We start from the raw sequence: 72,089 nt of genomic DNA on the forward strand, positions 1-72,089 counted from the left end.
CAACTCTGTTATCGATCGTCGAACAGTAGTAACAACCTCAGCAGAAATCAACTCCCTAATATGATCCTCAGTCAACCCTAGCCTTTCCTGGCCGCCCGCTCCGGTTCCTGAACCTGATCCCCTCGTGAGCACCATACTAAATATAAACCAGAAAATATCATACAAAACACATTTCATACCAGATGAGCTATTCTAATTAATGAAACCCTAGGGGTTGTGACTTCCCTGCTACGTGTACGGGTCATGTGCTTCCGGTAGTACGGGCCCATACTACCCTCCACACCTACCTGTATTTGTCTCAAAAGATCGTCACAACAACCCTAACAGCACACACTAGAATACGCATACACCCTATTCTCACTCCCTAGAGAAAGGTTTAACATTCCTCAACTAGCCGTCTGCTCACACATAACCCTTCCATGAAACTTCCACCAACCATGCAACACTCGTGTATGCTAATCATATATAATACTGAATCCTATAGACAATCAAATACTTAATTCTACCCTAAGCCATTCATCAGACAAGAACATGAAATAAGGCCAAACCAAACATTCCCAGGCTATAGAATCTTAGTTATGTACAACTATGATGCATACACTAAGAAACTACAGTAATGATGTTAATTCCATACAAGAAAGAATCCTAGGCTATCAGGCATCACATATCAGGCAATTCTATCATGCAATTCTTGAAGATCCCTAGCCTACCACTAGCATGTTCTTCTAACATAAACATAATATCAAATAACAGTGTGGGTAACTTGGGGTATACGTTCTTACTCTGGTTGATCGTACACATCGCATTCTTCCTTAGTTACTTTTGAAAACAATTTTGAAAACCATTTAAAAACATTTGCAGTTCCCTAGTTTGAGTGTAGATTCAAAAGAATGTTCATCCAATTCTCTGAAACCGAGTCTCTGATACCAACTTGTAACACGCAAAAATCAAAGAAATTTATAATTTTAAAATTAACCATTAACCACAATTGTTTACAAAAAGAGTCATTGTTTCAAAAACATTATTCAAAATCAGATTTTTCCCCAAATCCAATGACATAAAATAGGAGGATATGTACAATCACGCCTTCGCTTTCCCACGATCCTCATAAATACCTGAAACAATAAACTGAAACTGTAAGCCAAAGCTTCCCCCAAAGTACCAACACACTACAAAACAAACAAAGCACACAAATATGAGCCTTCAGCATGACTGGACTGTTGGGTTTTGGTATAATACAACATCCTATGGTGCACATACAACCCTAAATACCTTGGATCTATGTTTTCTCTATTATACATGCAATTATGAACTTTCCAAGGTATTACCCTATCTAGCATACAATACTTGATACTTGGGTAATCAAATGGATAGAATACATACCTTTGTTTGATGTAGCTTGTCTCCATGAAGCTTGAGTGCCTAGTGCCCCAAGTGTGACACCTCAAATGGTTCACACAACACCAAATGCACATGGAATGACTTGAGAGAAATGGAACACTCCTTGAAATCGTCTAGCCCTCATATTCACACATTAGTGCACGATTTCTTTAGCCATGGGATTCTTTTATATGGTGGCTATTAGGGTTACACCATGTAACTCATAACTTTACCCATTCCTTATGCTCCATGGATTTTAACCTCCATGGAGTATCCATGGGTCACCCCATGGACTTAGTCCAACATAAGGAATCTTGGATCACAAGCCCACATATATAAGAATGAATGATTTACACAATCAACCCATATATTTAATTAGTCTCCTTTTGATCACTTAATTAGTTCCAAATTAATTCTTGATCAATACTAATTAAATAACCTTATTAATATATTAGAACTTATAATATATTAACCAACCTTAAGTGTTATTTCTCTCATTATAGTCTATCCAAATGCATGATGCCATGCAACCCAAATGGACCATGCCGGGTCGGGTCAAGTCTTACCAATTATAGTTATGGACTCAGAAATTAATCCAACAGTCTCCCACTTGGATAAGTCTAAAACTATTATTGCGTATGACTTCAGGAACCGATCAGCAATCGTAGCTCTCAAAAGCTTCTGTCGAACTCTGACCTTGTCGATGAACTCTGACCTTTGTCAATGACTTGTCCATTAGATAAGGGATCATATATTCCTCCATTCTAGATATCATATGGACTGAGACATGGATTATCAATCATTCTCTCTGTCCATTTGTTGTTTCCCGATTTCCGATTCATGATGACTGACTGATTGAACAAATCAAATCAGTCCTGGCTTGGCCAAGCACTCACATGTATCATCTTTAAATCATCGAGGGGCCCACAGATATCGCTTTTATCCCGAAGGTAAAAGGAATGGATAAACTTCGACTCATATGGCTTGTTCTACTACTTGTTGAATCATACACAAAGGCACGTTTTATAACATCGAGTTACCGAATGCGTTTTCATGCAATCAATGTACAACCAACTCATAGTAACAACTCATATCTCTAGGTTTGAAGAATATAAGATATTATCGTCTCATGATCACTCGTGATAAAATCCATGAAGTGATTCAAATTAGCGCGGGTTGAATCCAATACTCAGAACTTATGAGCACTCATGAGTGTTGTAGCACCACTTTGTCCACCAACTTGGACCTCTACAAACCAACCCATGACAGTCTTGATTCATATCTACTTCCAACATATGACCGACTGTGGATGGTTTGAATAACTTAATCATTCAGGAAGAGCGACTTAGTTATTCTGGAAGTCAAAACATCCAAAGTGAAACACAAGAATAAATGAATCAAATATGGTATCAAACCCTATGAATATAAATAAACACTTTTATTTATCACCATACTTATTACTCATTATTCATTGTTTCGGTTTTATCAACTTTATACTTGAATTAAAAACACTAGTTGTCCCATGCTCCAAGCATGTACACTATGTTTTTCTTAAACAATAGCTTTGCCATACACCAAGTATGCACTCTATGTTTGTCTATGATCCTTACTTTGTGAAATAAACCAATTGAACATAATTTCAATGATTCTAATTTCACACTCCCAAATCCTTATCGAAAAATGTGAGAATTTCAAATTCCTATCATTTATCGAAATCTGTTTAGATTTTAAACTTATATGCACTGACCCTCCTATAATGAATATGTACAAAGTCACAAAGACTTGTCAACAGTCATTATAAGGTATTCGAATGGAGATCAACTCCATGGAAACTAAGTCTCATATTCAAAGTACATTGCTTTGGACATGCTTCTTGCATTAAGTTTTCTAATCTTACACAGATAACTTCCACCTATGGAGACAACTCCATATTCTCATTTTGACTATCACTTCTGAATAAGAGATGCCTCTTTTCAGAATATGTCAATATGGTCCTTCCAAAATTAGCACTATACTTCCAACTGTCCCTGAGCAACCAATCTTTGGTAAACCTCATATTGTCCTCGACAATTGCTTAATCATTTTAGTCATATCCAATTCTAGACCTTTTCCCTTCTTAATGCCTCTGGGCATTTGGAAAAATTTAGAAATGAAAAATATTATAGCACATGCAATCGATCCTGTACCCAAAGCAAATGGTACACGATTCATGATGTCTCACATAAAGACATGATTCTAGACCAGTCTTTTGCTACAATATTTTTATTTGCCATGTTTTCAAATTTTGCCTATGAAGAGGGATGCCGTAATCATAATCGAATTTTGAGAACGCAATATATAGAATTTCCTTAAGTTGAACCAATCCAACATGAAATTCATATATATATTCTTGACTAAAGATGATTAAGGTCTCAATCTAAGCCTTTAGAACTGAAATGAAGTATATCCTCTCCCTTAATTATAGCAAAACAACTTTTTCAATCCCTGCAGCCTCACGAATTGAAACTTTTGTTTTCTATAATTAACATTGCTAACTTGCAACACTAACAATAATTATCATGCTCCCACTAACATGATGATTATTAGCATAACACTTATGCTCCCACTAGCTTTGACATGTACTCAGAAATCAGCTCGACTTCTAGAAATCAATACTTTATTGACTTCCTTACCAAAGTTCAGATTTCTGATACGAGATTCTTTGATAAAACTTTATCAAAATCATACACCTTTCCTTAGATAGCATGCATGTGTGTCTAAACAATTTCAGAACTATGAAAAGGGATGTTGTAATCATAGTCTCAATTGTTTAGACCTTTTGCCATCTGCTTCAAATCTACTTGGTGGAAGTGTTTCCTCACCATCATTTTCATGAATCGGAGAGAAACCTTATGACCCTTAGATTTTATGGTGTATGTGTTCTTATCCATGTGAATAGTCAAAACCATAGTCACAAGACAAGGATAATGACAAATCCAAACTCATATGGACTGAACTTATGCAATCTTAACTTCTTGCCACCTGGCAGTACAGGGCCTGCCATTGCTTCCAAGTTGTTATGCAACCAATTGAGAACTTTCAGAACTCCTATGCAAAGCCAACTTTAACTGGAATGGGCATAGAATATGTCAACATGATAGGTTATAAACCTCAAGTCGTGTGCTAGTGAAGAACCTCAGGTTTTATTCTTGATTAGTTCTTGAAATTCTTTTTAGGATCTTTAAGACTCCCACTGTCCTCTTGACATATAAGACTATCTTGCCAAATATTCAAGAGATAGTGCAGATTCTTTATCAAGACAAACACTTCACACAATTGGCCTTAGTTGGTCTTTGTTTAATCCAAAACATCACAACTTACCAACTTCAAATGTACAAGAGTAGGACACTTTTACTCTTACATTTGACAAGTGTTATAAACCTTTCTTTAAGATATGCCACTCAACTTATAGTCTTGGAGTATGACTCTAAGACTTGTTTTGAAACGAAGTATGACACATCTTCTTGATTTAACCATTTCAACAATTCATGACTCCTCTTCTTAGTCATAAGAGTGCACTAAGATGTCCTTAGAAGACCAATTGTGATGTGGTTCTTAAATCATTAATATGATCATAAAACATGATACTAAAGTACTCTCCCATCTTTTCAGATTTGAGAAAACTTTTATCTTTCTGCCTAATTTGATTCTTCTCATTCGTTCTGCCATACATTGAGACTTTTCCAATGTTTCAGAATTATACTTAAACTTGTAAGTATAACCATATTTACTAAACTTTAGTAAATCAAATAGTCTTAACGAGCTTTGTGGTGGACATGACCAGTGCACAAGAATGTGTACTCGATCCCTTTAGTCCTTCACTTGACTCACACATCCATGTGAACAAGTAATTAGTCTTGATTTTCCAATGCTTGAAAATTCTCATTCATCATACTATTCAACTTGCATGATTCCAAGTTTCGGTCCAATTGAAACTTGGGCGATGAGGAACTTTCCTGATTTAGTAAATTTAGACATTACCACAAATGAAAGAATCAAATCCATTTTCCAATATTGTTGTCAGTGGAATCATATAAGCAACAATTTTCCACAAATGCCATTGTAAGGATACTTCAAATAAATAAAATTAAACAATTTTCTTTTATTTTAAAACTTTGCGGAAAAACTTATCCTTACAATCCACATGGAAAATTGCTGTTATCTATTCCTTGCTCAAAATTCTGATGCGATCGAAATCCACCTTCGCGATCAGAATCAACATATACTTCCTTTAAGATTTCTCTCTATTCTTTGATTCTTAAAACATCAACATGTGACCCAGTCACATCATGTAATGAGGATCTCAGAATAGAACTTAACAGAGTTAGATAATGGGCTCTACCTGATGTAGAGTCAAACTTATTGACTTTAACATCCTTAGGTAAATTTGGCAGCTTTGCAATCAACGCCCCTTCCTTTGGCAAAATAAACATATGGACCCTTTGGTAATGAGACTAACTCAGACTTAGCCTTTCTCTTTACCATTTGGTCAACCGGGTTGACTATGGCCAATCCCTTTCCATTGGGAAGAGAATGCTTTTTCTGGATTTCCAGTGTCACCATTGTCACTGTCCATAAAGTTTTTGGGAAGTTAATCTTCTAATAAAATTTGCTTTACTATCGTTCCAAATCATTGCTGATTCAGCAGCACCAAGCAAATAGATATGATCATTAAGTGACCTTGAACTTGTGGGTTAGGGAGAATAATTGGAGGAGGTGGAGGAAGAGAAGTATGACTTCCATGAGCCAAACTCGGGAAGTCATATTCATTAGGAAAGCTTGGTTTGGGAAGATCATTGTTGTCTAAACCAGACATCAACAATGGGAGAAATTCACGTAAAGTTGATTTAAGTCCTTAATATAACACCCAGTATGATATATTAAGGCTAGGACCCAACAAACTATTTTATAACTTGGAAGAGGGATGCCGTAATCCAAGCTATAAAATATTTGAAGGTAGGTGATTGACGATTCACCAATTTCCACCAAGATAAACGAAATGTATTATTAGGTTTTAATTGGTTTTGAAACTCCTAGATTCTTTTGAGATTCATTTAACTTTTCAATGACATGTTTCAATCTCGAGTGTGCCCTTCAGGGTTTGTGACTGGGATGCCGAGGATCACAAAACAAGGTGTGAAGTAACCATGCAAATATACTTGGTACCCTTAATATTTACCCCTCAATCGATGTGTCGGTTAACCACACACGCTCCAACGATACTATGATAAACATTAAGTTACCCTTTGCCTACCTTGTTAAGTCCAGGTTAGTGTGCTGGTTAACCACACACGCTCCACTAACAGCTTAAACAAAGTGCAAAGTGTAATTTCATGGATTAGCACCTTATTCACATTTTCCTAAGTAACTAAGATTGGGAATTTATAAGTGTTTAGTTACTTAGTATTTATCATTATACTTATAATGAAGGGAGAATTATAGTCCTTGTCCTACCTGTTCGGCTAACGACCCTCCACCAGTCAAGGAAGCGGTGGGTGAGAGTGGACACCCATTAAACTGTCATTTTATAGGCAGTAACCTTATACCCCCCTTATAGATCGGCTTCGTGAATGAGGCCTACTAACGGTAAGACTGACTTGCTCTTATACATATATTTATTATTAACTTATAATACTATAAAGTATAAGGGTTGAATTTTAACTTTTAAAATTCTAAGGGCTAACTTGGAGTTAAAGTATTCATGGGGAAAACTTTACAAATTCCAAAACTTGAGGGCAAGTTTTGAAAATATTCAAAACTAATTAATTCCATAACTTATGTGTTTAAAGTAGTTTTAATTAAAAAAAACTCTTTCAAGTTCCATAACTTGAGGACAAGTTATGGAAGACTTTAAACTAATAAAAGAATGTAACTTTTCTTTATTTTTGTAACTTATGGAACTAATTAAGGTTACACATTTTATCATTTAATGAAGTGACTCTTGAACCTCCATAACTTGAGGACAAGTTATGGAGTCATAAAACCATTTAATGAGGACAAGACTCTTCATTTTTGTAACCATTGCCAACTTTTTATGAGTTTTATGAAACTTAAATGTGACTTTTCATATAACTTGAGGACAAGTTACAAAAACACATTTTAGAATCAACTCTTAGATTAAAATGGATTGAAAACACATAATCAATTAACTTTTCTATTAATCTAATAAACTCATATGAACAAAGATAATTCACATCAAAAAAATTTTCAAGTAATTAGCATAACTTTTAAACTAATACAATTCGATTTTTCAGCTAATTTTGCAAGTATAACAAGAAAACAAGCTTTGGCTCTGATACCACTGATGGGTTTTGAGCATTCTAACACTCCTAAGTGTACATGCAACCCTAAATACCTTGGATCTATGTTTTCTCTATTATACATGCAATTATGAACTTTCCAAGGTATTACCCTATCTAGCATACAATACTTGATACTTGGGTAATCAAATGGATAGAATACATACCTTTGTTTGATGTAGCTTGTCTCCATGAAGCTTGAGTGCCTAGTGCCCCAAGTGTGACACCTCAAATGGTTCACACAACACCAAATGCACATGGAATGACTTGAGAGAAATGGAACACTCCTTGAAATCGTCTAGCCCTCATATTCACACATTAGTGCACGATTTCTTTAGCCATGGGATTCTTTTATATGGTGGCTATTAGGGTTACACCATGTAACTCATAACTTTACCCATTCCTTATGCTCCATGGATTTTAACCTCCATGGAGTATCCATGGGTCACCCCATGGACTTAGTCCAACATAAGGAATCTTGGATCACAAGCCCACATATATAAGAATGAATGATTTACACAATCAACCCATATATTTAATTAGTCTCCTTTTGATCGCTTAATTAGTTCCAAATTAATTCTTGATCAATACTAATTAAATAACCTTATTAATATATTAGAACTTATAATATATTAACCAACCTTAAGTGTTATTTCTCTCATTATAGTCTATCCAAATGCATGATGCCATGCAACCCAAATGGACCATGCCGGGTCGGGTCAAGTCTTACCAATTATAGTTATGGACTTAGACATTAATCCAACATCATCATCAACGCAATGGGGGTTGTGGTCATTCCAATGATCGTGACAAAAGTACAGTGAGATGTTACAATTGTCAGGACATTGGGCATTTTGCTGCAGAATGTCAAAACCCACGTCGAGAATGAGAAAGAAATCAGGAGGCGAACCTAACCCGAGAAGACCTAGAGGAACCAGCTCTGTTACTTTCCACAATTCATGAAAGTGACAAGGTGAAAGAAGTGTTTTTGAATGAGGAAAATGTAACTCCAAAGTTGAGAAGAACATGGGCTGAACCAAACAAATCGAACATGTGGTACTTGGACAATGGGGCAAGTAACCACATAACGGGTCAAAAGGACAAGTTTCAAGAACTCAACCGGTCTATTCAAGGTTCAGTAAGGTTTGGAGACGGGTCACGGGTTCGTATCGAAGGGAGATGGACAATAGTGTTCCTGTGTAAGAATGGTGAGCACCGTATACTGCGAGACGTATACTACATACCGAGTCTTGGCACCAACATTATAAGTTTGGGTCAATTGGCTGAAGGCGGTAACAGAATTGTGATGCTCGGATCATACCTATGGGTCCATGATATAAAAGGTAGAATTCTTATGAAGGTCAAGAAATCAATCAACCGATTGTACAAGATAGAGTTAGAAGACATTAACTCAAGATGCTTAATTGCAACTAGCAATGAGTCATGCAAGTTATGGCACGCACGTATGGGTCATGTGGGTTACAATGCACTCAAGCTCATGTCAGATAAAGAAATGGTATAGGGATTGCCAAAGATAATAAGCCCTAAAGGGATGTATGAAGGCTGTTTAGTAGGCAAACAAACACGAAAACCTTACCCAGATCATACTAATTTCAAAGCAAAGAAGAGATTGGAATTGATACATGGGGATCTCTGCGGTACAATCTCACCACCCACACCTGCAGGGAACAGGTACTTCTTCTTAGTTGATGATTTTAGTCGGGTTATGTGAGTCTACCTGTTGTAGACAAAAGACCAAACACTTTGTATGTTTAAGAAATTTCGGGCAGTGGTAGAGGCTGAAATAGGAGAAAGAATTATGGTGCTCTGGTCAGATCGTGGTGGGGAATTTCTTTCAAAGGAATTCACCTCATATTATGAAGAAACTGGATTGATACGACACTACACATCCCTATACTCCCCTGAACGGAATGGAGTGGTGGAGATACGCAACCGTACTATTGTGGAGATGGCGAGAAGCTCACTCAAAAGCATGCAAGTTCCTGAGACATTGTGGGGTGAGGCAGTGCGTAATGCGGTGTACATTTTAAACCGTGTAACCACAAGAGCCCTAGAGAACTCAACCCCGTATCAAATGTGGACCGGAAGAAAGCCTAATATCGAACTTGTAAAGGTGTTTGGATGTGTTGCTCATATGAAGGTGACCGGTACACATCTTAGTAAACTTGTTGATCGGAGTAAAGCGATGGTTCATTTGGGAACTGAGACGGGAACAAAAGCTTACAAGTTACTAGATCCGAACACTGGTGCTATCAGCATCATGAGAGACGTTTGCTTTGATGAATACAAGGTCTGGCCATGGGGAAAGGCAAAGAAAGCCAAGGCTACACCTGGAATGACCTTCATTGTTGAGGGACTTTCACCATTGGAAGTAGAAGGAGAATTCAGTGAGCCAGAACCCTACACACCTGTACACCATGAAGATTTGAATGATCAAAGTATGGAGATGCCAACAGTCGAGACCTCACAGGATCCAATATGGCAACCTAGCCCACATGAAAGCACACCTACATCATCAACACCAGAAAGCTCAACCAGCTCCACAAGTACTATGTCAAGCTCTACTGATGGAGGAGCTCCTAAGAGGTACAAACTTCTAACTGATCTATATGATGAACGTGAACAGATTTTGCTGTTGAATGATTGTGAAGAACCAGCCACATATGCTACAGCTAGCAAATATAATGAATGGAATAGTGCAATGAAATGTGAACTTGATGCAATTGTAAAGAACAAAACATGGACTCTTGTAGATCACCGGGTCGAAAAGCAATCGGGCTCAAATGGGTCTACAAGGGTGAAAAAGGATCCGAGTGGAAAGATATTGAAGCATAAAGCTCGTTTAGTGGCGAAGGGATATGTCCAGAAAGAAGGCGTCGATTTTGATGAGGTATTTGCTCCAATGGCTCGAGTGGAAACTATCTGTATTTTACTTGCACTTTCAGGTAATAACGGATGGGTTGTTCACCACCTCGATGTCAAATCTGCATTCCTAAATGGTGAGCTGGAACAAGAAGTTTATGTGACCTAACCGGAGGGCTTTGTGAATCATGATCAACCAAACAAGGTGTACAAGTTAACCAAGGCGTTATACGGATTTCGACAAGCACCAAGAGCTTGGAATTCAAGACCCGATAAGTATCTCAAGAAAATTGGGTTCAAAAGGTGCTTGCAAGAATATGTTGTATATACAAGGAACACAAATGGAAAAAACACTGATCGTGGGCATGTATGTAGACGACCTCATAGTTATAGGTGATTGTAACAACGAGATAACATGCTTCAAAGAACTAATAAACAGAGAATTTGAGATGAGTGATCTAGGAAAACTCTCATATTATCTTGGAATTGAAGTCCATCAGCATGAAGGAACAATCACTCTGAAGCAAACAGCATATGCGAAGAAAATACTAGCTAAGACTGGAATGGAGGAGTGCAATCGCTGTAAGTACCCAATGGAACCTAAATTGGAACTAACCAAGGATGAGGATGGAGTACAGGTTAATGTCACGGAGTATTGAAGCGTGGTTGGTGCACTGCGATACCTGACCTATACCCGACCCGACATCGGTTATGTTGTTGGGTTGGTAAGTAGATTCATGGAGAGACCCACAGTTCAACATATGAAAGCAGTGAATCACATCTTGAGGTATGTGAAAGGGACCATAGACTATGGTCTGGTCTATGGCAAGGGTAAGAGAGAAAGTGTTATCACCGGGTACACTGATAGCAACTTAGCAAGAGATGTGAACGATAGAAGAAGCACGAGTGGAATGGCATTTTATCTAAATGAGAACCTGGTCACATATGGATCATTAAAGCAGTGTTGTGCAACCCTTTCATCCTGTGAAGCAGAATTCATGGCAGCCACCTCAGCCACATGCCAAGCGATTTGGATCAGAGGACTGCTAAGTGAAGTAACTAACTGCAAGATCAAGGCACCGGTGTTGTACATTGACAACAAGTCTGCTTTGGACTTGGCAAAAAATTATGTATTCCACGAGAGAAGCAAACATATTGACACGAGATACCATTTCATTCGTGAACAAGTGGAGGAAAAAGGCATTGTTGTCTAGCATGTGTGCAGTAAGAAACAGAGAGCTGACATATTTACTAAGTCAATGGGGAAGACTCAGTTTTTGGAGATGAGAGACCTGCTGGGAGTACAACAGGTAACAAGTTCTGAAGATCAAAGCAATGGCATGACCTGAACACTTTGGATTAAGGGAGAGCATGTTGGATTTAATCCAAACGTGTTCAAAAGACTCAGACTCTGTTCAGGGGCATTTTAGTCAATTTTTATGTTTGAATAAGTAAAAGGCCATGTAGGCCATCAATTTCGTTTCATTTAGTAGCAGTAGATCATGGATAGGTTGTTGCTATCTTTTAGGGATTTCTTTGCTTTATGCAGTACGTTCCTTTCATTTTGAGTTCGATCACCTGAAAATAAAACCAGAAAATTGTCCCAAAAGCTTCCCCTGTTCTTTTTTTCTTCTACTCTGTTTTCTGTTTTGCACCAGGTCCAAGGGGTTAATTCCAACACTAAGATGGTTGATTAACTTTCTGGTGAATCTCTCTCTCTCTCTCTCTCTCTCTCTCTCTATATATATATATATATATATATATATATATATATATATATATGTGTGTGTGTGTGTATGTGTTTTTAACTATTTACATGATAAATTGTCCCGATTGTGTGTGTTTAACTATAACTGAACTGTGTTTTTTTTTTACTTTGGTTCAGTAGTTTTTGATGTAGGTTTTGGGAGAAAACCGACTATATAGTGACCGACTATATAGTGGTGTGAACCTATGTGGGAAAAGTTTGGCGATGAGTGATTGAGAGTAGTGTCATAAGTTTTCTAAAGTTCAATGGTCTTTCTATTACTAATTTGTAGTTACTTTCCCATTTCGTTTCAATAGATCAGATTCGTCGCAGTGGATTTCCTTGCTTCAAGGTCTCCATAAACAGAAGAATTTGTTTTTAGACATCTTATAAGATGGAAACCTGGTCTATTTCTTATTGATTAGAATAGGGACTGCCCATTGTTAATTTCATATTCAAAAAGTATTGAGCCAAATTTGTGAGTCAAATCCATTCCGATTATTCCAATATTTTAGGACTTATTTGTTTGTCGTACAAAAAAACTTTTGGAATTCCCAGTAGAAAGAGATTTCCCTAATGACAAAGCTTTTAACGCCGCCCAATATCCTTTCCTTTTCCAAATATTTTTACGAATACGCTTTTTTGATATAGAAGTACGTCTAGACCTGTCAATGGAGCGGGTTTGGAGCGAATCACCCTTGATCCAAACCCGTTTAAAAAAATAAAAACATGACCCGCCCCGCTCCAATAACCCTCAGGGTCTTGAATAGTCGAATCCATACCTGTATCCACCGAATCAACGAATACCCGACCCATTAACCCGACCCTTTTGTAATATTAAATTTTCATAATTTTTATGTGTTCCACAAAGTAATATTTCTCAAAAATATAAAATGTGTACTTAAACAAGATGTACATTAATTAATACCCAAAGTCCAATACAATAAAAATCATATTTTACTTAGACATCGAGTGGTATATTTTGTTGTCATATATATATATATATATATATATATATATATATATATATATATATATATATATATATATATATATATATAATGGGGCGGGTTATAAGTGGAGCGGGTCGACAATGATCCATACCCGACCCATTTATTAAAAGAGTAAACGGGTATGGATCGTAAACGGGTAAACGAATCGAAAATTACAATCCAAACCCGTAAAATTCTTACGGGTTTGGAGCGAATCAGGGTCAAAACCCGCCCCATTGACAGGTCTAATAATCACGTACATCCACATTCACTTGTCTTTTTAATTGTTCTCTTTTAAAACTACTATTGCTAACAAAGTAATTTTATCCACCTTCTTAGCTATTTTTGTGTCTTAGACTAATATGTGTTTTCTTAGTCCTAAACATAAAAAACGACATGCTAATTTTCATTGGACTTTTTTGGAATTAAAATGGGAAAATATAGGTTCAGTTTCCATCTGAGTTTTTTGTCAAATTTGTAAAAATAGCCATTTTGGTCTTTTTGTTCTCATGGTTGTTTTCATTTAATTAGCATTTAACCAATCAATTTTTGGTAAACATAAGCACGAAAGTTACCTTAGCATGTGTCAGATTTGGAACTTAGCTACAAATATTTATCCAAATGTTTTACATTTAATAGTAATTATATGTATACTAGGTTATAACCCGTGTTACACGGTTGACAAAATTAAATAACATAGATTATAAAAATTATAATTATTAATAATAAATTTACAAACAATTAATTTTAAACAATATTGGATGTTTTGTTCGTAAGTATATTAATGTGTGTTCATCTAATAAACAAAGGAAATTTTTGAAAAATCATTATTGTGTATAAATCTAATTTACATGAATTATATCTGCTATAGGATATAAACATACTAAATTTGCATAAAATGATCCATGTAACACTAAATTTAAAGTCAACTTATAGAAAAAAAAACCCACAAAACAGGTTTAAACACACACACACACACACACACGTGTATTGAGAAAATTACATTGAAAGATGATTGATATCTGATTATAGCATTGTACTTTGAAAGTACATTTCTATAATTGGGATCTTGTGTAATAGAAACTTTCAAAAATAAATTTGATGCTTGTTTTGTTTACAATTCAAACCAACATAAAAATCAGATGATGGATTCCGTATTGTAACATTGTACTTTGATAGTTCATTGCTATAATTGGAATAATATTCATTTATTTTAATAAAAAAAGGTAGAAAAAACAAAGATAAAGAGTGTAAATAGATGTCTTTTCTTGTTGAAGTTGTAACAATCACCTCCGAAGGTGAGTGTTTGGAAAACTATGAATAATAGGAAGACAGATAAAGTTGTAAGTGTTTGAGATTCGATGCCCCTTTCATTGATATGAGCCAGTATATATACAAGATTACAGGGGGGTACTTGAGGAAAGTCTAATCACCTAAAGAGCTAAATAAGGAACATATATTGTACAGTAAATACAAAATATACAACATAATTATGCTAAATTTATGGCTGAAATAGTTCTCGCTAATACTCCCCCGCAGTCGAATCGGTAGATGGTCGAATAGAGAGATCGGAGGGGAAACGGGTGAAGAGTTGACGTGGCAATCCCTTTGTGAAAATATCTGCATATTGGTAATCTGCTGGGATGTGAAGGACACTTACGGAACCCATACGCACTTTTTCTCGAACGAAGTGGATATCGATTTCAACATGTTTTGTGCGTTGATGTTGAACTGGGTTTTGTGTAAGGTAGACCGCTGAAATGTTATCACAGTATATGATTGTGGCCTGGCGCAACGGGAGATGGAGTTCAAGAAGCAGGTTGCGAAGCCATGTTGTTTCAGCTGCTGTATTTGCGACTCCTTTGTATTCAGCTTCGGCACTTGATCGGGAGATAGTAGGTTGATGTTTGGATGACCATGAGACAAGGTTGTCGCCAAGGAATATGCAATAGCCGGACGTGGACCGACGTGAGTCCGGACAACCCCCCCCCCCCCCCGGTCAGCGTCAGAGTAAGCGGTAAGTTTAGTAGACTTGGAGGGATTGATGTGGAGGCAATGATTGGTGGTGCCTTTTAGATATCTCAGAATGTGACTTAAGAAATTGTAGTGCGGTTCTCTTGGTGCATGCATAAAGAGACAGACTTGGTGAACGGCGTATGCAATGTCAGGGCGGGTAAAAGTTAAATATTGGAGGGCCCCGGCGAGGCTACGGTATAGAGATACATCTTGCATTGGGTTGCCGATGGTGGCACTAAGCTTTGAGTTGGTGTCGGCGGGTGTAGCGCATGGTTTGCAATTTTGCATGTTGGCCCTGTGAAGAATGTCATTAACATATTGTTCCTATGAAAGAAATAATCCTCCATTTTTGTGTTGAACTTGAATGTCGAGGAAATGGTGGAGAGGGCCAAGATCGGACATTGCAAACTCTTTGGATAAAAGATCAATGAAGTACCGAAGAGTAGTGGTGTCAGATGCAGTCAACATGATGTCATCGACATAAAGAAGGAGATACGCCATTGTTGCACTGTGTTGGAAAACAAATAGAGAAGTGTCACTATTAGTGCTTTTAAAACCACATGTTTGAATGTATGTGGAAAACCGATGATACCATGCCCGTGGGGCTTGCTTGAGCCCATACAGTGATTTTTGTAATCGACATACATGGGTTGGGTTTTGCTTGTCTACAAATCCGGGAGGCTGGAACATATACACGGTTTCTTTGAGGTCCCCATGTAAGAAGGCGTTCTTTACATCGAGTTGATGAATAGGCCATGATCGTGATACAACAAGACTAAGAACGGTCCAAATAGTGGTAGGTTTCACGACGGTACTGAATGTTTCATGGCAGTCTATTCCGATTTGTTGAGATTTTCCATTGATGACTAAGCGTGCTTTGTCTCTCTCAAGATTCCTATTAGCGTGAAATTTATGACGGTAAATCAACATGCACCGTATAACATTAGCATTGTTGGGTCTTGGTACTAATTCCCATGTGTTGTTATCTATTAAAGCCTGTTATTCATTAGTCATAGCGGAGTGCTAGTTTGGATCAGATAAGGCATATTTGTAGGATTTTGGAAGTGGGGATATGACTTTATGGGTTGTGGTGGTATGAAGGTTAAATGGTTTGGTTGGTTTTGTGATACCAGATCGAGAGCGGGTTGTCATTGGGTGTTGAAAAGTTGGTGGTGGGTGGGTGGATTGTTGTCGTGGGTTTCGGCGAGTGTAGGTCAGCGGGTAATGACTGGGAGTGGTTGAGGAGGTTTCAATCGGAGTAGGCTGGTGTGGAGAGGTGGTATGTGTGTTAGAGGTGGTTGGTGGTGGTGAGGTTGGTGGTGTTGGGTCAGCTGGGATAGTAGGTTGGTTATTTGTGATGTGTGGTTGGTAAATAAGTGGGGATGGGTCAGTGTCAAGGAAAGAGTAGTTATGTGGCTGTGTAGGTGTGGTATTGGCGTAGGGAAAGGTATTTTCATCAAAGGTGACATGACGGGAGAGGATAATTTTACCCGTAGAGATGTCAAGGCAGCGATAGCCTCGGTATTGGGCTGGGTAACCAAGAAAAACACAAGGAATAGATCGTGGGGAGAGTTTGTGTTGGCGTGTGGCGTTAAGATTGGGGTAACAAGCGCAACCAAAAATCCGTAGGTGGTCGTATGTGGGATTTTTTAGATAGAGAACGGAGGTTGGGGTACGGTTGTGAAGTATTTTGGTGGGTAGGATATTGTGAAGATAGGTGGCAGTGTGGAAGCGTCGACCCAAAAATAAGGTGGTAGAGAGGCGTGGGTTAAAAGAGATAACATGAGTTCGTTGATACGACGAATCATGCATCCGGTTGTTCCGTTTTGTTGGGAAGTGTGGGGGCAAGAAAAACGGATATGAAGACCGACTGTAGATGCAAAATGATGAAGTTGGTGATTGTCAAATTCTCCCCCTTTGTCACATTGTAGAGTTTTGAATGTAGTGTTGAATTGAGTTTGTATGTGTTTGTGAAAATGTGTTATCTTTTCATGGGTTTCAGATTTGTATTTGAGTGGAAACACCCATATAAAATGGGTGAAATCATCAATCAGAATGAGATAATACTTAAAACCACTGTTGCTTCGGAGTGGTGATGTCCACAAGTCGGCATGGACAAGGTCAAAGGGTTTTATTCTGGTGGATGTGGAGGCAGGAAAAGGTAAGCGTTTGTGCTTAGCAATTTGACAAGATTGACAAACAAAAGAACGATCAATTTTATTGCAAGAGATATGTTTATTTGAACTAAGAAAATCCATTACGGAATGTCATGGATGACCTAGTCTAGAATGCCAAAAGGATGAACTAGATGAAATAAAAAAAAGATAAAGTTGGAGTTGTTTCTGGCTTTGTGAAGGGGTAGAGGTCACCATCGCTATTGTGCCTCGTCAGGAGCTTCCCAGTGTTGAAGTGTTGGGTTTTGAGCATTCTAACACTCCTATGGTGTACATGCAACCCTAAATACCTTGGATCTATGTTTTCTCTATTATACATGCAAATATCAATTTTCCAAGGTATTGTTCTAACTAGTATAATATAAAGTACACATAATATAAATTCTAGTAGAGTTACATACCTCTTGTTTGGTGCTTGATTCCATGGAGCTCAAGAGCCTAGTGCCCCAAATGTGACACCTCAAATGGTTCACACAACATCATATGCACTTGGAATAACTTAGAGAGAAATCATTACTTAATGAAATCGGCTTGCCCTCTTCATGCATACATGGTGGCCGATTTTGCAAGAATAAGATGCTTATATAGTTGTTACAATTAGGGTAAACCCTAATTGTCATGGCTTTCCATTTCCTTGGATCCATGGGTTCAAATACACCATGGAGCATCCATAGAGCATCCTATGGGTTTTGGCCCAACTTGATAATCCATGGAGCATTAGCCCACTATATAAGTATGGATGATTTACACAATCAACCCATATATTTAATTAGTCTTCTTTTGATCACTTAATTAATTCTAAATTAATTCTTGATCAATACTAATTAAATATTCTTATTAATATATTAGAACTTATAATATATTAATAAACCTTAAGTGTTATTTCTCTCATTTTAGTCTATCCAAATGCACGATGCCATGCAACCCAAATGGACCATGCCAGGTCGGGTCAAGTATATACCAATTATAGTTATGGACTTAGACACTAATCCAACATGAAGTCCTTTATAGAAAAACCATAGGAGTCAAATTCAACAGATAAATTATTAGTTCGACAAAATTGACGTACAGATATTAAATTTTTGATGACGTTGGGTGTGTGAAGAATGTTTTTGAGATGAAATGGTTTATGTGGGTTTGGTAAAAGGGAGTGCCCTAATCCAATGACTGGCACTTGATTACCATTTCCAACAAATACCGATTTTATAGATGACATACTTGGAATTGAGATTTTACCTGCATCTCCAGTAAGATGAGTGGTTGCTCCTGAATCCATGTACCACTGTTCATCGTTTGGGTCCAAAGTCATTGCCGAGAAAGCTGCTCCAAGTTCTGATGGTTCCAGTGGGTTTACTTCTGTAATATGGGCTTGTGGTGGTCGACCTTGTTGTTGTTGTGTGGGAGGTGCAGGCCAAGGTGAGGCCCAACCAGGCTGAGTAGGATATAGGCATGGTAGCGGTGAAGCCCACCAAGGAGCAGCCCAATAAGGAGGCGGATAAGTGGACCATGGGGGGCGATTCTGGCCAGGAGGAAGATTGTGCCGATTGTTCTGGTGCACAGGTTGTTGGCGACTAGGAGGTGCTCGATTTTCCCTGTTTTGAGAGCGAGATGGTGGGAATCGGCGATTGGAGTTACGTTGCTGGGAAGGACGAGTTTTGTTGGTGAAATCCCCACGTCTTGGTGGTGGGTTAGATCCTGATTCATGATCAACAGTAGCGAGTATCTCGGGCTCGTTGTCTTTGATTCTCGAGTTGTAACATCGAACAGGCAGTATCCCATGTGGGAGAGTTCTGATTGATGTAGGCGGCCACGGTGTCAAACTTAGAGGGCAATCCACGGACTAGTTGCAGGACGAGGCGTTTCTCGTTGACAGGGCACTCTACATCGTTTAGTTGCCCGGAGAGATCCATCAGTCGTTGACAGTACGCTTCAAGGGATGTCATGGCTCGAAGGGTCAAGTTATTGAACTCATGTTCTAGGGCTGCTGCCCGAGAACCTTTGTTATTTAGGAAGATGTTTTGAAGTTTGGACCAGGCATCGTATGCAGTAGAGTCTGGATCAAGGACCTGACCAAGAAGATCATCGGATATGGTCCCACTAAAGGACAATAGCATCAATTTCTGACCAAGTGTCATATGTTGGATCTGTTTTTGCAGGGGATGCTGTTCCGTCAATATGAGACAAAACTTTGTAGCCTTTTGCGTGTAGTTTGAACAAACGAACCCAGGAGGAATACGTGACTTTGGTGCCATCAAGTACTCTTACTTTGGTCTGTATGTTGGTAACAGTGTAAACGGGATGGATTGCCTTTGTAGGGTTTGTCTGATTTTCACCGGACATGACATGATAAGACAGGGGGCTGCTGGGAAAAAATTAGAAAGGAAAAAAGGTTGCACAGTCGTGGCTGTGAAAGAAATCAGCTTTGGTATTGAGCCCTTAGCTCTGATACCATGTAAGTGTTTGAGATTCGATGCCCCTTTCATTGATATGAGCCAGTATATATACAAGATTACAGGGGGGGTAATTGAGGAAAGTCTAATCACCTAAAGAGCTAAATAAGGAACATATATTGTACAGTAAATACAAAATATACAACATAATTATGCTAAATTTATGGCTGAAATAGTTCTCGCTAATAAAAGTAAGGGTATGTGTGTAATTTTACTCAAACATAGAGTCCAATCAGATTTTAAATAGACCTGCAAACATCCCATATAACTTCAAGATATTGCAACCCAAAGCGTCCAAAAATGGGCTAAATTTATCATTGTCAATGAGATCAAAACCTAATATCCTACACAACATCATGATATTGAAACTATGTCAAATTAAATGGAACATTGGAATCCTATAAAAGCTGTTAAAACATAATACAAAACAAAAAACCCAAAACAAAATTATAATGTGCATTTTTCTGTTGTGTTAGGTTGCATCAGCCCATGATTGCAACACAGAAGGAGCTATTTTGAACTTCTAAAGATTTTTATTTCATTATTTTTCTAATTAAAACTCGTGTACATGGTTAGAAACATCACCATATTTTATGCTAAGTGAAACCTTTTAAAATATCATAATAGTTCATCTTGATTTACTCAAGAGATAGTGGGTTAAAGATATCTACAAGTGCAAGTTTCATTAACCTGAAACATTTTTTACCCATTAGTGGGTGGATCACGTTGTCTTTCATGCATCCCTGAAACCACATGCACAAAAATATTGATCAACACACTATTCCTCCAAGTCCAGAAGCTATGGTGAAGCCAATATTTCGATGTTTGTTACGATTATCTTAGTAAAATATCTTGAACCAGGACATGCATAGAAACAATAGACCAAAAAAACACCATACTGAGTTTCAATTAAAACATTAAACAATAAGAAACACCACAAGCCATCTTGTATTGATTCACTTTTCATCTCTTAAGCCTTGCAAAAAAGCCTCTTACCTTGGCGACTTGTAGATTTTTCTGGCCCTAATTATAACATACCTTAAAATCAAAGAAAACAAAATCAAGATAAACAATTGAATATAAACGGAATGTCATTACTGTGTGTTATCGATGTCTTCCAACCATAAGTAAAACCAAAAGTGAGGTCCGGGCATAGTTCCACCATAACTAAACCTTATGTAAGTAACGGAATCATCGGTTCACGCTTCAGCTTCATCATCTCCGTTTGGATCTAGAAAATTAAAATACAAAAAAATGTGACAAAAATGATGAACATAGACCTAAAAATCAAACGTGGGAAATTTAAATTCAAGCGTTAGGGAAATTGATGAACATTGATGACCATGGAAAGCGGCCAAAAAAAACATGGGCGACGGCACACCCAGAAAAGATAACAGAGAGCAAGAGAGATGAAATTGGAGTTAGGGTTATGAGAAGAAGCATGGTGGAGAAATCATACCTAGCGCCTATACGTCATTGAGGAATTTTGTCGAACAATTGGTGTGTTTGTCTATAAACAACGTTAACAAAGAAAATTTTAGTTGACGAATTTGTGAATAATGAAAGCCAATCAGAAAAATCATTATTCCTTACAAAGAATATAGATAGAACCATAAACACTCAATTGAAAGAGATGAATATGAAAAAAGATACACGAACAGATGAAACAGGCTGAGACCCAAAAATCAAAGGAAGAAAAGACATATGAAGGAAGCAGTCCATTATACAAAAAAAAAAAAAGACGTATGGAAAACAAAGTACAACTTATTTTCAATTACCTATCGAGGTTGTGGATAGATGATCGATTAGGATTTTGGAGAGCAGTAGCACTCACAATAAAAAAACCCTAAAGAGCACATCGTCTTATACATAGGAAGACGATAGAAGATCTCAGTCAAAATTGTGCTCCTGATTTCTTGCAATAAGCTTGATTTACGAAAGATTTATTGTTGATTTTATGGGATAAATAATAATCAAAATAAAAATCGGACATAGCGTTACATAGAGAGAAGTTAGAGCGGGAAACCAAAACCGGGTTGAACAAAAAGATGACACGTGGCAGAAGGCTAGTCTAAAAGATGGACACGTGGCGTTTAAGGGAGGTTTTTATTAGGCATGGAGATGTATATTTTTTAAATAATGTAATTTCTTAATTCTTTTGACTAGCAATCGTTCGCTCTTCAATCGCCATTAATGGTTATTTTTTTCTGTTGGCATTGTATTTTCATTGTGTCAAGTTGTCAACTTCTGTATGAAAAAAATAGTTGAGGTTGCATCAAGTCAATGTGTTTTTGCTTTGGTTGTATGCACTATTGGCGTTAATGATTTTTTTCTCTAAAAGGATGTATTGGTATAAATTGTTTTTGAATGTATTACTGAAGGTGGTTTTATTTTGTGAAGTTTTGGTCTCAATTGTTTTGGATGTATAAAAATATGCTAATTGTAAATTTAAAGTCAGTCAGAAGTTGGTTGGCATTTTGGGTAAAGGTGGCAAAGTTCTCTGCTATTAAATGATCCTCCTCAAACAAACTTTAGTGTTCTACTGGCCGATGTTTTGAATAAATTGGACGTTATGAAAATATTGCACCTAGATCGTTTAGGTGTGTTGTCATTTTTTATTTCGATGATTTTAGAGTTTTATTGTATTTGACCGAATCATATTTCTGTTATTTCATTTGTAAATTAATTTGAATTGTATTTTCTCAGCTATTTTTGTTTTCTGATATGCCTACCAATGAGTGGTTTTGTATGACTAAGAACAGGATTAAGGTAAACTTGAATCTTATCCTGACATGTTTAAATCTATAAATTTGTTAGTTCTTTTTCATATCTAATATGTTGTATTAATTTGTTTTTTTTTTAAATTAATGTAGGTGAATTCATTTTATATCAGTAAATTATAAGCGCCGTCATTCGTTTTTGTAATTTGTAGTTATATTTAAAGAATTTCTAATTTAATGTATGTAATCGTGAAGGGCAATATGCATTTATTTGTAAAAATTGTAGATTTTATGATTTCTATGTTAAGTTCCGTACAATAATACATCCCACTCCCTTTTAAAAAGGGCTTATGTTTTTTTTTGAACCGGCAAAAGAGAGATATATAAATAAAAGGAAAGCAAACCCCACCTAGCAAGAAGGGGAAATAGAGTACAAGTTTAAGAAAGTAAAACAAAGACCATTACATACTACTGAATGGATATGAAATCCATTTTGGCCATTTGACATCGTTTTTTTCATTTCTATGCTTAAACCATAAGAAAGTCGATGATATAATGATATCAACAACTTTCATGGCACACACCTTTTTCTTGTTGAATACTCTTTCATTCCTTGCCTTCCATATAGACCATAAAGTCCCATAGCAAATGGCCATAAGTCTTCTCTTCTTTTTTGGGCAATTTCCCCAATTTGAAGCATAATCTAGAACCTCGTTTACCGATTGAAAGTCTACCAATGCAATTTGACACCATTGAAATATCCCTTTCAGAACAGTTTTTGCGAATGGGCATTGCACCAATACATGGATGTCTGTTTCATCATTATGTCCACATTGGCAGCAAGATGTAGAGGGAAGACTGATGCCTCGAGTGGATAGAGCCTAGGTAGTGGGGATTCGTCCTAACTTTGCCGTCCACACAAAGCATGTCACTTTGATTGGTACTTCTCTAATCCACCAGAATTTTCTTGCGTCTACACTATTGTTTACTTCAAGCACCTGTCTAAGTGCGCGCACCTGGTAATTCCTATCATCCGTAAGGCTGCAGGTCCATGAGTATCCGTTTGACACCTCATGCTTTTTTATGACATCGATGGGAGGGATGCCTATTTTGACTAGTTGCTTTTCGATACTTGCAATATTGTTCCAGGCCCTGCAGTTGATTTCATGGAGTATTGATTATCAGGTTTATTAGCGAGGTTATGAATGCTTGAGATGGCTTTGGCCCATAGTAAATCGGGCTCATTTCGAAGCCGCCACCACCATTTAACAATTAAGGATGTGTTGAGAGATTTTATAGATCCCACACCCAAACCTCCAACATCCTTGCTAGCTATCACTTTCTCCCATGAGACCCAATGAATCTTCTTATTGCCCTCGGATCCACCCCATAAAAACCTCCTAAGTTTTTCAAGTTTCTCCAACACCCCAGCAGGTGCGACAAAGAGAGACAGGAAATAATTTGGAAGATTACCAAGGACAGATTTAATTAGTGTCAATCGCCCTCCAAATGAGAGCGTTTTCGCCTTCCATGACGACAATTTTTTGTGAAACTTATCAACAATTGGATTCCAATGTTTTATGAGCCTCGTGTTAGCGCCCACGGGGACTCCAAGATACGTGAATGGCAATATCGATGGTTCACAACCTAAGGGTGTTGCCCAGCGAGACACCTCTTGCGGACAAGCTCCCACTCCGAACACCTTTGACTTGTTGAAGTTGACTTTAAGTCCCGAAGCCACAAGAAAACAACGTAGGATTCTTGCGAGGTTTTTTATGTTGTGTTTGGACCATTCACCTACAAACAGTGTATCATCCGCATATAGAAGATGTGAGATTAGCGGCCCCCTATGTGGCAGTTGGATGCCTTGGAAGACACCAGCTTGGCAGGCTGCTCTCATTGTGACACTGAGACCTTCCATGGCCGTGATGAAGAGGAAGGGGGAGAGAGGATCTCCCTGTCGGACTCCTTTCGAGATTTTGAACTCATCTGTGTGATTTCCGTTAATGAGGATCGATGTATGAGATGAATGAAGGCACCCTTTGATCCACATTCTCCATTTGCCTCCGAAGCCCATCTGCGTGAGATTAGCGTCCAAAAATCCCCAATTAATAGAATCGAAAGCCTTGTTAAAGTCAGCTTTAAAGAGAAGTACTTTCTTTTTGTTCTTTTTTCCCAGGAGCAAATCTCATTAACAATCAATGGCCCGTCTAGGATATTTCTACCCTCAACATAAGCTGACTGCACTTCATCGATACAGTGCCCCATTACTTTTTTTAATCTAGTAGCCAAAATTTCCGCGATAATTTTATAAATGCACCCAATAAGGCTGATTGGTCTGAAGTCACTTAGCATTTGATGATCTTTAATCTTTGGGATTAGGGATATGAAGGACGAGTTACAAGACTTATCTAGCCGACCATGTATTTCGAAGTATTTTACTACCGCTGCGATGTCACCAAAAAGAACTTCCCAATACTTTTTTATGAATTTGAAGGAAAACCCGTCGGGCACCGGAGCCTTCTCATTGCCACATGCCCAAACTGATGCCTTAATTTCATCAAGGGAAATTGGGCCTCTTGATTGTGAAGTTTAGAAGCCGGAAGTTTTTTAAATAGGGGGCTTATTAGGTTTGCTCTAGAAGGCCAAGTTTCAGTGAATTTTGTTTTAAAAAAGCTTAAAGTCTCGAGCTTGATCTTGCATGGGTCAGTGCACCATTCACCATTAATCTTTATTCCATTGATCCTGTTCCTCCTTTTGTTATTATTGACATATCCGTGAAAGAACCTAGAGTTCTCATCCCCATCTACCATCCACTTGATTTTTGATTTCTGTTTGAGGTCCAATATCGCCATCTTTTCTTTTTCTGCAATTTCTTTATAGTTATTTTGTCTGAGGATTAATTCTTCCCTGGTGAGCAATCTTGATTCAGCCACCGTGTCTAGGTTGTCGACAATCTGTTTTAGTTTCATAATTACTGCCTCTTCTTTCGGATAATCTGTCTGTCGCCCTCCATTTCTTTATTGCTTTTTCGACATGTCTAAGTTTGGCCGCCAAATAGCAGTCTGGTGTCCCAAATCCACTGAAGTTATTCCAAGCCTTTACAAAAGCTGGTTCAAATCCATCCCTCAACATCCAGGAATTGAATAATTTGAATGAGGGTGGTCCAAAGTCGCACCAAGTGGATGAGAGAAGTATGGGGCAATGGTCTGAAAATTCCTTTGGAAGGGCGGTCACCGATGCTGACGGTATGAGATCGATGAAACTGGGACTCAGGAGGTACCTGTCGAGTTTGCTTAATTTGGAGTCGTCATTACGAAAGCATGTAAATCTATGTCCCCCCATCTTTAACTCAATAAGCCCTGCATCATGTATGAAGCTGTTGAACTCTCGAGCAGATCGAGGACAAAATGTAAAGTTAAATCTTTCATCAGGCCTTCTCACCACATTAAAATCTCCCATCAGGACCCACACACCTTTCTTTTCATTTTTGATTCTGCTCAGTTCTTCCCACAAAGCTATTTTATCCCGAGATGCTTGTGGCCCATAAATATTGGCAAAAACAATGGGTTCTTGTATTCCAGGCCACGAACCAATGTTGATTAAGAAGTGTCTGGAGTGTATTACCTCCGTTGATGTGAATACCCGATTGTCCCATATATTTAGCAGCCCACCTGATCTACCTGTTGCGTTTATTCTAGATGCCCCAAAATCATTAGATCCCCAGCAAGCTAATATATCTATAGATTCTGCATCCATTATTGGTGTTTCTTGTATTGCAAAAAATGTAACTCTATGTTTTGATTTTAACGTTCTCACCCACTTCACCTTATATTCTTCTCCTATTCCACGAATATTTAGCGATAAAAAGTTCATTGGGCAACATTGTTCTCACCTGATTTACCTAATACGTCAGCGAGCACCGGGTTTGACGACTCAAGCTCGAACCCAATCAAACACCCAATTGTTGTTGTGATTTCAGCTTCATTCGATTTTGGGGGATATTCCTTTGCGACGCTACTCATACCCGTTAGAGGAGACGAAAGAGGGTGATTGGTGTCATCCGGTTGGAGGTGAATATCGCAAGACGATGCAAGAGCAGGGGTAGGAGTCGACATATGGACATTATCTAACTTTTCACTTTGGAATGGAATGGTAACAGATACCGGAGAGCGGTGGATTCTCTTTCTCTTTAATGTAGATCTGCCAGCATCAGAATTTTGATTATTCTCATCCGATTTTGGGATAGCTGGGATTGGGCCGGGTGTATTAGGTGGGAGTGGACCAAAACAGCCTGTTAAGGCCAACTCCTTTAATAGTCCAAATGGCTCATGTTCATTTGTTATTATTTTTCCCGATTCAAATTGGTGATTTGGCCTATTTACCCGATTCGAATTTTGACGTGCTTCACGAATAATTTGGGGCGACGATATCTCTTCCCGCGTGCTGGAGCTTTGCTGTTTCTCGATGGTACCTGTGCCCTCGGGAATAGGTTGTAGTAATGAGGCCGGTGTCTGCGTCTCAGCCACCGCCTCCAGGATGTTCACCCTGTTGGTTCAGGCCCTGTTTCACACAGCAAAAACAGAGAAAAAAAAAAGAGAGAAGATAGGGGCAACTTTTCTGTGTTTATTCCAATTCTATTAACTCATCGACTACAAGGATATTTAAACAAGATAACTTATCCTAAAATTAGTGCACCTACTGCCCACTAAATCTCTACGTGGTATACTTAGTCATACTCCTAAAAAAAGACTAAAATATCCTTGAATAAAACACATGACTTTGATTTGGTTTGGATTAACACCAACACACCCAGCCGGCATCAGTATCTCCGACGACCGTGTTGTCGTCCACAATGATTTCCCCTTCTTCCAGCATGTTCATATCTGTAACTGAAATACCATCCTCTTCATCACTTCCTTCCTCTTCCGTCTCATCTTCGGTCTGTTCGTTATCAGATGAGTAATCTTCATTTACATATGGTTGTTTTTCCTTATCGAACATGAATGGGAACCATGGACCATCTTCATATTCGACAATCCCGACAGTGTCCATAATGCCGTTGAGTAAGACCTTAACCTCTTCATTTAGTTTCTTTTTCCACCTGGTGAGGATTCCAATTTTCACGCATGACGTGTCTACTCTATCTTTGATTTCATTAAATGGTGCTAAGATCCTACCAAAGCTTCTGGTGATTTCTGAAAAATTCTGTTCACACCAATATTTTATTGGTAGACCCACAATCCGAATCCACGCTACCCTTTCGAACAGGATATCGTTGAGATCTTCTCCCATTCAAAGCCATCTGAACATGTTCTCCCAGTTCACCTTATTTTCCAGGAATTCCTTCGCTGCCACTGTGCTACTGAAGCTGAGTAGAGCCATCATGCCCCCAGGATATTTAACTTCTGCCACTTTGTCGCTATGGATGGACATCAATGCCGGTAAAGGTCCAAGATGATCAAGCGATAAGGCTTCGCCAATTAGTGTAAATTTGTGAATCCATCTTTCCATCATCGTATCAGGTATTAGAGAGATGGCGGGAGCTTGGGCGTTGCTTCCGCCTTGGTTCTCCTCATTCAGATTCTTTCTTCTAGTGACATCTGCGTATGATCTGCTGTCGATGAACCCACTTCCACCTTTGCCGTTGTTACGGTGTACCGGACCTTTTCGTATGTTATTTCCTATGATTGGCTTGGTGATGGGTGCTTTCCTGCCATGTCTTGCAATATTAATTTCCAAAACATTGTTCCTGCATATTTTGCCGTTCATCCTTGTTTCCATGTCCTTGGCATCAGTGACATCTGTGAATCGAATGAAGTCGTAGTTCTTCCCATTTTTGCCATTTCTTTCACCGAAGTAGATGTCCGTCATCTTGCCAAACTGCGAGAAAATCCTCCTGAACTCCACCTTTGTGACGCCTTTTGGTATGTTTGTGACGAAGAAGCTTGTTTCATTACCCTTGTTGCACCTTTTTGCCGGAAATCTCCTCCGACGGACTTGCGTCCATCCGTGTTCCATTTGAGAGAAATAATATTATAAAAAAAAAAGGGCTTATGTCTTTACGTTTCTAAGATGTATATCTGTAATGTGTTCCTTTACTTACTCTAGGTATATAAATGCCAAACATAAAACATTCAAATTGTATTTATTTTTTAGCCAAATTAATTCAAAAACACAACAACCCAATTTACAACTAAGGTCAAATGAATAGTTACCGGTTACTAGACTATAAATATGCTATTTTTTATTATTTACATTTATGATAAAGTATAACATATATATTTTTAGATTTTACATATAAAATTAGCAAATTCTTTGTAATAAAAATAATTTAATTTCATCTTAAAAGGCTAAACATCCTCCCAAAATTAGATTTAATTAAAAGTAAATCTTCTGTAGTGATCAAAACGAAAAGTTAAGAATTTTATTGAATCGTTTATCCAGACTGAAAAAATATAATAATAATAAAAAAAAACGATTCAACTAATCTGAATACAAGTACATTTCATTCATTATATAGTTTCGAGAATATTTCGGCCCTTAGATACACCTACGACATTCAATAAAATACAAGCTTTTAATCCCCACATACAACCACTATATTGCATAAAATACAAATATGTACATACAATATTGATTTATATTTGAATGGAAAATGATATTTGCTAATGCATTGCATGTTTTTTAAAATATAACATGAAACTAATCATAACATCCTACTTTCATAGCTATTCTACTATGGAATATACTACAAACTAGTTAGACGTATGTATATTTGCTACGAAATTAGCTACATAATTGCATTCTATAGCTAATATTTGAATAACTACAGAATTTTGCTACGCAATCGGAGTCCGTAGTTATCATGCTACGAAGAGACAACCTCTCTCTAGTTGGAAGACTCTGTAACCGCAGCCTCCAAATAAAAATATTTAACTTGATAGGCACCCAATTATTCCATCTATTCTCACAACCACCCGTAACCAACAAAGCATTATCAATAAGAAATCTAGCAGAGGAAACTGAAAAAGAATCAGAGACATCAATAGACCAACCCAACCGATCAGGAAAAGAATTAAGATGGAGATCACACAACAAATCACTCAACTCATCCCACTGGGTCTGCTCAATTCCACCCCTAGGAACTCGTCTGAGAGAATCAACACTCCAACCGACCATAACCCTATCCTGAATGAAGACACTCCGATGAACGTCCAGGGCATAAATTCTAGGAAAAGACACCTTTCCAAACATCATGCCAAAAAGAAGTGTTACTCCCATCTCCAACTCTAATGTTTTACATTTTTTATAATACTTTTATTTATTTTTATTATGAACTCGAGTTATTTTATTTTTATTTTTATTTTATCAATCTCACTCTTTTAACTATTTTGTTTACCTCATTTTTCTAAAAGCTACTGTTATTTATTTATTTTTAAAATTCATTTATTTATTTTTAAAATTCATTCTTACAGTTTATTTAATATTTTTTTAATAAATTTAATAACTCTAACTTTCTTTTGACGAGTTCATTTGTACCGAATCATTATTGTCCATAATTAATTTTGATAATTTATTTTTCATCTTCCTGATTTTATAGAGATTTTACGTTTTATATATTTATTTGCAGCTTTCCATTTTTTCTTACAATTTTAATCCAACTTTTAACTATTTTTATGATTTTGGTTTAAACGTATTTTATAAATTCTCCTAAATCTTATTTTACAACTAGATTTTTTATGGATTTTAAAACTTACATTTATTAAAAAACAACTTTTTTTTTTCTATATATTTTTAAGACAAAATTTCACAATTGGTCCCTGTGGTTTACAGACTATCGCACTATGAGGACTTACTAGCAAAAAGTCACGCGACTGGTCCCTGTGGTTTGTAAAATTACATGAAAGGTCCTCCTGCCGTTAAATCTAACTTTTCAGCTATTAGATTTTAATGGAAAAGACTATTTTGCCCTTGTACCAATATTGCAATACACTACAAACCTCAAGGACCATTTCTGTAATTTTATAAATTTGAAATTTTGTATATATATAAATTATAAATATAAATTCCATATATATATATATATATATATATATATATATATATATATATATATATATATATATATATACACACAGAATTTATATTTATAATTTATATATATACAAAATTTCAAATTTATAAAATTACAAATTTATAAAATTACAAAATTTCAAATTTATATATATACAAAATTTTCAACAACTTGATAATTTTCTTTTATCTTTTTCACATTTTGTTTTCTATTTTTATTTTATAATTTTAGTTATTTATGGTTTTTTAATGTTTTTATTTATTTTGATTCAAGTAAATAAACTTAAATTCGATAAACCATATCAAAACTTTTTTTTTCTTAATTATGAAATGAAACGTTAATGTTTTTTTTTTTATTTTATGTTGTTACGGTTTATTTTTTTTATTTTTTTTTATTTTTTTTACTTTGATGCTCCACAGTTAATATCGTTAACAACTTTATGTTTGCATTTATCATTATCATTATTTCACATTTTGTTGTTTTTTTATATATATTTAGTTATTTATTATTCTTCTATTGTTTTTATTTATTTTGATTCAAGTAATGAAAAATAGAAAAAACAAAAAAACAAAAACACAAACACCAAAGTTGTAAAATACTCTAATATATTAATACATTTTACACTTTTCATAATTTTTTGGTTTTTTCGAATTTTTTTAATTAGTTTTGGTTATTTATGGTTTTCTTAACTTTTTATTATTATTTTGATTTGTGTAAATAAAAAAGTTATGTTTATTTTCTTTATTTATATTTGTAAATATAACTATTTTATTTACGCGAATCAAAATAAAAAAAAATTACAAAAACCATAAATAACCAAAATAAAAAAAAACCAAAAAAACTCAAACACCAAAATTGTAATATACTCTAATATATTCAAATATTTTACACTTTTTGGAAAAGGTGAAAAAAAAGTTATCAAGTTGATGAAAAATAAAACGAAACAACGAAAAAAATAAAAATAGGAAATAATTAAAAAATAATATGAAAAAAATAAAAAAAATAATACTAAAAAATAAAAAGAATACGAAAAAACCAAAAAAAAAGATGAAAATGTAAAATGTATTAATATATTAGAGTATATTAGAATTTGGTGTTTTGAGTTTTTTTTTTTCATTACTTGAATCAAAATAAATAAAAACAAAGAGGAATAATAAATAATTAAATTATAACAAAAATAGAAAACAAAAGGTCAAATACTGATAATAATAAATGCAAACATAAAGTTGCTAACGATATTAATTAGAAGCATAACAAAAAAAATGAACAGTAACGACATAAAATTAAAAAAAATAAAAAATAAAAAAACATCAACACTTCAATTCACAAATAAGAAAAGTTAAAGAAAAAAATAATTTCGACATGGCTGATCGAATTTAAGTTAATTTACTTGATTCAAAATAAATAAAAATATAACAAAAAACCATAAATAACTAAAACAATAAAATAAAAATAAAAAACAAAATGTCAAAAAGATAAAAAAAAACTATCAAATTGTTGAAGAATGATGAATTGCAGGTAAGATGAAGAAGATTCTTCAGGTAAATCGCACCGCCACTCCACCTGTTCCCACTGCCACCTGCTACGATGCCAACCCTCACCCAAACCACCAATAAATCGCAACAATCGCCATCTCCTTCATTTGTGTCGACTCTTAAGTCTTTAACAACCTCCACCACTTAAATTCAGTTGACCAAATTAGAGGTACCTTGAATGAAATCGGGGATGAGAGGGCCAAATCGGAGACCAAATTTGCAGAGATTAGCACTCTACCTGTGTATGTATAGGTTTTTTTTATTGGGGGTGACAGAAGGTTAGCGAAGGAAGATTTTGATGCCAAAACGACTTCATCATTGCTCGAAGCAATCCCGACGATCTCGATTCTCAAATCGCCTCTCTACAACCTTCTAAATCTCAAAATCGGCAATGAATCGTAAGCATTTCCCTCCTATATGCAAACCAATCGATTTTCAGGAACCAATCAATTCTCACATGAAATTGATTCATGAAAAACGCTCGTATAACGTGGTCGTCGACCATGGAACAGGTGAGGGAACGGGATGGGTAGGGCAGTAGTGAAGGTCGATTTCCTGCGAAAGCTTTGTTTCCGGAGATCGATGGGGCTGAATAGAAGGAAAGGGAAGGCAGTGAAGCTTCTCTCATCTGTTCTGATAACAAGGTGCGATGCGGAAGGGAGAACCGATTGAGCTAGGAGAGCAGCAACATCGGCGCAGGTGGTGTGTTTGGCAGTGGAGCTCGGCGGGAAGAAGGGCATGTGTGATGGGGGGTGTTCGGCGTTGTTGTTTGCTCGACAATCACAAGTTTCCTTTCATCTCTCTTCTTTTTACTTTGACAGTAAATCCATAGGGTTTAGTCAATAGATTTAGGTTAAGATGAGTGTTTGTTGATTGATTCTTGACAGAAATGGATAAATGTAATGGATGAGTGAGGTTAATCTTTTACAGGAAATCGATGGGTGTATGTTTGTTTTGCTTGACAGAATCGATGAGGTGTAAATCACTAGGTTTAGGTTTGTGTTTTGGTTGCTTGAAATTGCCATGGAAAGAAGATGAATCAATAACAAGGAGTGGTTGTATTTCTCATTTGCAGGTATACATGAAAAGAACAAGAATGCTCTTGTGTTCTTGGCTGGGAACGAATGCAGAAGGGAAGAACAAGGATATGTGTTGATTGTATTGGTTTATGAGAGAGAGAGAGAGAGAGAAAATATTTTCTTTTTTCTTTTATTTTTAATTCTTTTTAATTGTTGTAATAAAAAAATTAAAATATTAAATAATCAGGGGCAAAATCGTCTTTATAAAAAAGTTCAAACAAAATCGGACAAAATTCGCAACAAAATTAAAATTTTGGACCTTTGATGCTAGTCCAAACTTTTTTGGACCAAAGTGACAATTTTAAGCTAACCACAGTAGGGCTGTCAAATCGGGCAGTCGTGTCGTGTTTTTGTCTGACACGACACGATGTCGTGTTTTTTTTTCATTAACACGAAAACGAACCAATTAAAACACGACAACACGACACGACAAAGATAATATTACATAACTATTAGTGTATTTCGTTCATACTTAAAGATATATAACACGACAAAAACAAAAAACACGAAAAACACGACAACTACATGCTTAATCGTGACAATTTCGTGTCGATTTATGAACACGAACAGGACACGACACGACATCGTGTTTTTTAATCTTGACACGAAAACGACATGAACACGAATTCGAATTTTGATTTCGTCCCGATTTCGTTTCGTTTCGTGTATTTTTGTCGTGTCGTGTCATAAATTGACACCCCTAAACCACAGGGACCATTTGTGCAGTTTAGTCTTAAAACAATCATTTTTTTATAACTTTTGGATGTTTTTGTTTTCTTGTATATTTTTCTAAATTTTTTTTTTGGTTTCTACATATTGGTTGGTTTTCACGTATAGATTTTTTAAGATAATTCCATTTTTACAACTACTTTTTGTTATAATTTTATTTTACGAAAAAATTACGTTTTCATTTTAATGCATATATAAGTTGTAAAAAATGCAAACTTTTATGGTTTCTATGTATTCACATTTACAAACCAAAATGTTTAATTATATATAATTAAATTCTGATTTTCCTGTAAAATATACATTATAACAAAAATAAACTCTAACTCTAACCCTTTAGGTTATAATTATTTCGGGCCAGGTTTCGATCCGGTTAAACGGGTTACGATCCTTTTCGAGGCCTGTTGCAAAATTCCCAAAATTTGTAGGGAAACACACATTCGCACGCCTCTCATATAAACTACTCTTCTCAAACACACAGTCGCACCACCGAAGAATTCCCTTTCAATTCAGAATCAATTCATTCAACAATTTGTGTATATATATATATCGCCGCGATTCAATCCTACCCGAATTAATCATCTACGTATTTTATTGTTCGACAATGGAGGCCGCTGCAGACGATTTTCAAACGGAAGGAGCTGCGGCGCCACCGCCACCGCCACCACCTGAACCGATTCCCCCGGTGGAAGAGGACGACGAAGACGAGGAATATGAAGAGGAAGAAGAGGAGGAGGAGGATGACGAAGAAGAAACGAATAACGAAGACGAAATTCTGATAGCGAAAGCTCAGGGACTGATAGACAAGATCACCGCCTCTCCTGATAACCCTAAGCCCATATGTCTTCATGCCCTAGCCTCCATTCTCGAAACCCAAGAAGCCAGGTCTTACTTCTCTCTATCTCTCTCCATATGTAACTATACATATATGTATTTATATCTATACTAAAAACGTATTAGCTTAAAAATCGGTTGTTGATTATGTGAATTCCAATTTGCTCTTGGTGTCCAATGACTCCTTAAAAAAGTATTTGGGGATGTTTTAATTGCGGTTTTTGTTGTTTCTATAACATATGATGATATGCAGCCTGGCCATGTTATATGTGAATATTGTAATCCTGGTATTTCAGTTTGAATCAAGTTCAAGTGGTTGTCTGTTTCCTTTTTTTTCGCGTGACCTTTTTTCACATTCAAACTATTCAGGATTGCTTATTGGAGAACTATTGAACCCAGCTTTGTATACTTCTGACATACATCACGCTCGGAAATGAATGTTTTTTTGATCAATTGAATCCTATTTTACTGATTGTCTTGAGTGAGATATGTGAATTTGAGTATTTAAGCAACATGTTACCCTACGTTGTGATTAAGACCTCCGTGTTTAAAGGGAATTTCAGTGTATGTTGGTTTCTTCTTGTACATCCCTACCGAATACCATAGTATACAAGGCTAAATTTGGCACAATCACTGAAAAACCATTAGTCATGTCATGAACACATCAGCACATTGTTTAAATATCCAAAGGTTTTTGTGTGGCCACCAATGCACTTTATGTTAACTTAGTATTATATATTGATCTTGTTTAAAGCAAACATTTCCAGTTTTCCACAACTAGTTCATCCACAAAGTATGCTAATATCTTTTTTTGTAGGGTTCTCCATACCCATCTTATATGAGTAATACAACTTAATTCTATAACTATTGAATGCTGACATATTCTCATATAAACATCTATATAGGTACATGGAGGAAACTGGCCATTCCTCTTTAAACAATGGTCGTGCTTCCTATAACATTGGACGTTTGGGGAACTTACTTCGGGTAATATAAATTACTTCTCTTTTTGGTTTATTAGTTTGCAGTAGTTATTTTACATTAAAAGTTTTGTTTTTTAATGTTATCTAGATAAAGTTGGTGTACAATAAGTGTTATTGTTTAGTAGGAAGTTTTTCAATATGAAAAATGACACAATGTCTTTCTACAGGATAATGATGAATTCTTTGAATTGATATCTGTAAAGTTTCTATCCGAAACTCGATATCCAATATCTGTTCAGGCAGCTGCTCTAAGACTTCTCTTCAGTTGTTCACTCACTTGGATGGTATGCTCTATTCTCTATAATCAAGTAATCAACCTCTAAAATATAAATCTTCTTTTCATTTTTTGTTTCTAATTATGTTCTATAAAATACAGTATCCACATGTTTTTGAAGAAACCGTTTTGGAGCACATAAAACAATGGGTCATGGATGGGTCAACAAGGTCTTCTTCTGAAGATCACAAGGGCAAAAATGGGTCTAGTGTAAAACAATCATCTGATTCTGAAATGTTAAAAACCTATTCTACTGGACTTCTTGCTGTATGCTTACCTGGGTATGTTATGTTTTAAAACAACATTTCTTTTTCTTTTTTCTTTAAAGATAATTATGTTGACTTTTTGACTTTGACTTTGACTTCAGTGGAGGTCAAGTAGTGGAAGATGTTCTTACATCCGGATTATCCGCCAAACTTATGCGGTATCTTCGCATACGTGTGTTAGGGGAAGCAAGCACAAGTCAAAAAGAGTCAAACTTTTTATTAGACAACAAAAATTCTTCAGCTGCTGCTATTAGATCAAGGAGGCATGCTTCCGAGACATCTCTAGAACCTTCTAGAATCCCAGATGAGGGAATCACAGATGACAGGTGGACAGAACCAGATGGTTTAGATGAAGATAACGAAACTCATGATGGGAAGACAAGGGTAAATGACCGAAGTAACCCTGGAAAGAATCGAGGATTGTTAAGGTCTAGAGGGAAAGGCAGAGTGAATGAAGGTGGTGTGGAGAATGAACATGTTCTTAATTCTCCAGGGTCTGGAATTAGATTAGGGGGACAAGGACAGGGACAGGGGCAAGGAAGGAATTTTAGGGACAAAAGTTTGGTGAAGAGTGTGGAGTTAAAACGTGTGGCAGATGCTAAAAAGTTGTCTGGAAGGGTAGGTGGTGATCTTATGATTGTTGAAAGAGATGATAGTGATGACTGTTTTCAAGATTGTAAAGTTGGATCAAAGGATATTTTTGAGATTGTTAAAATGGCTGTAAGAGCTGCTGAAGCAGAAGCTAGAACAGCAAATGCTTCTCTGGAAGCCATTAAAGCTGCTGGTGATGCTGCTGCTGAACTTGTTAAAACTGCAGCTTTGGAGGTATGTTCTAATAATCTAATTATTCTCTTCCATTTAATTTCTTTTCACTAATTTACTGTATTCCTGAGTTATTTATTACTGGTTTATATTTTTAGGAGTTTAAAAAGTCAAACAATGAAGAAGCTGCAGTTCTATCTGCATCTCGAGCTGCCTCTACAGTTGTTGATGCAGCTAATGCTACTGAAGTTTCCAGGTTTGTATTTTCCATTAGATATCTAATTTTTTCAACTTTTAAGATAATAATCATTTTAATTAATTTCTTTAAATCACAGGAACCATAACACAGGTGTGAGTGAGTCAGCTAATTCAAAAGATCCAGAACCCGAAACCAATGAGGAAACTGAAGAGTTTTTCATTCCTGATACTGAATCCTTAGCAAAACTAAGGGAAAAATTCTGTATTCAATGTCTTGAAATTTTAGGAGAATATATTGAGGTTCTTGGCCCTGTGTTACATGAAAAAGGAGTAGATGTTTGTCTTGCATTGTTGCAAAGAAATTCTGACCTTAAAGAGCCATCACAGATTGCAATTCTTTTGCCTGATGTGTTGAAATTAATCTGTGCTTTGGTTGCACATCGGAAATTTGCTGCATTGTTTGTGGATCGTGGTGGTATACAAAAACTTCTTGCTCTTCCGAGAACGCCCCTCACATTTTCTGGCCTCTCTTCTTGTCTATATGCAATTGGTTCACTCCAGGTATTGTTATATAACATGTTATTTATATTTTAGCCGCCATTTGTTATTGGATTTGTGTCAATTTGACAGAATTTGCAGTTTTTTGTCCTACCCACTCTTGATTTCTCATCTGTGCAAAAGACGTAAATACCCTTGTCATCCCCATCAATAAAATTAAACCTAGCAAGCTTGTCAATGAGATAAAACTTTAAATTTTTGTCCCTGTAAAAAAGGGATTTACAATGTGGGATAGGAACTCATTATTCACTCTTGATCTTTCATCTGTGCAAAAGACATAGATACCCTTCTCATCCCCATTAATAAAATTAAACCTAGAAAGCTTGTCAATGAGATAAAACTTTCAATTTTTGTCCCTACAAAAAAGGGAATTATGATGTGGGATGGGAATTCATTCACTCTTGATCTTTCATCTGTGCAAAAGACGTAAATACCCTTCCCATCCTCATCAATGGAAGTAGCACTAAAAAAGGTTGTCAATAAGACAAAGACTGCAATTCTTTTTTGTCCTACCCAAAAGGGTGTACAAATTTGCCTGTGCAAAAGACATAAATACCCTTTTGTCTGTGCAAAAGACATAAATACCTTTCTCATCCTCTTCACCGAATGTAGCCTTAGAAGGGTACAAATTTGCAATTCTTTTAAATCCTTTTCAATCTCTCGTCAGTGCAAAAGACATAAATACCCTCATCCCCTCATCATAAAAATTAGCCCTACAAAGCTTAACACAAACTTAAATTTCATTCTTATATATTTTATATACTAAAGATTCTAATTTATGTTTTTTTTAGGGAATAATGGAGCGTGTATGTGCCCTTCCTTCAGAAGTCATCCACCAACTAATCTCACTAGCACTCCAACTCCTCGAATGCCCACAAGACCAAGCAAGAAAAAACTCCGCCTTATTTTTCGCCTCTGCTTTCGTTTTCCGAGCCGTAATCGATGCATTCGACAACCAAGACGGTCTCCAAAAGCTCCTAAACCTCTTAGGCGAAGCCGCATCCGTAAGATCCGGCGCCACGTCAGCATCCGTGGGCCCCTCGGCTACAAACCCCCTCCGGACCCCACCAGAAGTTCTGACATCATCAGAAAAACAAATCGCTTACCACACAACCGTTGCGTTACGCCAGTATTTTAGGGCGCACCTTTTGTTGCAGGTGGACTCGATTCGGCCTAATAAGAATCTTAAAAGTGCTCCACGGAATATTCCCAGCTCTAGGGCGGCTTATAAGCCACTTGATATTAGTAATGAGGCTATCGATGCGGTGTTTCGTCAGATACAGAAGGATCGAAAACTTGGGCCCGCTTTTGTCAGAGCCAATTGGCCTGCTGTTGAAAAGTTTGTGAATTGTAATGGGCATACTACCATGTTGGAATTGTGTCAGGTATTTTAAATTTACATATTTGGTCCCTGAGTTTATCTGAATTTTGCAGTTTTGGTCCCAAAATGTATCTTCTTGTAGTTTCGGTCCACAAATGTTTTTGGTCCCTGTTCCAAGTAAAGTTTACTTGACTATACTACCCTTTATATTTGGAACAGTGACCAAAGCATTAAAAGAAACTCAGAAAAGGACGAAGGTTGTAAGAGAAGTTTAATCAGTTAAACTTAGAGATCATTTTTTTTGTTGTTTACTATGTTTTTTCCAATCATCAGATGTTTAAAAATCAATATATATATATTTTTCTGATTAGGCACCACCTGTTGAGAGATACTTGCATGATTTGCTTCAATATGCATTGGGTATCCTGCATATTGTTACTTTGGTTCCTAATAGTCGGAGAATGGTAGTGAATGCTACTCTGAGTAATGATCGTTTAGGTATAGCGGTTATTCTTGATGCAGCAAATGGTGCTGGTTTTGTTGATCCTGAGGTATGTAATTCAGTTATTCTGCATCGTATGTGTTTTGAGTAAATTACAGTTCTGGTCCCTGTGCTATAGCAGTTGTTTTGGATATGGTCCAATAAGGTTTTTTTGCTGTTAAATGTAAAATGACCATTGGATCATACCCGAAAGAACAACTATAGGACAGGGACCAAAACTGTAAATTAATGTATATGCCAAATGCCAATTACTGACACATTTTACTGGACAGATTATTCAGCCAGCACTAAATGTTTTGGTGAATCTGGTCTGTCCTCCACCATCAATCAGTATGAAGCCAACAATGCCAGGAGGACAAGGACAGATGTCATCCACCCAACCATCAAGTTCAAATCCTCCTTCCACATCAGAGCCAGCTGTCAACCTGAATGGAGAATCCACCGGGGGGCAGGCGACACCTGGCGCCTGCTCTGGACTAGTTGGTGACCGGAGAATCTCATTAGGCGCCAAACAAGGCGGTCCTTCTTCTGGGCTTGCTGCACAGATGGAACAAGGGTACCGCCAAGCAAGAGAGGTGGTTCGAGCCAATAATGGTATCAAAGTTCTGCTTCAGCTCCTCCAGCCACGGATCATAACACCATCTACCGCCCTTGACTGCCTTCGTGCTCTCGCTTGCAGAGTCTTGCTTGGTTTAGCAAGAGATGATACCATTGCTCACATTTTAACAAAACTTCAGGTATACTATATTCTAAATCTAACAAAATACCAACTTACTTTCAATGATTTTTTGGTTTAATAGTGAAGAGCTTATCTTGTTGTTATAGGTTGGGAAAAAGTTATCAGAGCTTATTAGGGATTCCGGTAGCCAAACGCCAGGTGGCGAACAGGGAAGGTGGCAGACAGAACTATCTCAGGTTGCAATTGAGCTGATGGCGGTATGTATACTATATAATAAGTATTTGGAAAATACTTCTTTTTTATTCATTAGGGTTTAGGGGATTATTTTGATGATGATGATGATGCCATTTTATCATGTATTGCAGATTGTTACAAATTCAGGGCGAGCAAGTACATTGGCTGCTACTGATGCTGCTACTCCTACTCTGAGGCGAATTGAGAGAGCTGCTATAGCTGCTGCCACTCCTATTACTTACCACTCTAGGTATTCAATTATTCATTCATCTTGTTGTTTCTCTTTGACTCTTCTCTCCATTTCTAACTTTTGAGATTTGGTGTAGGGAGCTTTTACTGCTGATTCATGAGCACCTACAAGCATCTGGTTTATCAACAACCGCAGCTCAACTTCTAAAAGAAGCTCAATTAACACCTTTACAATCATTAGCCGCCCCTTCATCTCTCGCATACCAAACCTCCGGTCAAGAAACCGCATCACTACAAATCCAATGGCCCACCGGCCGCTCCTCTTCCGGCTTTCTCACTAAAGAAAAATCCAAACCACAAGACGATCTAAACCACTCATCTTTCTCCTCAAAAAGACGACCTTTAGTTTTATTATCCCCAACAACCGCCAAAACCACCAACTCCTCAAAAAAACCACCCATACCTCCCGCCACATCAGAACCTCCCGCCACCTCAGAAGTGGATAATTCCGATTGTATCCTCAAAACCCCAATCATATTACCCCTGAAACGGAAACTCACCGAGCTGCGTGACTTCGGACAATCATCAAGCAAACGACTCAACACTGGTGACCTCGGGTTCCGCTCTCCGGTGGCTCCCACACCTACTACCAACCGGAAAAGCACTTTACTAGGTGACACTCCGTTCTCCTCTAGAACACCGGGAACCGTTGTATCTGATAATTTAGATGATAATAACGCACACAGCCACGGGATTGCTGACACCCAACCGAATCCCGAGCGGTTAACTTTGGATTCAATCGTGGTTAATTATTTAAAACACCAACACCGCCAATGCCCAGCTCCGATCACCACCCTACCCCCGCTCTCTCTCCTCCACCCACACGTCTGTCCCGAATCAAAACGCAGCCTCGACGCGCCATCAAACATCACCGCCCGCCTCAACACCCGCGAGTTCAGAAACATGTATGGCGGCATCCATGGCAGCCGCCGCGACCGCCAGTTCGTGTACAGTAGATTCCGGCCATGGCGGACATGTAGAGACGACACCGGCGTGTTACTCACCTGCATCACGTTCCTCGGCGACTCCTCCCAAATTGCCGCCGGTAGCCACTCCGGTGAACTCAAAGTCTTCGATTCAAACACCAACAACATGCTCGAAAGCAGCCCTGGTCACCAGTTCCCGTTAACCATGGTTAAATCTTTCATCTCCGGGGACACACAGTTGCTTCTCTCTTCAAGCTCACATGATGTCAGATTGTGGGACGCGCCCTCGGTGTCTGCGGGACCCAAATACTCATTTGATGGGATTAAGGCTGCCACATTTAGTCATTGTGGGACGATGCTTGCGGCTTTGTCTTCTGAGTTATCGAGACGCGAGATTTTGTTGTATGATGTTCAAACGTGTAAATCTGATTTGAAACTTACGGATCCATCTTCTAATGCTTCAAGTAAAGGACACGCTTATTCTCAGGTTCATTTTAGTCCTTCGGATATTATGCTTCTGTGGAATGGCGTGTTGTGGGACCGGAGAGTTCCGGGCCCCGTTCACCGGTTTGATCAGTTTACCGATTATGGTGGTGGTGGATTTCATCCTGCTGGAAACGAGGTTTGTTTTTTATATTACATAATTAAATTAAATTCTTTATATATCGTCTCATTTTGTTTTGTGACAGGTAATTATAAATTCAGAAGTGTGGGATCTACGAAACTTCAGGCTTCTTCGGAGTGTCCCATCTTTAGATCAAACAGTAATTACATTCAACGCAAGTGGCGATGTCATATACGCGATCCTAAGAAGAAATCTAGAAGAAGTGACATCCGCGTTCCAAACTCGCCGAGTCAAACATCCTCTGTTTTCCGCGTTCCGAACGATCGATGCAGTCAACTATTCAGATGTTGCCACCTGTCCTGTCGACCGATGCGTTCTTGATTTCGCTACCGAACCGACTGACTCTTTTGTTGGTCTTGTCACGATGGACGATCAGGATGAGATGTACTCGTCTGCCCGAGTTTATGAAATTGGGCGGCGGAAGCCGACCGATGATGATTCTGATCCTGATGATGCGGAGAGTGAAGAGGAAGATGAGGATGATGATGATGAGGATATTGATGATGATGCGTTGTTGGCGAATGATGAAGATGGTGATATGAGTAATGATGAGGATAGTTTGAGTGATCTTGATGATGATGAGGATGGGGATGATGATGACGATGACGATGATGATGGGGATTTTGTGATGGATGGGGTGGATTTTGGTGGTGGTGGGATATTTGAGATTTTGAGTGAGGATGGAGAGGAAGGGGATGATGAAGATGATGATGAGATGATTGAGTCTTTGAGTAGTGGAGATGAGGATTTTATTGGAGGGTTTTAAGTTATATGAGAGTGAGTGTATTATATAGTTGATTTTAGGAAAGAAGAACGAAAAGAACAGACTTTTTCTTTATCTTCAAAGTTTTGATGAAATTGGTTGGTTTTTCTTTACAAAGGGAGGCATTGTATCAGTTAATTGTAGTTTTGCATATCTTTTAGTTGTTTACTAAATTGATCTATGATGTGACTTATTCCTATAAAACTATGTGTCAGGTAGAATGACTCGTGCCTATACATATAATGTATTGGACATGATCTACTTGATACATAATGCTTTAACATCAAGGTTGGTTTGAGATTGTTGGCTATTATTGTATGTCTTCATGTGAAATATATCTTTCTAAAAAAGCTGAAACTTTACCTCTGATGGTGTATATTTAATGCACGAGAGCTCTATTTATGTTATTTACAGCAATTGATTCTGGAACTGAATTGGAGACGTTATCTTAATCAAAGTTGTAAAAATCGCTCGGCGGTCGACTGGGTCAAGTGATTAATCGGTTTGGCGGGGATTAATCAGAGGATTAATCGGGGACCATAAATTACTTATAAAACTATTTTAAATTTTAATATATCCTAATAAAAAAATAGTATTTGAAAATTTAAAATTTTGAAAATTTGAAATATTTGATATAATATTTGAAAATTTGAATAAAAATTTAAAATTTTGAAGTTTTGTAAATTTTGGTGTAATATTTGAAAATTTGAAAATTTTAAAATGTTTCCGCTAAGGACCGTCGAGGACCGTCTAGCCCGAGTTTGACCGATATTGATCAATTTCCGCCAAACAACCCTAATCGTAATCAGTTGCAGACCGCCAAACGCATAGGCGGCCGCCTAGGCCGATATTAACTGGTCTTAATGCTAAGTTACTAACGATAACCACTTTGTATTTGTGTTGGATAATAATTTAGGAGACGTTAGTCTGGAAGAAGAAGACTGTTTGTTTTTTACATCTGCAGGGTGTTAAAATAAACTAAAATCTATTTAAACTGATTTTTAAAAAAAAAACTTAAAAGAGTTTTTTTGATAATTTTATGACTAACAAATGTAGATTAACTTTTATGCATTATTGTATAAAAAGTGAAAATAAAATGGTAAAAATTATCGTATATATTTAATAAAAACCAACAAACTTTCATCGTAAAGTTATACCTAAACATTGTAATTAGGGATAAAATAATTTAACATATAACATGAATGAAAATAAACTTTGATTTTAAATGAAAATTTTCAAAATTTCTATTTTACTTTTTCAATTAAATCAATTAAAAACTTACCATAAATATTTTTCCCAAGAAATAAACAATGTTGCATTAAATAATGTTTTATAAAATTTAACACAAAAATAATATAAAACAATATTATGATTTTTTTACATATCAATATAAACAACTCCAGAAATTATTATTGTAATTAAATATTTAATTATAATTTTGTCATAAAGGTCATGATTGTGTTATCGAACATTTTTTTCTTTAAGTATTGTAACCGTTTTCCAATTTATTTATCATAGATAAAGTTGGAATAAATCTAAATTTAAAAAAATAAAAAATAAAATAAAAAAAGAAACAAAAGTATATGTGTTTTTTAGGTTAAAAGATGTCCGAAGAGGTTTGAAGACTCTGGTCCACATCTGCGCCAAGAAGAGGACTCACAAACATTTTTTGGTATGCAGTCTTCAAAAAAACAAACAGTCTGCGATGCTTAATGTCTGCGCGTAGTCTGCGCGGCGCAGACAGAAGATGCCAAGAAATCTGCAGCCAAAAAACAATCAACACCTAAGTTAAACATAACAACCACTAACACAATTGTATTTGGATGAACTAGTTTAATGTTGAAAATTCTAACTTTCTATGAAAAGATAAACATCTCACCAACACCAAGTTTGATTGAACTCCACCATGGTAAGAGGTTCATAAGACTTCTAGGTACTAAACAGATTAATTTGTTTGATATATACGATTTCTCAGTGGATGCGTTGGACTTTGTAATGATGGAACTATATATTGGTAGTTTGGTACCCCCATTTATATATTACCACTTCAGGTTGCCTAATAAAACATAGCTTATAAATAGTTATTGGACTCTAACAAAACTTTTATAAAACCCGAACACAAGTTTACGGATTCAAATCTCAAACACTTGAAATCCAAGAGACCCACACCCAAATAGCTTGAACGACCACACATCTCGTAGGTCGCCGTCTCTGACCATTTGCCACTTCTCGCTAACCGTTGGTTGCATGTAATTGGCCTCTTCTCCAACTGTCACTATCTATCTTTTCAGCCTTGTCTTTCTGCGTCTCAATTTCAGTATGTGACAAATGTTAGAATTTAGATATGAACTTTTATTTGTATTTCATATCTCTCTCTCTAAGTCTTGGTTATTGTGTCTAGGTATTGGTTAATGTGTCAATATTAATTTCTTGCAGGAAGAAAATACTTAGATGCTTTTTTTTTTAGTTTTCTTTTACACATCTTAAATATATTATTTGTTGTTTATCTCAATGTTGTCAATTCGGTTGTATGTACTATTTATAGTATAATAAAGTAATAATTTATTTATTTTGTTAATTTTTCAAAATTATTTTATTTATTTATTTGTTTAGTTTTTGCATATTATTTATTATAATTTACGAGTTGATTATTAGTTAATTATTTTAATATATGTGCATATGTGATATGCATTCAAATAATAAATTTATGATTATTTTATATAATTATTTATTTTTATTACATTTACTAACATTTTTAATATATTTAAATTTTGTTGTGTTATAGAAATGTTAATTTTGTTAGACAATAGATAGATTTTGTAAACTTTCAATTTTATAAACGAAGATGTAATCATATGTTTCTAAAAATTAAAGCCTCCTAAAACGTCTCGTAAAATATACTTTGTTTCTAGTTTTCGATAAAATAGTATTTTAAATTATTAAAGTTTGTAATTATATCATGATTTTCAATACCACTTAAATTATTTCTTTAACTCAAATATTGCCTTAAAATTAAGAGTTGGATATCCTAATTTTTTTAGATTCGTCATTGGATATAATTGATACCTAAAATATCTTTAATAATATGACAAAACAGACAATCTTCTAGAATGAAATTGATATTTAAATGAAAGCTTGATTAGGTCTCAATGCCACTTGGAAGCATGCATGCAAGATTCCTATAACTGTATGTCAAACAATGGGATTGCCATAATAACTATGGAACCAAAAAAATGCTCAAGCTAGGTTTGTATCCTGATTTTACAGAATAGTTTTTTTTCTTTGGAAAATGATTTTGTTGGGTAAATATGTAGTGGGTTATTATTTTTATATATAATTTGTCCATTGTTTTGTTTTTTTAATATGATTTGTAATTAAAATTATTCGAGGTGTTTAAAAGCTACTATTTTAACAGTGTATTGTAGATTATTATCTCGTTGCCACCGTCAACCAAGGACGGCTCAACCAATTTGGGGCTCCAAGCAAACAAAAAAATTGGGGTCCTTCAAATAAGCAAACCGTTACGAACTTGAGACCCTTAGTTTTACCACCCATCACTTTTACCACCAGGTCAAGCTCCAACTTGTCTTTATAACCCAATAAATATGTATATATACATATATAATCAACAAAATAATATTTAAAGTTGGGGCCATTTAGAATTGAGGACCCTAAGCCCTTGCTTAATTTTGCAAAGGGGAGAGTCGGCCTTGTCGTCAACCTCTCACCAACACTATCCATATCTAACAACCAAAATCACCTTCTATCATTTGCCACCAAATCACTCATACCCAACACCACCAACAAACTAATCTAAAATCCTTGAACAAGTTGGTTGCCGCCTTAGCTGAACCAATTGATTCAAGAAGAAAGGGACGAAAGACAATGGTGAATTCAAGACGGAAGTTAATCGGCATTATATATAAAGAACATACAAATGTAAATTTTTTTTGAAAATTTTGGGCATTTTTGGGTTTTTTCATTAAAATATGTCAAAAATGATTTTTCAGAAGAATGGGTAACAAGGAGGGGGCTTTCTAGTAAAAAAGAAATGATATTTAAGGTACTTTTAGTAATATAGGGGATGAGACCCACTTCCAAGTGGTGTCCATGCACCCTACTTCTTACTAGCTAGCTCGGCCACTGACGAGAGAGATGTGAGGGTTGGGTGGTTATTGCAAAGTAGGGGATTTGGACATTTTCTCCGCGGAGAAGAGAATGAGAAAATTATACGGTTTGTAGTGATTTAAAAAGTGATCATGTAAAATTGTATTATATTCTTCTTTGGAATTGTGTTGGCCGGAACAGATGACCGGAAAATTGATGATGATAGAAAAAGATGAAAGTTATTAAATATGTACAAAAGTTAGTTTAATGGTAAATTAAGTATAAAAATGAGTTTAATGATATTTTTGAAGATGAAATGTGACTTTAATAATGTTTTTTTGGACATATAAACCATAGACTTGCAATAGTCGGTCAAAATAGTAATTGTTTTAACAAAAAATATGACTTTAATGGTAAATCATATACAAATATAAAAAATTACTAAATGTGTATAAAAATAATAATTCATTACCTTACAAAGTATTTTTCTATAATTTTTTCAAATATAATATGCTATTTCATTACCAAGCTCATATAAAGGAATGAACCATAGAAATTGTTCTTATTATCTTATAACTTGTAGATTGCTTTTATTTTTAGTTAGAGGTTTAATATAATTTACCTAAATTTTGAAATACGAAAGAAACTTTACACATCTTATCTTCGTCTAACCATTTTGCACTTAAGACATCTTACCTAGAAAAATCTATTTTAGTTTATAATTTTTGCTGGCATTCGTTAAATGAAAGTTTCCATAATTTAGCTATTGATTAAATGGAATTTTTATAATTTAGCTTCCAATTTCCAAGTTCCTAACGGAGTCGTGGAGCGTGGCCATAGATTTTGAAATGAAGAAATACGTATTAGACAACTTTTAAATGTACGCTTATTTTAGATGTGGTTGAATTTGTAAAACATTTTTTTTAGAACGTCGGCATTAACATTAAAAACTAGTAGAAGCTAGAAAATTACATAGAAAAGTTTGAAAAGAAGGACATTTCACCAAATCTAACCACTTAACACAAAACTTAAGATTTCTAACTCTAATAAAAATAAAAAACAATTGAGATTAGATGGAATCCCAAAGTAAAGACTTGATAGGTTTACGACCGTAAAAAAAGAGCCTATTATGAAAGAACCATATCGACCAAAACATGGTCAAACAAGAAGCATCCAAACATCTCTTAACATTATCAACAAGACAAACTTGATCAATCCAAACAACCCAATCCGATATAGAACTAAAGATTGGAATATCCAATTCCCACCAGGTCGCAAACAAGTTCCATAAATCCACAACCATGCTATACGTAAAGAAAATATGATTGACTGTCTTCACATCAAGGTCACAAGCAGGACATCTGACAGAGCCAATATAAATGCCCCTCCTATCTAGATTCACTCTAGTGGGGATTTTGTTTAAATTCGACTTCCAAAAGAACACATTCACCTTGGAAGGAAGGAATCGATTCCACCTGGTAGGCTCCACACCAAACTCCAAGAATTTAGAATCAATAAAAGACCTAGCAGAAGCGACATAAAACCCCGTAGAAGAATCAATGAACCAAATCCAAGAATCCTAATTAGAATTAAGAATAACCAGATTTGTAGCCTCCCTAAAAGTCGAGAATTGAAGAGTCTCCACATCACCTGTCGGAGGTCTTCTAAAAAACGACAACCAATCCAAATGACGCAATTGATCAAAAACTTTACACATCTTATCTTCGTCTAACGCATAAATCCGAGGATATTGGAGTTTAAGACATTGAGTCCCACACAAAACATCATCCCAAAAGAAGAATTGGCTCCATCACCCACGTTACGAATGCATAAGGAAAACACATCAATACCTTTTTCAATGAGCTTTTTGGAAGAAATAAGAATAACAACCCAATGAATCACAACATATCTAGGCATAATCCTTTTCCCAATATGGCCATCACCCGCATAAATATTAGCTATAACCTTAGCCCATAGACAAGAATGATTCAACCGAAACCTACAAATCCATTTGAATAGAAGAGATCTATTCAAAGAAAAAAAATACTCCTAATACCCAAGCCTCCAAGATCTTTACTAGCCATACACTTTCTCCACGCCACCCACGTCATTTTTTTCTCATTCAAATCACATCCAATGAAGAAATTATTTCTCATCGACTCCAATACTCTCTCAACGGTCCTCAGAGTTTTATACAACGACATGTAATAAGTTGGAATATTCCCAAGCACTGCCTTAATAAGAGTTAATCTCCCACCAAACGATAAACAATTTGCTTTCCAACTAGTGAGTTTTTGCTTGTATTTATCAATAACACCTTTCCAATTAGAAATACGCGACATATTACAACCCACAAGAATACCCAGATACGAAAAAGGTAACGAGGAAACCCCACAGCCAAGAACCCGCGACATAACATCCACATCCATATTAGAAACCCCAATGCCAAGAACCTTACTCTTTTGGACATTTATTTATGACTTGAAGAGAGAAAGAAACATATCAGAAGACAAATCAAATTATTTGCATTTCGGAGAGACCATTCTCCTAAGAAAATAACATCACCAGCTTACATCAAATGAGAAATAGGTAAGTCAAGAGAACTAACAGAAGCACCTTTGAAAATACCAATACATAAAGCTCAACGAATAACAACATGCAAACCTTCCATAGCCAAAATAAACAAAATGGTGACAAAGGATCACCTTGGCGAAGACCCCTAGAAATATCGAATTCATCAGTAGGAGAGCCCTTAATTAAGATAGAAATACGAGCATTCATAAGACATCCTTTAATCGATCTTCTTTATTTACATCCAAACCATAATTCAACCATAATAAGATCCAAATAGTCCTATCTAATCGAATCATACGCCTTCTCAAAATCAACTTTGAAGATAAGTAAAGAATGATTACTCTTACGATACCACTCCATAATGTAACATCCCGGGCTTTCAGGTATTTCCGAATCCTTCCCTTGGTATTTAAATATGTCATTTTGGTCCTTGGAATAGGTTGGAATTATCCCTAAGAAGCCCTAGTGGAAAATTGGTAATTTCTTGGGAGCTTGAGTTGTACACTGGGCGTACATGTGGGTACGCTAAGCGTACTAGGGCGCGCCCTACTAAGCTAGGCGTACACATATTTACGCTGGGCGTATGTGTGTCTGGGTGAAAACCCTAAATTTTAGGGTTTGTTGAGTATTTAAGCATCTTTATGGACCCTTTACCCCCATGTTCTCAGCCTCCATGTTTTGGAATCGTTTTTGGCAAACCCTATCTTCTCTAGTGCGGGTGTGTGAGCTAAGAGTGTGTTTCTTGTGTGGTTGAAGAAGAAGAAGTTGCATTAAGGAGTCAAGGAAGGAAAGCAAGTTTGTAGATCTTGGATTATCATCTTCTTGGGAAGCTAAAGAAGGTAAAAAGCTTCTACCTTTATGCTTGGATTGTTTAGATCTTGTTTTGGTAGCTTTTTGGTGTTCTTCTTATCCCAAAGTCCCAATATTGTGCATGATTTGTTTTGGACATGTTTGGCTGTCCTTTCAGACCCAAGGATGGGTTCTAAGTCATAAAAATGAGGTTTCTTTAGCTAGTTTGGATCCCTGTTCTTTGTAGGAGGTCTTAATGGATTAAGACCATGTATTAAGGAATTTTTGGACGTCCAAAGTCTTAAAGTTTGAGACTTTAAGGTTCTAATTGTAACATCCCAAAATTCGGAACCAAAAATTTCATTTTTAATTGCGTAATTATAAAAACAGTAGTCAGAAAACATCAATAGTGTCATCCCATATCATAATATAAAAACCAATAACTCAAATATCAAAACATGTCATAAGGAAACAATCATTAGAGTACAACTCCCAAAGATCTCGTGTGCGGAAAATCATAGTGTGATGTGCTGCGATCATGCCGGCTCCTTTCCTTTCGAAGAAGAGGCACCTGAAACCAAAACTAAAAACCGTAAACATGAAGCTTGGTGAGTTTCCCCATCATACCACATACCACACAATAACATACTGTCTATCATATCCGGGTACTGGCCTACCCCTTTGGTCTCTTTCAACCGGTAACCGCCTAGCATATCAGGGTGCTGGCCTTCCCCTTCAGTCTCTTTCAACCGGTAACCGCCTAGCATATCAGGGTGCTGGCCTACTCCTTCGGTCTTTTCCAACCGGTTACTGGGACTATTTCACCCCTACCACTACCACATAGCATCCTAGTCAATAAACGCATAGTCACATACTGCCAGACATATCTGGGTGCCTGACCTACCCCTTCGGTCTTATTGATTGGATACGGGGTCTATTTCACCCCTACCACTATCGCATAATTGATGGGCTTTTAAGCATTCTAACACTTCCTAAGTGTACATGCAACCCTAATAACCTTGAATCTATGTTTTCTCTATATACATGCAAATTTCTTTTTCAAGGTTATTTCCTAACTAGCATGGCATGGGGATTACATAAAACATAAAAACTAGTAGAAATACATACCTTGTTGTTGCTTGGATTCCTTCAAGACTTTGTGAGCCTAGCACCCCAAATGTTGTGCCTCAAATGCTTCACACAACACCACAAGACTTGGAATAACTTGAGAGAATACTTCTAGCACTCAAAATCGGTTATGCCCTCTCTAGTAACACTAGGTCACCATTTTGCTAGCCATAGGGTTCCTTTTATAGTGTTGTCACAATTAGGGTTTACACATGAATGCCCTTAATTGTCATGACTCTTGATTTCTCATGACCCATGGGTTTGTAACTCCCATAGACTATCCATGGAGCTCCATATGGTTATAACCAAACCCATAAACCATGGATCATTAATCCACCATAAAAGAATTGATGATTGTCATAATCAACCCTATATATTTAATTAGTCTCACTTTGATCACTAGATTAATACTAGATTAATACTTGATCAATACTAATTAAATAATACCATTATTAATATATTAGAACTTATAATATATTAATAATCATAAGTGCCTTATTCTCTCATTTAGTCTATCCAAGTATTGCAATGCCATGCAACCCAAATGGACCATGCCGGGTCGGGTCAAGTACATACCAAATAAAGTTATGGACTTAGACACTATATCCAACAGTCTCCTACTTGGATAAGTCTAATAACTATATTTGCAAATATGACTTCAAAATCCGACTAGCAATCGTAGCTCTTTCAAAGTCTCTCGGAACTGAGATGATGATGATACGCCATTTAAGATAAGTGATCATATAATCCTCTGTTCTCATGATATCAGCCGGACAAACACATGGAACATGGTCTTACTTATTGTCCAGCATTTGTTTCTCGATCTCTGATTTGTTTCGACATAGAACTAAATTGAACACATCAATTAGGTTCTGACCGGGCCCGGTACATAGGTCAAAACCAAATCATCGAGGGGCCCAGATATCGCTTCTATTTCTAGAAGGAACAGATAAACTTCGACTGATATGCTTGTACTAACTACTTGTTGAATTATTCACAAAGGCACGTTTTATGACATCGAGTTACCAATGCGTTTTCGTGCAATCAATGAATAACCAACTCATAGTCAACAACTCATATCTCTAGGTTTGAAGATTTATATGATATTACCGTCTCACGATCACTCGAGATAAATTCCATGAAGTGATGCAAGTGAGCGTGGGTTGGATCCAATACTCAGCCCTTATGAGTACTCATGAATGTTGTAGCAACCATTGCATTGTCCAAAGCACTTTTAGACAAATCATACAAGCCAAATTCATGACAGTCTTAAATCAATACTTACTTCCAAAGTTTGACTGACTGTGGATGGTTTGAATAATAACATAATTATTCTGGAAGTAAAAACATGCAAAATTGAAACATAGTAAACAATCAACACAAGATAGTAACACCTTACTCATAAATAAATAACAAATTTTATTTATCATCAAATGTCAATTACATTTTACAAGTTTCAGGAATCTAATTATTGAAACTAATATCATCCTTCAGCCCAATGCGCCTCGCATGCTGTAAATGCTTAACCCTGCTCAGTCCCTTCGTGAGGGGATCTGCCGGGTTCTCATCTGATGATACCCTCTTAGCTACGAGGAGTCCTTCTTCTATTCGATGTCTGATGAAATGGTATTTTCTGTCAATGTGCCTAGATCTCCCGTGATCTCTCGGTTCCTTAGCCAAAGCAACCGCACTTTCGCTGTCACAGAAAATTTCCATTGGCTCTTTTATAGCTGGTACAACTCCAAGGTCTCCAATGAAGTTCTTTAGCCATATCGCCTCCTTAGCTGCTTCACTTGCTGCTATGTACTCTGATTCACAAGTAGAATCAGCTACTGTCTCCTGCTTGGAACTTTTCCAAGTAATTGCCCCTCCATTTAGGATAAAGACCCAGCCTGACTGAGAGCGGAAATTATCCCTATCAGTCTGGAAGCTAGCATCGCTATATCCTTCCACTCTCAAGTCATCACTGCCTCCGAGGGTAAGGACCCAATCTTTAGTCCTCCGCAGATACTTGAGAATGTTCTTTACCGCTGTCCAGTGTGCTTTGCCAGGGTTCCCTTGATATCTACTGACCATGCTCAAAGCAAAGGCCACATCAGGGCGAGTACAAGTCATAGCATACATGATCGAGCCCACAACGGAAGCATATGGTATATGACTCATTTCAGCTATCTCAGCCTCTGTACTCGGACTTTGAGTTTTACTCAGCTTGGCATTACTCTGGATTGGTAATTCTCCTTTCTTGGAATCTTGCATACTGAACCTCTTCAACACCTTATCCAAGTAAGTACTTTGACTAAGTCCAATTAGTCTCTTACTCCTATCTCTTAATATCCTTATCCCTAGGATATAGGCAGCTTCCCCAAGGTCCTTCATAGCGAAACACTTCCCAAGCCAGGACTTAACCTCCTGCAAGGTTGGGACGTCGTTTCCTATGAGAAGTATGTCATCCACATACAACACCAAGAAGCTAACTATGCTCCCACTAGCCCTGACATACACACAAGACTCATCCTCACTCCTAGAAAAGCCAAACTCTTTGACTTTCTCATCAAAGCAAAGATTCCATCTGCGAGATGCTTGTTTCAATCCATAAATGGATTTATCAAGCTTACACACTCTATTAGGGTATCTTATATCGACAAAACCCTCTGGTTGAGCCATGTAAACATCCTCAGCCAACTTTCCATTAAGGAAAGCGATTTTGACATCCATTTGCCATATTTCATAATCATGAAATGCAGCTATGGCTAACAATACTCTAATAGACTTAATCTTAGCTACTGGTGAGAAGGTCTCATCATAGTCAACTCCCGGAGTTTGAGTAAAGCCCTTCGCAACCAGTCGCGCTTTATAAGTGTGTACCTTCCCATCCATTCGGTCTTCTTCTTGAAGATCCATTTGCACCCAACTGTCTTACGACCTGGTACATTGTCAACCAAGTTCCAAACTTGATTGTCATACATGGACTGAATCTCGCTGTCCATAGCCTCCTTCCATTTAGCAGACTCAGGGCCTGCCATGGCTTCCCTGTAACTATTAGGTTCATCCAAATCTATTAGTGTACTATCACTAATAAATGTATCACCTTCAGTGGTGATGTGATAACCATAATAAAAATCAGGTGTGTTCCTCACCCTAGTGGAACGTCTTGGAGGTACAGACTCATCTATCGGCTCAACAGGAGTTTCCTCCTCAGGTTGGTCGATAGTATTTGAGGTTCCTTCACCACTTGACTCTTGAAGCTCTTCAAGGTCAATTTGCCTCCCACTGTCCCCTTGGCTTACGAATTCTCTCTCACGAAAGACTCCTCTTCTTGCTACAAAGACCACATTATCACTGGGTCTGTAGAAGAGGTAACCAAAGGATCTCTGTGGGTAGCCGATGAAAATACACCTCTCACTTCGAGGTTCAAGCTTATCATGAGTCTCACGCCTCACGAAAGCTTCACAACCCCAAATCTTGATGTGGTCCAAATTGGGAACTTTCCCAGTCCACATCTCGTGAGGTGTTTTGGCAACCTTTTTAGTAGGGACTAGATTAAGGATATGGGCGGCAGTCTCTAAGGCATACCCCCAGAAAGAGATTGGTAACGAAGCTCGACTCATCATGGAACGAACCATATCCAACAAGGGTCGATTGCGCCTCTCAGCTACACCATTCAACTGTGGTGTTATGGGAGGTGTCAATTGTGAGACAATCCCACATTCCTTAAGATAGTCAAGGAACTCAATGCTAAGATACTCTCCTCCCCGATCGGATCGGAGCATCTTGATGTTCCTGCCCAATTGATTCTCGACTTCCTGCTTAAACTCTTTGAATTTTTCAAAGGTTTCTGACTTATGCTTGATTAAGTAAATATATCCATATCTACTGTAATCATCAGTAAAAGTCACATAATAGCGATTAGCATCCATTGTAGCAACTCTGAAGGGCCCACACACATCCGTGTGTACAAGGTCCAACAAACCGTCACCCCTATCACAAGTACCTGTGAAGGGTGACTTTGTCATTTTTCCAAGCAAACAAGACTCGCAACTATCATATGACTTGAGGTCAAATGATTCCAAGACTCCAGCCTTTTGGAGTTGGCCTATGCGCTTCTTGTTAACATGTCTAAGACGACAATGCCACAAGGATGCTTTATCCAAGCTATCTGAAGAATCAATATACAACACATTATTTCCTAGATTGTCTACAACATTCACAGCTTCATATACACCATCACAAGGTAATGCTTTAAAGTAAAATACATCATTGTAATAAACATTAATAGCACCATTTTTATTATCAAATGAAAATGAAAAACCTTGTTTGTACAAGCCATGAAAAGAAATAATATTTCTCGCCATTTCGGGCGAGTAACAACACTTATTCAAATCTAACATTAACCCATTATTAAGCAATAAAGAATAAACTCCTATCTTGGTAACAGGTGATGCTTTCCTGTTGCCCATGACTAAGTTTATCTTCCTGTGCTCCACTTGCTCACTTCTTCTTAGTGCCTGCAAATCAGTACAAATGTGAATACCACAACCTGTATCAAGCACCCAAGAATTAGCATTAGATGAGTTATTAGACAATATCGTGTAAATACCTGCATGGGTGGGTTTAACCTTCCCATCCTTTACATCTTGCAGCTATTTAGGGCAGCTTCGCTTGAAGTGTCCCTTATCCTGGCAATAGAAGCACTGTGCTTCCTTTGGGTTTGAAGAAGGAGTAATGGGACCTTTCTTTGTCCCACTTGAAGAGGAACCATCAAGAGTCTTACCCTTGGTACCCTTCGAAGGGTTTTTCCTCTTCTTACCCTTTCCCTGCCCAATAGCCAGAACAGGGGCTGTTGAAGGAGTAGAAGTAGCAACCGCTTTACCCTTAAGGCCATTTTCAACTGTCCTTAAGAGTCCTTGAAGTTTGCTAAGTGTGACTTCCTCCTTGTTCATATGATAAGTCATACGAAACTGATCATAACTTGGAGGTAAGGAATGGAGAATGATGTCAATCGCCATTTCCTCAGGAAAGTCAACATTTAGCTTCAGCAACCGGTCAACAAACCTTTGCATCTTCTGCAAGTGACCGGTGATGGGTTCACTATCCTTCATCCTTGCGGTTATCATGGAGGAGATGATTTCATACCTCTCCTGACGCGCGCTCTGATGGTACCTTTCCATCAGATCCAGGTGCATCTCATAGGGGTAGAAATCTTCATAGGATTTTTGAAGTTCAGGAGTCATGGTGGCCATCATGATGCATGCTACTTTAGTAGCATCCTTTTCATGTGCAACAAACTCCGCAAACTCTTCAGGAGTAGCAGTGGCTTCACTCACAACCTTAAGCTCCCTATCGAGGACATATTCTTTGTCCTCATAGCGGGTAATCATTCTGATGTTTCTGATCCACTCATTGAAATTGGATCCATCAAAGATGACCTTACCACACAAGTTCATAAGGGAAAAGGAGCCTGTTGGGTTTGAGCCAGAAGCATTGTTGGAAGACATCTGAAAGGAAAGAAAGACAAGTTTCATTAGATTAGGAATCCTTAATAATTCACCCAAATGAAATATTAATGCTAGGATCCAACAAACTATTTATAGTTGGAAGAGGGATGCCGTAATCCATACTATAAAATATTTGAAGGTAGGTAAATGACGATTTACCAATTTCCACCATAAGAACGAAATATTTTATTATTAGGTTTTATTGGTTTTGAAACTCCTAGATCTTTTGAGATACATTGAACTTTTCAATGGCATGTTTGAATCTCGATTGTGCCCTCTCAAGTTTGTGACTGGGATGCCGAGGATCACAAACAAGGTGTGAATAACCATACAAATTGACTTGGTACCCTCAGCAATATTACCTAATCGATGTGCCGGTTAACCACACACGCTCCACCGATCTATAATAAAGTTAAGTTACCCTTTGCGACTCTTACTAGTCCATGTTAGTGTGCCGGTTAACCACACACGCTCCACTAACGACTTGGTAAGGTACAAAGTGTAATTTTATGGGCTAGCACCAATTTCACATTTTCCTAAAGTAACTAAGATTGGGAATTTATAATGTATAGTTACTTTATAATTCATTATACTTTTAACGAGTATTTAAAGTCGTATCCTACCCGTTCGGCTAACGACCCTCCACCGATCAAGGAAGCGGTGGGTGAGAGTGGACACCCATTAAGTCACCATTTTATAGGCAACAACCTTATACCCCCCCTTATAGACCGGCTTCGTGAATGAGGCCTACTAACGGTAAGAATGACATATTCTTATACATATCTATATAATAAAATTATAATAATAGTATAAGTGTTGATTTTTAAACTTTTTAAAAATCTAAGGTTTAATTTGGAATTAAAGTATTAAAGTGTAAGACTTTTCAAATTCCAAAACTTGAGGGCAAGATTTGAAACTATTCCAAGTCTCTTCAATTTGTAACTTATGAGTTTTAATGGTTCATAAAAATGAAGACTCTTCATTTTATGAAACCTCTTTAGTTCTTTAATCACAATTTAAAGAAGTGACTTTTGGTTATCCATAACTTGAGGACAAGTTATGGACACCATCATTACCATTAAGATCATGAATTAAACATACATGGAGGTTACATATAATTCCTATGATCTTCTAAAAACTCATAAGAACACAAATTCATGTCAAGCAATTTCAAGAAAATCATATAAACATATACAATACTTGAAAATTGATAAAAGTCATGTAAAATGGGTTAACATAATCATTATCATTTTGAAAAACAGATTTTACAAGTCCAAAACAGATTGGGATAATGATCTTAATCCATTTCCAGCAACAAAACTCGAAAAAAACTGCCGAGCACGCTCCTACTCGCCGAGTGCATTATTCTACTCGTCGAGTAGGATGAATTTGTTCATGGACTCGGCGAGTCCTCCCCATGGACTCGGCGAGTACAGTGGTCAGAGTGCAGAATTTTCGATTTTTAAGCAGTTTTGCATCAAGTATACAGAAAACAATCCTAGGCTCTGATACCACTGATGGGCTTTTAAGCATTCTAACACTTCCTAAGTGTACATGCAACCCTAATAACCTTGAATCTATGTTTTCTCTATATAAATGCAAATTTCTTTTTCAAGGTTATTTCCTAACTAGCATGGCATGGGGATTACATAAAACATAAAAACTAGTAGAAATACATACCTTGTTGTTGCTTGGATTCCTTCAAGACTTTGTGAGCCTAGCACCCCAAATGTTGTGCCTCAAATGCTTCATACAACACCACAAGACTTGGAATAACTTGAGAGAATACTTCTAGCACTCAAAATCGGTTATGCCCTCTCTAGTAACACTAGGTCACCATTTTGCTAGCCATAAGGTTCCTTTTATAGTGTTGTAACAATTAGGGTTTACACATGAATGCCCTTAATTGTCATGACTCTTGATTTCTCATGACCCATGGGTTTGTAACTCCCATAGACTATCCATGGAGCTCCATATGGTTATAACCAAACCCATAAACCATGGATCATTAATCCACCATAAAAGAATTGATGATTGTCATAATCAACCCTATATATTTAATTAGTCTCACTTTGATCACTAGATTAATACTAGATTAATACTTGATCAATACTAATTAAATAATACCATTATTAATATATTAGAACTTATAATATATTAATAATCATAAGTGCCTTATTCTCTCATTTAGTCTATCCAAGTATTGCAATGCCATGCAACCCAAATGGACCATGCCGGGTCGGGTCAAGTACATACCAAATAAAGTTATGGACTTAGACATTATATCCAACAATAATACCATAGCATACTAGCACATAAATCATAACAGATAGTGGCATACCAGATAATTATCACAAAGACAATCATCTAACTACAAACTCCTACTAGTGGGACGACCTTGGTGCCTTAGACCTATGGCTACCGGGAAGGTAACTCACCTCGCACAGCTGAATGCAGAATCTCACGGTAAGAAATCTCTAATGGCAGATCCAACGACTCCCCGAGCTATCATTACCACAATAACATTTAATCAAAAACTAATAATCCTTCTTAGGGTAAAATGATCATTTTACCCCTGATCTAATTTGGCCAATGCCTAAGGCCCAACACCATAACATGAAAGGCCCAAATCTAAATAGTCTTCCCAAACCCATTAGTGGCCCACCAATGCCCCAATTTTCTAAATTGGGCCCAAATCCTCAAATGGGCCTTATCGTAAGCCTAACATACTCTTAACCCAAAATAAATAATTTCTGATGGCCCATTATGGCCCAAAAGGCCCAATACCATAAATCTCAGTTCTAGGCCCAGAGGCCTTACTCCACAGTGGGCCATGAGGTCCAACTATCCAGGCCCAAACTTCTAAGGCCCAAAAACCAATATTCGTCACTCTATATGCGTACACGTGGCGTACCTGGCACGCACGCCCAGCGTACGCTGGCCTTGACCAGAAGCTGGAAGTTGACCCAGTATGCACAACGTACTAGGGTGTACGCCCATCGTACTGGCCAGCTTCCTTAAGACTCCTTTTGTGACTTAATCCATTAAGTCCTAACGTCCAAAACATAGATCTAGGTCCTTTATGACATCCTAATCCATAAAGTTACCAACTTTATGTCTTTGCATGCATAGATGGGGGTTAAAACATGATTTAAGTCTTTAAACAAACTTTGTGACCATCAAACACTTGCATGACTGTGGATTAACCATGAAGGTCTGATTTTTATGACTCTAAATGCTTCCAAGAGCTCAAAAGGATAGCTCTTATGGTCTGGAACTACCAAGACACAAGAAACCTCAACAATGGAGTCAAAATAATCCATAAAACACTCCAAAACTACAACTAAGCATGCAATGGTCAAGTTTGAAGCTTGATACCTCAAATGACTCAGAAATGGTGCTATTCCCATGGATCTACAAGCTCTCTTCAAGTCCTTGCTCCTTGTTCAAACTTCTTTCTCTTCAAAATCACCAAAAACAACACCAAAATGCTCAAAGTAAGCTCCAAAATACAAACAAAAGGGGTTAGGGTTCGAATTGGGCACTGAGAAGACAAGGGAGGATGAGAGGATAAGGGTTTTGAAGATTATAAGTTGTTTAAATAGGGTGAAAACCATAAAATTTAGGGTATGCATCTGGTCACCCTACACCCAGCGTACGCTTGGGTACGCCCAGCGTACGCATGGGAGTCCCCCGATCCGCGCCTCATAGGCGTACGCCGTGCGTACATACTGTACGCCCAGCGTACGCTCCGCCTAAAAAATCCCATTATTTTAACAATTATAACTTGAATAAAAGCAATACCATACCTAATAAATTCCGGACGTTAAAAATCTCCCCCACTTGAATTAGACTTCGTCCTCAAAGTCTGCTGCTGCTTCCAGGAATAACTCGTGGTAATGCTCCCTCATCTCGTCCTCTGGCTCCCACATCCATTCTGAGCCCTTACGGTGCTGCCACTGCACCTTCACCAACTCTACTTCCTTGTTTCTCAGAGCCTTCGTCTTCCTGTCGAGAATGGCTACAGGCCTCTCGATGTAGTTCAGACTGTCATCCACCTGAATGTCCTCCAAAGGAACCACTGCGGAATCGTCGGCTATGCACTTTCGCAGCTGCGAAACATGAAAAGTGTTGTGGATCTGTCTAAGCTCCTCCGGAAGATCCAACCGATATGCTACCCTGCCAACTGGGGCTACCATTCTAAAGGGTCCGATATACCTGAGGCCCAACTTGCCTCGCTTTCTGAAGCGGATTACACCTTTTCAAGAGGACACCTTCAGAAGGACCATATCCCCGACCTGGAACTCCAAGTCCGATCGGCGTCTGTCGGCGTAGCTCTTCTGCTGACCCTGAGCCGTCTGGAGTCTACTCCGGACCTGCTGGATCTTCTCCGTCGTCTTGATTACCACCTTGGTACTCCCCATGACTCTCAGACCGACCTCACCCCAACATAGTGGGGTCGTTCACTTCCTCCCATAAAGCAGCTCAAAGGGAGGTCGATCGATGCTGGCGTGGTAGCTATTATTGTAGGAAAACTCTGCCAAGGGAAGGTAGGTATCCCAGCTACCACCAAAGTCTAGAACGTACACCCGCAGCATATCCTCCAAATTCTGGATGGTCCGCTCGCTCTAATCATCCGTCTGCGGGTGGAAAACCATGCTGAAGTGCAGACGAGTACCCAACTCGTCATGAAATTTCTTCCAGAATATGGAAATGAACCGCACATCCCTATCAGAAACCACAGAAACTGGCACCCCATGCTGAGCTACTACCTCCCGGATATAGATGTCTGCCAACTGCTCAGCCGAAATACTCTCCTGAATCGGTATGAAGTGGGCGCTCTTGGTCAACCGATCCACGATGACCCATATCGCGTCAACTCCGCGTTCCATCCGCGGTAATTTCGTAATGAAGTCCATGGTAATATCCTCCCATTTCCACACAGGGATATCCAACGACTGCGTCTTGCCGTGAGGGCTCTGGTGTTCGGCCTTGATCTTACTGCATGTCACGCACCTCCCGACGTACCAGGCTACATCCTGCTTCATGTAGGGCCATCAGTAATCAGGACGAAGATCTCTATACATCTTCGTCGCCCAAGGATGGATGGAAAATCTGGATTTGTATGCCTCCTCCATCAGGACTTGGCGCACATCGCCCGCATACGGATCCCATACTCTACGATGGAGTGTCAATAGTCCACGACTATCATAGTCGAAGGAGGAAACCTGTCTCACGATATGCTCACTCTTCCGGTGTTCCTCCTTCATAGCCTCCTGCTGAGCCTCTCGAATCCACTCCAAAAGCGGAGTCACTACCGTCATCCTCAGAGAGATATCTCTAATTGGGGCCGCAAATTTCTTGCGGCTCAGTGCATCGGCCACAACATTGGCCTTCCCCGGGTGGTAGAGGATCTCGCAATCGTAATCCTTCACCACATCCAACCACCGTCGCTATCTCATGTTCAGATTTGGCTGGTCCATCAAGTACCTCAAACTCTTGTGATCCGTGTAAATGGTACAACGGACCCCGTAGAGGCAGTGTCGCCAAATCTTGAGGGCAAAACCAACTGCCCCCAACTCCAGGTTGTGCGTCGGATACATCGCCTCGTGAGGCTTCAACTGCCTCGAGGTGTAAGTGATGACATGCCCTCACTGCATCAATACTGCACCCAAACCTGAGATGGATGCGTCACAGTACACCACGAAATCCTTAACGCCCTCAGGCAGGGCTAAGATCGGCGCCTCACACAACCTCTGCCTCAAATTCTTGAAGGCCGCTTGCTGCTCAGGTCCCCAGCAGAAAGTCACCGACTTCTTGGTTAGCCGGGTCAGGGGTACCGCTATCTTGGAGAAATCCTGAATGAACCTCCGATAATAGCTTGCTAAACTTAGGAAGCTTCGAATCTTGGATGGAGACCTCGGAACCTGCCATCTCATCACGGCCTCCACCTTGGCCAGATCGACCAGTATACCGTTCTGGTTGACAAGGTGCCCTAGAAAATGCACCTCGTGCAAGCAAAACTCGCACTTGGAGAACTTTGCGAAAAGTCTCTCCCTCCTCAGTGTATCCAGCACCTCCCTCAGGTTCTCCTCGTGTTGCTCCTGCGTCTTGGAATAAACTAGGATATCATCAATAAAGACTATCACAGACCGATGCAACATCGGTCTGCATACGCGGTTCATGAGATCCATGAACGCGGCAGGAGCAGTGGTGAGCCCAAATGGCATCACCACAAACTCATAGTGACCATAGCGAGTCCGGAAAGCAGTCTTCACCGAAACCCCAGTCGTTTGCCCGACCTCTGCCTTCCTATTTCTAACGTGCTCTATGTTAATCTCCCTCTCTCGTGCCCTGGCTGTTATGTCATCCAAAGTCGGGCACGCCGAGTAACTGACATGTTTCTGAATGTCAGCTCTCAACATGTCATGGTACCGGGTTTTCTTCATCTCCTCATCACCCGCGTACTGAGGCACCAAGAAGGCCCTGTCCCTGAACTTGGCGATAATCTTTGCCACTGCCTCCATAGTCTGCCTCCTATCCAAAAAATCCCTGGCTAGCTGTTGAATCTCCACAGCTGGCGCAAACTCGGCCCATAATCTGGTCACAAAGTCCGACCAGGTCATAGCCTCAATGGCTGGGGCTCCCAACGAATCACTGACTGCCTTCCACCAGTCTCTTGCTCTCTCCCTCAAACAACAAACAACATCCCTGACCTTCGATCCCTCAAGGTAGAAGCTCGTTAACTGCGCAGACTCGATGTCTGCAATCCATCGCCTAGCCACAATGGGGTCTTTCACCCCGTAGTAGTCTGGTGCTCTGCATCCCCTGAAATCCTTGAAGGAGAGCGTACGAGTCCCCGACTAGCCAGGTGCCATGTTGCTCCTGAATGCCCTAAGGCGATCCTCCATCAGCTTAATGATACCCTCCTTGATCGACCCAAAAATCACCGGGGTCGACTCAAGGATGCCTCTCGTAATCTCGGATGCAATGAACTCGCGTAATCCATCATCAATTGGCTCAGAACTCGTACCCGAACCAGACCCAGACCCTAAGCCCCCTGCTCCATGACGCGTCACCACTATTCTGAAACAAAACACACAATCATCAGGGTCATACATAACATCGAGAGGTCTCATACTCTGCCACTCTTGGTTCCCCGTAGCTTTTCAAGAGTCAAGTACGGATCCTCTGCTTTCAGTAGTACGGGCCCATACTACCTTCCATATCTATCCGTACTTTCCGCCTGGTTTGCCTTGGTTTACCAAATTCGCTTCCTATCCATGTATGTGATTCACAATCGAATAATTTCTGATACTAATCTCATCCTAGGCTTGCCCTAGGGTAATATCCGAGCCACTCTCCTCCATCGGCTGCATAAGAAGTCCCTGTTATCTCTCCCTAACTAGCTCGCGAATACCATTACATATCACTAAGACCAGATAATTCTTCGAATGAGAGGTCCTACCCTACAACGGTTGGACTCAGACAAGAGTTGTGAAATAGGGCTAGACCTATCATTCTGAAATTATTTAGTCCTCGTAATATGTAACTTAACATATTCGTTTACTAGTTAATTAAAGATAAATAGAACTCCTAAGAGCACAAAGCAAGTAGCATTCGAGCATTGAGTAACCAAAACCAGGCATATCCTAAACATGCCATCATATCACCAACTCATCAGTACTAGCATGCGGTTCAATAAGCAGATACAGTAGGCATACAAGGCATCCTTCCTAGATCCTTAGCCCTAATCTAGCATGCGGTTCAATAAGCACATACAGTAGGCATACCATGTATCCTTCCTAGATCCTTAGCCCTAATCTAGCATGCAGTTCACATATTAACACTTAATATCATAATATAACATGTATGGGTATCTTGGGGAAAACTTACTTGAGCTCGGCCGATTGCACGCATCACACTCCTTGTTCTTTATAAAAACTCTTAATCTTAATTTTAGAAAAAATATTTTTTTTTCTTTTAAAAATCTCTCAAACCCTCGATTTGAGTCCAGACACCCCCAAAGGTGTGTCCCAATCCCTCAAACCAAGGCTCTGATACCAACTTGTTACATCCCAAAATTCGGAACCAAAAATTTCATTTTTAATTGCGTAATTATAAAAACAGTAGTCAGAAAACATCAATAGTGTCATCCCATATCATAATATAAAAACAAATAACTCAAATATCAAAACATGTCATAAGTAATCAATCATCAGAGTACAACTCCCAAAGATCTCGTGTGCAGAATATCATAGTGTGATGCGCTGCGATCATGCCAACTCCTTTCCTTTCGAAGAAGAGGTACCTGAAACCAAAATTGAAAACCGTAAGCACGAAGCTTAGTGAGTTTCCCCATCATACCACATACCGCACAATAAAATACTGTCTATCATATCCGGGTACTGGCCTACCCCTTCGGTCTCATTCAACCGATAACCGCCTAGCATATCAGGGTGCTGGCCTGGCCCTTCAGCCTCTTTCAACTGGTAACCGCCTAGCATATCAGGGTGTTGGCCTACCCCTTTGGTCTCTTTCAACCGGTTACATGGACTATTTCACCCCTACCACTACCATATAGCATCCCAGTCTATAAACGCATAATCACATACTACCAGGCATATCTGGGTGCCTGACCTACCCCTTCGGTCTTATTGACCGGATACGGGGTCTATTTCACCCCTACCACTATCACATAATACCATAGCATACTTGCACATAAATCATAACAGATAGTCGCAAACCAAATAATTAACACAAAGACAATCATCTAACTACAAACTCGTACTAGTGGGCCGATCTTGGTGCCTTAGACCCACGACTAGCGGGAAGGTAACTCACCTCGCAAAACTAAATGCAGAATCTCACGGTAAGAAATCTCTAACAGCAGCTCTGACGACACCACGAGCTATCATTACCACAATAACACTTAATTGAAAACTAATAATCCTTCTTAGGGTACAATGACCATTTTACCCCTGATCTAATTTGGCCAATGCCTAAGGCCCAACACCATAACATGAAAGGCCCAAATCTAAATAGTCTTCCCAAACCCACTAGTGGCCCACCAATGCCCCAATTTTCTAAATTGGGGCCAACTCCTCAAATGGGCCTTATTGTAAGACCAACATACTCTTTGCCCAAAATAAATAATTTCTGATGGCCCATTATTGCCGAAAAGGCCCAATACCATAAATCTATGTTCTAGGCCTAGAGGCCTTACTCCACAGTGGTCCATGAGGCCCAATAATCCAGGGCCAAACTTCTAAGTCCCAAAAACCAATATTCGTCACTCTGTATGCGTACGCATGACGTACCTGACACGCACGCCCAACGTACGCTGGCCTTGACCAGAAGCGGGAAGTTGACCAAGTACGCGCAGCGTACTGGCCAGCTTCCTTAAGACTCCTTTTGTGACTTAATTCATTAAGTCCTAACATCCAGAACATAGATCCAGGTCCTTTAAGACATCCTAATCCATAAGCTACCAACTTTATGTCTTTGCATGCATATATGGGGGTTAAAACATGATTTAAGTCCTTAAACAAACTTTGTGACCATCAAACACTTGCATGGATGTGGCTTAACCATGAAGGTCCGATTTTTATGACTCTAAATGCTTCCAAGAGCTCAAAAGGATAGCTCTTATGGTCTGGAACTTGCAAGACACAAGAAACCTCAACAATGGAGTCAAAATAATCCATAAAACACCCCAACACTACAACTAAGCATGCAATGATCAAGTTTGAAGCTTGACACCTCAAATGAGTCAGAAATGGTGCTAATACCCTGGATCTACAAGCTCTCTTCAAGTCCTTGTTCCTTGTTCAAACTTCTTTCTCTTCAAAATCACCAAAACAACACCAAAATTCTCAAAGTAAGATCCAAAATACAAACAAGGGGGTTAGGGTTCGAGTTGGGCACTGAGAGGACATGGGAGGCTAAGAGGATAAGGGTTTTGAGGATTATAAGTTGCTTAAATAGGGTGCAAACCCTAAAATTTAGGGTTTGCATCTGGTTACCCTATGCCCAGCGTATGCATTGGAGTCCCCCGATCCGCGCCTCATAGGCGTACACCATGTATGCGTACACCATGTATGCGCAGCGTACGCTGCGCCCCAAAAATCCCATTATTTTAGAATTTATAACTTGAATAAAAGCAATACCATACTTGATAAATTCCGAACGTTACATTAATGTACTTTTGAGTCATGGATCTGAAGTTTGAGCTTAAGTGCTTAATCCATTAAGCACTTATGGAAGTTTTAAGCTCTGCGAGGAAACTCCCCGCATAAGGCGATGTATGCCCCGCGTACTGAGTCAACCACCCTGATGGTGGTCAATGCGAGGCGGGTACGCCCAACGTACCGAAGGGTGATGCCCTGCGTACACCTCCTGTTTGGACTTCGGAAATTGGGCTTCAGACTTTGGGCTTCGAGTATTAGGCCATCTGTTTGGGCTTTGATGCTTGGGCCCTAATGGACTATCCAGATAAGTGTGTTTTGGGCTAACTAGAGGATTGGATATTTGGATAAGGCCCAATATGGATTTCGGGCCCAATTTGGAAAATTGGTCCAATCATGGGCCTTGAAGTAATCAGGGCCTTTTAAATCAAAGATTTGGACTTGGGCCTTGGACCAATTGGGGAATGGGTAAAATGGACAAATACCCTAAGTATGGATCCTTAGTCAAGAATGGTTTTCCAATTGTTAATTGGATGTTTGTTTACTGTGATAGTTCGTGATTTTCCGTGAGTCAGCAGTTGGAGGTTTCAGCACAGTTTGACATTGAGAGGTGAGTTTTCCTCACTATACTTTCGGGTCGAAAGCACCAAGGCCGACTCATTGGTTTGATAACCTGATATAGTTGATATGCTGAGTATGATATATATATGCATGCTAGTATTGATATGCTGGTTTGGTAGATCTATAGGACTACCTGTGATACTGTCTGTTTATCTGTATATGATATTATCCGTTATATGTCGAGATTGTAACATCCCAAAATTTAAGACCAAAAATTTCGTTTTTTTAATAAGTTACTTATAAAACAGTTTACTGAAAAAACATGATCGATATCATACTAATCCATAAAAACCATAATCACATGTCTCACAAATGATATCATCAATAGTAATAATGTCAGAGTACAATCCCATGGATCTCAAAATGCAGAAATAGTGAGTGTGCGATGCGCTGCTACCGTGCCAGCTCCTTCCCCTTCGACGAAGAGGTACCTGAAACCAAAACTGAAAACCGTAAGCACAAAGCTTAGCAAGTTCCCCCATCATACCACATACCACCTAATGCCTATTCTTCGGTATCTTTCAACCGGTAACGGTCACAAAGCTTCGTGAGTTCTCCCATCATACCACATACCACCTAATGCCTATTCTTCGGTATCTTTCAACCAGTAACGGTCTGGCATAGCTGGGAGCTGGGCTCCCCTTCGGTATCTTTCAACCGGTAACCGAGAACTAACCTCCCCTTCGGTATTGAAAGTCCCCAAATCTGCTTGTGTATCAATCAGATCCGTTTGGTGGTGCGAAATCCCAATCAAACGGATGATTTCAGATCTAATAGAATAGAATGAGAAAAAGAAGATGAATCTATGATGTATTCAAGATTGGAATGATGAACAATACACAAGATTCACACACACTTTCTTCTCTCTCTATATTCTCTCACACCTTAGAATACACACACTTAAGCTCCTTGGCTCTTACCCTCACATGTAGGCCTGACAATTGGGTTGGGTTCGGGTTGGCGGGTCACGGGTTGGTGGGTTGGAAACCTCAACCCAACCCAACCCATATAACCCGTTTAAGTATATGGGTTCACGGGTTCACAAGTTAACGGGTCAAACCCAACCCATATAACCCGTTTAATAAATAAGCAACACATTTTAAGAAATGAGGTTTTCTCAACATAAATTCATAAAATGATTAAAGTAATTAACATAAAAAAGGTTTTCAACATAAATTCATAAAATGATTAAAGTAATTAACATAAAAAAAAAGTTTTCAACATAAATTCATAAATTCAATAACATCCAAATAAAAATGAAAAATGAAAATATTCATAGAAATTGGATGTGTTCTTCGTTCGTGACTCGTGAAAACAACGGCATGTATTTTTTCTTTTTCTGATTAACGAACCGCAAATGCAAATTAGTCACATACGAATACGGAAGGAATACAATGATACGGAATATTACGAATACGGATGGAAATCAAATTTCATTAATAATTAAATGTATCATTTTTTAAATGTAATATATATATATATATATATATATATATATATATATATATATATATATATATATATATATATATATATATATATATATATATATATATATACGGGTTGGCGGGTTGACCCGCGAACCCAAATAGACAACCCAACCCAACCCATGAAATAAACGGGTTGGTGGGTTGGCGGGTTGACGGGTTGGCGGGTCAAAAATCTCAACCCAAACCCGTCTATTTTCGGGTTGGGTCAGTGTCGGGTTACGGGTTGGGTTGAGAGTTGCCACCCCTACTCACATGCACTCCTCACCCTATATATATATGGACCTAAGGCCAAGCCTAAAATACAAATAATCCAATGCTAGACCGAAAACACATGGGTTTTCGGTCCAAGCTACAATTAATCCTATACTATTTTCGGCCCAAATAATAAAAACAATAAATGCTTAGAAAAGCAAAGTATAAACCATATTTTTGACCCAACAATCTCCCCCTTGGTTTATAGCTTTCTTTTCTAAATGACCCAACAAGCTCCCCCTAAAAAGGTAGTTGGCTTTTCTTGTTAATCTTCATTGTGAGCTTGGCTTCAACATTTATCTTCAAATTCTTCACAACTTCAAGATGAACTTGATGAGTCTTCAATGAATGACTTCATCTGGAGCAGTTGGGCTTATCTTCAAAATTTGACATTGAACGCGCATTGGGCGAGGAGGCTTCTTGAAAAGATTCTTGAAAGATAGCGCTTTCAGCTTGAGAATCTTCAGAGAGAACATCAGAGAGAATGAATCTTCTGGATCACTTCAGCAGGTACATAGATATCAACAAATTGATTGAGGAGGCTTCAATGCAATCTGTCACATAATCTTCAAGTGCAACTTCACCTTGCTTCTGGGGTTGAAACATTGAATGTCGAAAGAATAATCTTCATTTCTTGCTCCTTCGAATGAGAATTCTTCGATGGTCACGGATGAAGCCTCGGCTCAGAAATTTTCAATACAGTCTCCACGAGTCTCATCTACACCTGGATTCACTTTTCAAGACAAACAAAACAAAAATATAAAAACAAAACTAAAACAAGGTTAGCACACAATATTTTTGAAATTTTTTTTTGATTTTTCTGAACAAGAAATAAAATAGAGGTAACACTATTTTTTTTTAATTTTCTGATTTTTTGTTTGGTTTTTTTTTTAATTTTCTGATTTTTGTTTGATTTTTGAATTTTCTGAATTTTGTTTGATTTTTGAATTTTCTGATTTTTGTTTGATTTTTAATACTCCCCCTAAATTTGTGCATAGAGAAAAACTATGAACAAATTTAACAAAAACAAAAATATTTGGGATCAAAGTTGTTAGACAACCTTAATCCGTTCATCGGTACCTCCCCCTTCATGAATAGATCTGGTCGATCGCCGGTATTGTGGTCCACTTAAACACGAAAGATAGTGACAAATTTAGGACATACTACAAGTGACAAGACATTGTGATCCTATGTTCCTAGACAAACTTCCTAAAGACCATTCAGCTGACGACGACCAAGGATATTGTTGTCCACCTAAATTGAGCAGCGAGATCTACAGACAATCTATAATTGTTCAATTTTTAGATGTACTAGAACATGTTTCCCGCTTCCTGATATACCCTAATAATCAAGGACTTCCGAGATACTCCTTACTTCTGGTGAGCAGACAATTATTAGGAGAGAGGATAAATTTAGAATGCATATGCTGTACACCCAGGTCGGATCTCTTCCAATCACGCAGAGGGTGAAACATATGACTGGCTAGAGTTTTAGTGGGATAGAGAAGTAGAAGGTTGCATATGTTGTGTACCAGGTCAAATTATTAATCACACAAAGGAGACAACATATGGCTAACAGATAGAAAGAATTTCATAGATAGAAGATGCAGAGAAACAGAGTTGCATATGTTGCAGTCCAGGTCGGATCTTTCGATCACGCAGAGGAGGCAACATATGACTAACAGTTAGAAAGAAAGAAAATAACTTTCTACAAACCTAATTTATCGGAATTCCCAGTCGCCCCGTCAATACCAGAATTAAGGACATGAGTCCGTACATCAAGGAAAAGTTAAACCACAGTTCTAGATACGGGTTCTTTTAATGTGACCGGTAGATTCTCATGTATATCTCCCTGCTCAACCTACCCGAGCGTCGTATTATCAGGCTAAATGGATCTATCTAGGTCAATATTTGTCAAGTCTCTAGATTCCTTAAGTTCATCTGAGCCTAGTCAAGTCCATTTAAAATCTTTCGTGCCTACCAGCGCATCGAACACAGAGCCTAGACAGTTCAGCTTTGGTACTTTACACAGACCAAAATTGCCTGTTATCACATGATCATATCACTTCCCAATAATACCTACTAACGAAAAACTATAAGAAAATAAAAGCTTATCTTCAAAACGAATCAGTGTAAGATAAACTCAGGAGTATCAA

The 72,089-nt window shown here is 38.0% G+C and overlaps 3 protein-coding genes across 3 annotated transcripts; 1 reads left to right on the forward strand and 2 right to left on the reverse strand.

The window, feature by feature from the left end:
* Positions 1–23,814: 23,814 nt before the first annotated feature.
* Positions 23,815–24,968, reverse strand: LOC145112190 (uncharacterized). Its single transcript, XM_079048389.1, has 2 exons — positions 24,740–24,968; positions 23,815–24,497 (listed from the first exon to the last, which is right to left on the reverse strand). The coding sequence occupies exons 1-2, from the start codon at positions 24,966–24,968 to the stop codon at positions 23,815–23,817; spliced, it is 912 nt and encodes a 303-aa protein (XP_078904515.1).
* Positions 24,969–25,628: 660 nt separating this feature from the next.
* On the reverse strand, positions 25,629–26,459 carry LOC145112191 (uncharacterized). The gene has a single exon (XM_079048392.1). The coding sequence runs from the start codon at positions 26,457–26,459 to the stop codon at positions 25,629–25,631; it is 831 nt and encodes a 276-aa protein (XP_078904518.1).
* An 8,084-nt stretch (positions 26,460–34,543) lies between these two features.
* DCAF1 (DDB1-CUL4 associated factor 1) lies at positions 34,544–43,424 on the forward strand. Its single transcript, XM_079052123.1, has 14 exons — positions 34,544–35,002; positions 35,857–35,938; positions 36,102–36,218; positions 36,311–36,489; positions 36,576–37,299; positions 37,395–37,492; positions 37,572–37,995; positions 38,784–39,377; positions 39,685–39,864; positions 40,088–40,552; positions 40,641–40,751; positions 40,860–40,978; positions 41,055–42,525; positions 42,593–43,424. The coding sequence occupies exons 1-14, from the start codon at positions 34,722–34,724 to the stop codon at positions 43,292–43,294; spliced, it is 5,547 nt and encodes a 1,848-aa protein (XP_078908249.1). The 5' UTR covers positions 34,544–34,721; the 3' UTR covers positions 43,295–43,424.
* Positions 43,425–72,089: the final 28,665 nt, after the last annotated feature.

The sequence above is a fragment of the Lactuca virosa genome, chromosome 5, assembly GCF_052849685.1.
Source record: "Lactuca virosa cultivar CGN04683 chromosome 5, Lactuca_virosa_CGN04683_v6, whole genome shotgun sequence".
NCBI lineage: Eukaryota > Viridiplantae > Streptophyta > Magnoliopsida > Asterales > Asteraceae > Lactuca > Lactuca virosa.

Coding starts and splice junctions, on each gene's coding strand:
- LOC145112191 (XM_079048392.1), bottom strand. CDS start 26,459: ATGGATGCAGAATCTATAGATATATTAGCTTGCTGGGGATCTAATGAT.
- LOC145112190 (XM_079048389.1), bottom strand. CDS start 24,968: ATGGGGCACTGTATCGATGAAGTGCAGTCAGCTTATGTTGAGGGTAGA. Junction 24,498..24,739: donor TGGAGAATGTGGATCAAAGG/GTGCCTTCATTC, acceptor CACTGTTTGTAG/GTGAATGGTCCAAACACAAC.
- DCAF1 (XM_079052123.1), top strand. CDS start 34,722: ATGGAGGCCGCTGCAGACGATTTTCAAACGGAAGGAGCTGCGGCGCCA. Junction 36,490..36,575: donor CTTGCTGTATGCTTACCTGG/GTATGTTATGTT, acceptor CTTTGACTTCAG/TGGAGGTCAAGTAGTGGAAG. Junction 37,300..37,394: donor TTAAAACTGCAGCTTTGGAG/GTATGTTCTAAT, acceptor TTATATTTTTAG/GAGTTTAAAAAGTCAAACAA.